The following is a 72089-nucleotide window of genomic DNA, read 5'->3' on the forward strand; positions in this document are numbered from 1 at the left end:
GTATGAGTCAATAAACTCTGCAGATATAACGATTAAGTTTTTAAAAATATATATATAAATTATATATTAAATTAATTAAATTAAAGATATATTTAAATAAATTTAATTCTTTTATCATGTGAGATTTTGAAATCTCCACAGATATTTAGGATAATCATATTACCGTATAAGTTAATAAGGCTTTGTAGGTATGATGATTAATATTTTTCTAGAAAAAAACATGTATATACACATTTAAAATATATTATTGACACTTAAAAATATACATAAGAATATAAATAAATAAATTAAGTTGCTAAATTCTTTTATCATGTGAGATTTTATAATCTCCATAGATATTTAGAACAACTGCATTACCAAATGAACCAATAAGGCTCTGCAGGTATAGCAGTTAAAATTTTCAATCATAAAACATAATAGAAAAATAATTTTAAACTCTTTTCTTTCTTTATTCCAAAAATTTAAAAATTGAGAAAATAATTAAAATTAAATCACTTTTTGCAATTTCAAATACACATATTCAAATTTTAGAAATTATTTTATTTACAAAATGGTGATTTATTTCTAATTAATTTCTCTTCAAAAAAATATTTTCACCAACAAACTTTTAAGTCCAAATTACATGGACTTTGATCTCTATCACAGGGTATGTAGGTGTCAGAGTCAGATTCTGAGTCAAATCCTCCCTCATAAATAAATAAATATTTCCCACTTTATTATTATCATTTTTTTAAAAATACATGAATATAAAAGTGATAATTAAAATAATTATAAAATCATATAATAGAGCACAACAAACTTCAGGTAACCATTCTGACGAACGGGTGTTGTGGGATGCTTAACACCTTCCTCACACTCAACCGACTTTCGAACCTATTTTTTGATTTCGCAGACCGTCCTTATCCTCTTTTAATCGATTTCTCAAGATATACCTCAAAATCTTGGTGGCGACTCCCGTTCTAACCGGTTTTCACTGCGAAGGCCGAGACCTCCGCTTGCGCACTAACTGCGTCGCATTTTTTGAGTGTGATAGCAGTGCATGTGTCAACATGCCACGACACATGACTAGAGGAAATGCTAATGCCTCTGTGACACATATGGCGGTGCATATGCCTTATTATGTCAGAATTTAGTTGTTTGTAATCTTTTCCTTGATGACTTTCACATGTATGAACAATGCGCTTCTGCTGTATAATATTTTATAACTTGAGTATTTTAAAGGTTTTGTTTTCAAATGCTTTATATTAGGATCTCAACACTTTAAAGAAAATGATTTTTTTTTAAAATAAGTTGGTAGATTATATGAAAGGTTGAATTATAATATTAGTAAGGGCATTGTAATTGGTTTGGAACTTTCCAACATGCTTGTGCTTATCTAAAAATTCATTATATAATAGTTGTTCCTTTTAAAGCATACTAATGTGATTTTATTGTAAAATGTAACATGTTTTACTCTTTTTAAGAATGCTTGTCATGTAACATTCTAGAAATTTATCTCAATTAACTAAGCTTAATAAGGGTAATTAAGTGAATTAGTATGGTGTGTGGCCAAAGAGGTCTAATTTAGGTAAATGATTGTAATTTTAGCTCTAAATGTAGGTTTGAATTGAAGTCGGGCCATTCGAGGCATCAAAAGTGGAGGAAAAAGTAAAGAAGGGTTCTTTATGCCACATGCTATAGCATGAGGATTGTCCACTGTGACGCATAGAGGCAAAACCATAAGGAAGAGCCTCTTTGTGTCATGAGCCGCGATAGTAGGCCACGTGCTCTATGGCGCACAACTAAAATTCTTGTTAAACTAGTTTGTGTATGTTCGAAAAATTAAAAGAGAAGAGAAAGAGAGAGAGAGAGAGAGAGGCACACTCATTGCTCTGCAAGGGCATAAATTTAAAGACCATTGGAGATATTTTAAAACTTTCTAACTCACAAGTTAAGTACATTATGTATTCCTCTACCCTTTCCCTTCGTTTTTATGATGAGTTAAGTTAGAGTTTATGTTGGAAGAGTAATTGTCGATCTCTATGAGCTATGGGTCTGAACCAATTGGCTAAAATAGATGTAACGGGAATTGTTTAGAGTATTTAAACCTTACATTAATAAATTTGAGAGTTGTTAGTTTTTTAAGGCCATTAATATCCAAAAACTAGTATTTATTAGGAAGTTGGGAATGTGTGTTGGCCATTAATAGTTATTTAATAACTCATTAATGATAATGTGAGTCATTAAAATTTAGTAAACTTATAGGTATGATAGGTAGTGAGTTTGTAACTTTGATAAAAGGAGAATGATGGAGTTGTAATGTTGGAAATTGCCTAAAAATGGCGTAATAATGATATCCTTGTGATTTCATTTTAGACTATCGGTATTGCCACCATCCAAGCCTGAGAAGAAGCTTTAGAAATGGTTATTTTGAGAGTAAATCTTTGATTTCTCAAAGGTTTAAGGAACTAAAGGAAATATTGTATGTATAGTTGTATGTCAATTAATTATTTGTGGAACAAGTCTGTTTAGAACTTGCTGGATGTTTTGAAAACTCGTTGATGCAAACTTGGGTAATGTAATGATTGTGTGTGATGATATGTTGAATTATCTGGAATCTTAAGCATATTTATTATGATTCATGATGATGATTTGTAAATATGACATTATGAAAATGTGTAATATGTGATATATAATACGAGGGGTATGTTAGGATGAGGAAATGATGTAAATGTAATGTGAGGTTACGAATTGTTTCAAAATGTCAGTATGTACATAGCATGATCATTGGCAGGAGTTCTCTTAGGAAAAGGAGTAGATTAGTAAATCCATATGGTACTGCCAGTTTATCGTTAAAATTGAAAGCTTGCCTTAGCACCAATCATTGGAATCAAGAGGTAATCATTGTTCCATGGTTGATTTTGGATTGTCCCACTTGTTCCTTGAGGAGCTTAAACCTAACTAGCCTCTATTGAGTTATGAGGGGTCTAGATTAGGGTACGAGACCCCATGGTTCTTAGTATTGGGGGGAAACTATGGTATACAAGTGAGTGAGTTAACCCTGGCCTCATAGCTCCTCACAAATAGAAAGTTGTGTTAGTTTGAGTTGTAGATGTAGCCATTTAATAACCACCAATTTCACATCGAAGGTATCAAGAGGGAATAAGATTGGTATTGATCATGCATTTAGTTTTGGCCACATGGTTGTTATTACTGTGGCCCGGTGTGTTTTAGGGGCCTATAGTTGTTATTTTTGTAACCTCACGAACAAATGAGATATATGATGATATGTGTTGCATGGCCAGTCACATAGTTGTTATTGTTGTGATTGTGGCTATAATTCCTTTATGTGCACGATATTCTTGTTTATTGCTACTTGCATCTATTTTTTAATTGATATATAATGTATAGACTAAGTTGACCTTGGTTACTGAGTGGTTGTACTCACCCCTCATTCTTCAGTATTTTTAAGGCCTAACTCATTGGAAAAGGATTGGGGAAAACGATCAGAGGCATAGGATTTTGAATAACTCCTACTAGTAGGCCTCTTGGATTTATTTTAATGTGCATTTTGATGGTTAACTTGCCAACTAAGACTCATTCCATTATTTTTGATTACTTGCATTATCATTGTGAAAATCATGTGTATTTTATGTCCTAAGTTAGTGTGATATGGTTGTAAAATTTGTATAGGGCTAAAATACTAGTATAAATACAATAAAGTGTATTTTAGTTGTTTTAGGATGATATTGATGATTTGTGCCAAATTTTCCTCTCCTTTGTGTTTTTGTGGATTGAAGGGTTGAGGGTTGTATTTATGATGTGTATATTTGAATGGGTGTGGTGTGTTGCATAAGTCCAAAATGGCCTATTGAGTATAGTCTAAAGGTTGATATAGGCTTTTAGAATTTGTGTTTGAGTTTGGACACCTTAGTTGGGTATATTTGTGAAAATGGAGTGAAATTAATATTAGATGTCCAACTTTTGTTAAAAACATGAATTTACTTGTGAAACTTATGCTATTAGCTATACTTAGGAGAAATCTCTTCGTAGACACTAAAATCACCTCAATTGGACTTCGGACTAGGATTTAGGACGCGTTAGAAGTTCATCCCCTATTTTGTCAAACTCATGTAATATGTTGCATATACGTGCTATTTTTGCAATGTTTAACTGTTTTGAGTTTTAAGTAAATGTTTTGATTCTTTCTTTAATTCTCAGGTTTTGCTCATATTTTAAACTCTGATTTGAATATACTTAAAGTATATGGGAATATTTTTAATATTGAAATCTTAAGATTTTAAAGTATAATTTGACAAACTTAGTAATCCTTATTAGGTTAAATCCCTTCTTACCAAGGATTTTGGAACTAATGGTGATTAGAGTAAGGAGATTACATGTAATATTTGTTTTATGTGATACAGGTAATAATGATGTTTATTGTTATGATTGTTTGTTTAGGGGTTGATAATTAACTATTTATTCCATGTGGTTTGCCTCCACTACCTACATAGTTGTTGGCATTTTACTTGTAGTTACCAATGTCTTTGACATTTTGGGGTGAATAGCACCAACTATTTTAAGGAGAGGAGTCATATTTTAATGGCAATGTACCTTTAACAAGGTATGACTTCAGTTTAGGCTCCAGTTAGTGATAATCAAGGAGTTGGGAGACATAAGGGTGAAGTTGGGTAATGCATCATTGTTGTTTTAATTTAATATTGATTTAGAAATTGTTACATGATTGGGAACCCTGCATTCCTTGTTTTGTGTCCTATTTGTGAAAGAGTGTGTGTGTGTGTGTGTGTGTTTGTGAATTGGTTTCAAAAAGTATGTGGGTGTAGCTTTGAATGTCTAATTGTTACTAAGATTTTTGATCTCATATGTTACTTCTTACTAATTTTTCAGGTGAACAATTAGGTGGAACTACAAGGAGGGTGCCAGAGAAGTGAGATTGGTGTTATGCCCTACATCAAAAGGACTTGGAGAGGGTCCTAAGTATATGTGTGGGTACGTTGGACACCTTACTAAATTAGCGTTTTAGGGAGAGAGTAATAGCATTGTGACCAAGTAATATCAGAGACAGATCCAGGTTTGCTAAGTTGGCATGCCTTTCCAAAAGGCCACTCGTGATAGGAATGTCATGGATTGGCCAAGGGAGCTATTACATCTCACATCAAATGGACTTAAGGAAGGTTCTGGGTATATAAATAAGTACGTCACACACCTTACCGAGTTAGCTTTTTCAGGAAAGAGTAATGGCCTTGTGACATTGGGCTCTCTTATCTCAACTTGGCACATGGTTTTCTGTTTGTTTAGTGAGTATAGCTTCTATGACCTAGGAATTGAATTATATAATTTTTATTTTGGATAAATGTTATAGGTTGTTTGACTAGAACTTTTTAATCTTTTTATTAAACTGGATGACTTTAAGCATATAGATCTAGATTATGGTTTCCATTTGGGCCGAGCTCATTTATTTTTTGTTGTTCATATTAATGGTATTGTACAAGAAAAACCATGTTTGTTTAGATTGATGAAATCTAAAAAATGTGATTGAACCTTAGGCTTGTTATGAACTATTTATTTTGCTTCAACAGCCCTAAGTCTAATGGTGGTTGTTTTTTGGGAATCTCGTTGTATTTTTGTCATGGTAAGTTTTTCAAAAAAAAAATATTTACTTATAAAAAGTGGGGGAAAGGTTTTTGTTCTTGTCAAAATATTGTGGTAACAATCAGGTTCGTTTATAGAAGCAAACTGGATTCAACATTATAGAAAAAGGAGAAGTGTTGAGTGGAAGTGATATTAACTAAAGACATGTGGCTCAAAATGCAATTTCTCTAACAAACCAAAGATGGAGGAAACATTGAACTTCTTGACAGTAGTGAAATGAGTGGCAATGGTGAAACAATGATAGAACAATGAGCTTCTTGCAAGCAAGAAAAGGTTCCCATAGTGAGGGTGAAATAAAACGAAGGAGGTGATCATAAAGGTAGTGAAAGAGGTCATGAAAGCAGACGGAGCAGAGGAAATAAGAGAGAGAGCAAAGAAACTTGCAAGTATGGCAAGGGAGGTTGTAAGGGAGGAGGGTGATGGACAACATGTGAAAAGTTGGGTCAAATGCATAGTTCTTACAATTAAACGCAAGTCTAACTTAATAATAGGGCTAAATTGCTGTCTTTTTGAAAGTTTTAAGTAAAATTGCTCTAAAAGAAAGTTCAAGATACCAAGCACCTCCACAAAAAAGTTTCAAGGCATTTTTGCCCTTTAATCCTTTAAATATATATATATATATATATATGTATATATATATATATACAATGTAACAAATTTTGAAATAATTTATATACTAAGAAAACAAGTAGTTGTTTAATCTTTTTAAATATAGATGAGTAGCCTATTATAAAATAATTTGTATGTAAATAAAATAAAAGTTATTTATATACTTAATATAGGATTAAAGTCTAATTTTATCTTTGAACTTATTTTTTAGAAGTGCTGGGCAATCTATTCTCTTGAGAAGGGCAACTTTTTTTCCTGAAATAATTTTTTAGAGGTCTAAAAATGTCCTCCTGTTAACCAGTCATAAACTCCCTCATTTTTGGTGATGTGGCAACTTGTGGGGCTCAGGCAAACCCCTTTTGACTTTCTGACATGTCTTATCTTCATTTTTTTGACCATATATGTGGCTTTATTGTCAACTTTTATGTGGCAGATGGTCAAATGAGAGCTTTTGTTGGTGAATGTAAAACAACCCATAATGCAAATTCATTGATAAACATTGCTTTTCTTTTGTTTTTTTTATTTTCACAAATGTCTACCTATTTAATTTCTTGACAGTTTTCAAGCATAGGCAAAATTACAAGTTATATATATCTTCCAGAGCCAGAGAGCCTTCAATCTCTACAATTTCTCTTAGGCCACTCTTCTTAACAAGCCTGACACCATCTCCTACACTATGAGTCACTTTGAATCTCAATTTCGATCACCTTTGAAAATCTCTACAAAATACTGATATCTGAAGGGGAGAAATGCCTTCATGATCACCATTGATACATGTTTATGTAATAAATTTGTATAATATATTGTGTAATCTTGCATAAATATCTCTTGAACCTTCTTTGTCTCTAGAAATGCCATCTTAAATCTCATCTGAGTCCATCTACAAATTACTTATAAAGTTTGAATATGTTTGCAACCATCACCTGGGCATGCAGGAATAGATGAATGGAGATAAAGTTTTTTAAAATGTATAACCACAAGTCTCGCTTTATTTTTTTATTTAATGGCATCTGTGGCCCCCTGGTTTCTTTTACTTTACCCACTAGTCTCTAACTCAACACCACTACTGTAAGAATCGGCAATGTCTTAGGATATTTCTCCTACAGAAGCTTCATCTCCTTCCTCTAGTACTAATGTGTTGCCATCGTCTATATTTTCTATGGCCATTCTAGCCAGCATTATCGAGTCCTTTGACGATAGGTAAAGGAGGCAACATCATGTCATTTATCAACAATACCCTTGCGGTTCCTCTACTAATTGGCAAAGTTAACTCTACCACCATACGGCCAACGCCAACCTTTGTTGGTCAATGGTCGATTAGTTTATTTTGTCTCTCTTTGTTTTCATTATCACTTCTTTTTACAATTTAAACTTACTTTTATTTTCATTATATTTTTTGTTTCCTTTCATTCTTTTGCCTAAATATGTGGCTCCACAAGTTGCCACATCACTAGATGATAGTGGAGTTTATAACTAGTTAACAGAAGAATATTTTTAGACCTCGAAAAATACATCAAAGAAAACATTGCCCCCATTTAAGAATATAAGCTATCTAATGCTCTTAGAAAATAAACATAGGGATAAAACTAAACCTTGACGTATTAATATATAATATGCGTGTGGCAACAAATTCTAGAGTAAAACAAATTGTTGACGCCTTATGGAAAAACAAATTCTAAAACAAAAAATTGTTTTAAAATTTTATTTGGCTAAAAGAATTGTTGTGTACAACTCATCATGGGAAAGACTTAAATACTTAGTGGTATGTAGTTAATACATTTTTATTTAATCAAATCAAGGTAAATAAATTTTAATATGTTAATAATATTAATAAAAATAGTTTGTTATATAATGTTGAAATAAAATAAATTGTTGTTTATATTTTAAATATAAATAAGTTGTTTATTTCGATCTTCTTATAACAATTTAAAATATAATTATTTGTCCTTTTTATGACCAGGAATAATGTTAATCCACCAAGATATATTTGTGAGCCTTAACCCTAATCCTAAATTTTATTGCTGGGATATGTTAAAATCTTAATAATTAAATGCAAATATTTTAATAGATCATCCTAATTGATAAATTCTTAAAAATAACAACAACTTAAAGATTACGACAATGAAAGGAATTATTCTTAAATATTAAATTAAATTAAAATAATTAAAATTAAATAAATTTAATTTTAATTTTTAAAATTGATGATCAAAATCTTGGGATGAATCTTCAACTTTTCTTCTTTTTCTTATTCCCATCAAATAACCATTTTAATATACAAAATGTTAACAATTTTCAAACTATTAATTTCAATCAAGATATTCTGAGACTAACGAGCATTATCATAAAATATTCTGACATGAGTTATAAAATACTTTCAATTTTAATTTAATGAAAGACACATGCACGTGCACACGAACAAGAATTTAAACCCTAAACCCTCGGCAGCGACCTTGAGACTAAACCCTGTCACTCCGAGGGGAATACTATAAAGAAGAAAAACGTTGTCAATTATCTCTTCTGGTTTTTCTTACTGGTTAACCCTAAGCCCTCAGCAGCGACCTTGAGCCTGCACCCTGCCACTCCAAGTGGCAGAAGAAAAACATTATTCTCAGTTACTTTTTTTGGTTTTTGTTACTGATTATTTTCTTTGCTTTCGCAATATATTCAGGTTGCAGGAAGCTCTGAATTCAGAACTTTCGATTTATATATATATACCTTTTAAAATCCCAGATAGTGAAGTTTTTCCCGCTCCAAATGGCTATTGACGGCTGTTTTAGCCTCCACTCAGCGGTTGAGAGATTTCTCGACCGTTTCCCAAAGCTTCAATCTTTTCCACAGTTTCATTCCCTGGCAAAAGAGGTATGGAATATATTTCATTCTGGACTCTATTCTAGTTTATGGTTAAGAAGGTATTAATAAAGGACGTGGACAAACGTTTATGTTAAAATGCATGGGTTTTTCTGCAGGGAAACTTGGTTACGGAAGAGGATGTTGTGAATAATTTCTCGGGTGTCTTTCTGCACCCTTCTTATACTATTCCATTGATGGGATGCTTCTGTCCGATTGCCCGAAAATTTACAGATAGAACCATTGCCCTTCTTCGGCTTGTGCCAAATTTAAGGTCTAATGTTCAGAATACTACCATGGAAGATGATTTTGTCGAAGTTTCAGACGAAATTGTGAATGTGATTGAGTTTTATAGCCAACATGGAAGGGGTCTAGATCTCCATGAACTTGCTTGTCTGGCCTTCTGTCGTGCTCTGGACATGGCTCCTTTTCTACTGAGGTTAGTTCTTCCCTGTAAATTTTTGTATGAACCTGGTTTTATTTAACTTCTTTTTATCAACTTGGACCTTCTTGTTCTCCATGTGTTTTTTTCCCTCTCTATATGTTTTTAACGGTAATAGTCCCATGAATATGGACAAAGGAATTTAGTGTTAATTATTATTCTCGAAAACTAAGAAAGCATTATGATTTATGCCTCTCAGTTTATATGGAATATAATTTTGTGTGAAATCTTGTTAGATGTTAACTGCCAAGTGTCTAGAGATGTCTGAAGTTGCTCTAATTTTGTAGCAGATTTGTGTGTTTTTGGCGTGGCAAGTTGGTAATAGAGATTTATTGATTCTGAAGTATAGGCTAAAGGGTTATTTAATTATATGAACACTTTGTTCTCATGTATGCATTGTGTCAAAATCTTCTCGATTAGGCAAACTGTATACGCTCAATTGCTTTGATTCTTGTGTTTCTCTGTAAATGTAATATTAATTCTCTTGAAGTTGAAGATATAAAATTTTTCTCATTAATAAAATCGGAATTTTTCCAAGTTAGCATTCTTAAGAAATTACCCAATGAAAAAGGAAAAGCCAAATGAAAGAGAAAAGGAAAGGAGAATTCTCTTTCAATTATCAAACATCCTTCTCTTGGTGAAGTATTAATAATTATCAAGAGTAGAACTTCAATAAATAGTTCCCCTATATTTGGAAATTCACATTATGTTGTCTTGGCTGTTTTTGATCTTTGTAGAAATGTTGTATGTATAGTGATGCCTTTTCTAATATGCATTGGTTTCAGTGATTATCAATGATGATTGCTAATTAAGACTTTTTAGCAATTGTGCTTTTCGACGGTTTTGTTATGATATTGTTTGATGTGATTAATTTGGCTAATTGGTGCAGTTCTGTATTAAACTACTTCAAGTTTGCTCCTTCTCCGTTTCAACGATTTTCAGTGAAACATGCTATCCCATCAATGTGGGCTAAGGTCTGTAGATGTTTTCTGATTTTTTTTTTTTGGCTACATGTTTTTAACCTATGAATCAATTTCTGGTTCTACCACATGTTACCAAGTTGTGTCCATTTTTTCGCCCAGATTGGAGCCCATGAATTACTTGTTGCCCAAATATCATACCGTTTCCTTATCATGAAAACTGAAGTTTTCTCAAAGCTGTGGGACTGGTCATGTTTCATTGACCTCTTGGAAGGGCCCACTAGCATTGGCGAATGTGGTGTGACAGCTGAAGCAACGGACCTGATTTGGTGTGGGGTACAAATAACGACCATTGTCTTTGAATTGAGTTATAAGGCCAGTGAAAACTTGAATATTGGATCAGAAGAAGCATCCAAATGTCTATTGCGGTCAGTAGTGTTTACTTCTCTTCTGCTGCACATTGTTATCACAATGTGGTTCTGGTTATGTTACGATGTTCATCTTCTGTTTTCAGTTGGGAAGCATTCTGCCAGGATACATTAATAGAGAAAGCTGGATTGTACTCCAGGCTGGTGGGGGAATATTTAGCAGGTTTTTCAGATGGAAGCATGTATTTTAGTGAAGAGAACTGTTTAGAGTCCTTTGGTCTTGATTTTCAAGCCGTTAGCTTGCCAAAGATGCATGGGGTTGAGCCACCTTTGAGGAGTCAAAAGCTTGCCACATGGTACATCATATTTTATTTTGAATCAAACAATTCCTTCTTGTCTTTTCTTCTAGTTAATTCTGATTTTCTTTGGGATTTAAACTGAATATATCAATTTTAATTAAACAGAGACAAGAGAAGAGGTTAATTGTAAACTTGAGTTATGGAGGAGGACATTGGAGTCGAAAGGTTTTCGTCTGAGTAGAAGTAAGACGGAATATTAATATTGTAAATTTGGTAAAGGAATATTCGACAATAATTTGGAAGTGAAATTGGGAGATCAAATTATACCTCAAGTGGAAAAGTTTAGATATTTGGGAGCCATTATTCAAAATGATGGCGAAATCAGTGGAGATATTTCACATAGAATTCAAGCTGGGTGGTTTAATTGGAGAAAAGCTAAAGGAGTTATTTGTGACCGTAAGGTGCCTAATAAACTTAAAGGAAAGTTTTATCGCACTGCTATCAGACCGGACAATGTTATATAGTAGTGAATGCTGGGCTCTAACGGGACAGCAAGAGCATAAAGTTGGAGTAGCAGAGATGAGAATGTTACGATGGATGTGCGGACATACACGTAAAGATAAAATTCGAAATGAGCACGTACGCGAAAAAGTGAGGGTGGCACCTATTGAGGAAAAAATGGTAGAAAATCGGTTGAGATGGTTTGGGCATGTACAAAGAAGACCAAGGGAGGCACCAGTGAGAAGAGTTGAACATATAACTTTGAGTCCGATTAAGAGAGGTAGAGGAAGGCCTAAGAGAACACTCTTGGAAGTTGTTGAATGCGATCTCTTAATTAATAATATTCCTAAAAGCTTGATAAATGATAGAGCACAATGGCGTCTTGCAATCCATGTAGCCGACCCCACCTAGTGGGATAAAGGCTTGTTGTTGTTGTTGTTGTTGTACTATTTACTCGCTTACCATCATGGGGCACCAACTTTCTCAGACGCCTTTTTTAAAATTCTATAAAAATTATTTTTTAAATGCTTTTTTGGTTCTTCACAACTTGGTTTATGTCTTGCAGCTTCTCTTTGGTAACTCTTAAAGTCTTACTGATATATTTTATGTCCTGAGGGGATTGTGCTGAATTTTCGATCTCTTCTGTGTTTCAGGGATGGTAAATCTAAAAGTAATACATTCATATTGACGTCAAAAGTGAAGCAAAGTTTTGATAGGGTTCTGTTGGCAGTAAGTCAGAAGTGGCCTGTTCTTTTATATGGTCCTTCTGGTTCTGGAAAATCTTCTCTCATTGCCAAGCTTGCTGGGGATAGTAACAACCAGGGTATGTTTAGATATATAAGCTTTCTTTTTTTACTAGTTATTATTTTTCCTGTCCTCTTACTCATATTATATATGAATTGTTGAATGTGTTGAGTTAGAATGTCATATTTCTCAGTATTTTGTGTAAATTGTCAAAACATGCTTCATGAGAAATGGTAAGTTGGGACCAAATATTTACTAGTTGCTTTTCTAGTTTGGCCACATTTTGTGGCTGCACTATTTGTTGTGTGCTGTTTATATCCATGTCACGTGAAGCAATTTGAAGTTTAAACCTTCATGAAGTGTAATGAATTCATGATAATGTGGGAAAGTAAGCTTTTATGATGTCCTCTTGGACTTTTTATCTGCAATGAAGGTGTAGATTGTTATCTACTCTATTAATCTACATGTTCCTCAGCCTGCTTTTTTTGTCTGTTTCCTCCCATAGTTCATGCATGTTTGCTGTGCATTGTTGTTCTTATTGTGGCCTAGATCTTCACTTCAACAATCTTTATGATCTAATCCTCTTTGCAGTTCTATCTATCCAGATGGATGATCAAATTGATGGTAGAACATTGGTTGGAGGTTATGTCTGTACGGATAGGCCTGGAGAATTTACATGGCAACCTGGGTCACTTACCCAGGTTTGTTTTCCCTTTGTGTCATCTTATCTAGTTTTGAGACTGTCAGATCGTATGATGCCAGTATATACAATACTTACCTAGAACGTGTCCTGTTTCATCTTTATGTGCTATGTTTGTCACAGGCCGTGCAGAATGGTTTTTGGATTGTTTTTGAGGATATCGACAAAGCACCACCAGATGTGCATTCTGTTTTAACACCTTTATTGGAAGGGACTGGCTCATTTATGACTGGGAATGGGGAGGTAGTTTCCTTGCATTTTGACTCCTTGTTCTTGCTGATGAAATGATTGTATCCATCTTCTGGTTTTGTTCTAAGTGCGAATGCTCATTAAGTTTCATCATTGCACCTTTTTGTTCAAGTAGAGGGTTGGTTACTTACTTTTAGGATTAATTAGTTAGGACTTTGGACTTCTTGGAGAATCAAGTGTCTCTCTCTCCCTAAAGATGTTTCTCTTGATAGGTTTTTTAATGCCTCAACGACTGTGGCTTGTTTGTTTGTTTGGTTAGAGAAGAATGCTTGGTTTCCACTGATATATTTTAGGCCTTTTGATGTAGCACAAAGGGGAAAAGGGGCGAAATAAGTGAGAAAAAGAGAACCCCCATGTTGATGGCCTGATATTCTTATTAGCAATACAATGCTAAGGTCTACAACAAGAATAACCTTTGGGGCTTATAGAGTCCTAAAGTAAAGTTAGTAGTAAATGTTGAGCTTTAACGTGACAGTAAGAGCATGAAGTTGGAGTAGTAGAGATGAGAATGTTGAGATGGATGTGCGGATATATATGTAAAGATAAAATTCAAAACAAGCACATGCGAGAAAAAGTGGGCGTAGCATCTATTGAGGGAAAAATGATAGAAAATTATTTGAGATTATTTGGACATGTATGAAGAAAACCATGGGAGGCACTACTGAGGAGAGTGAAATAAATAATTTTTAGCCCTGTTAAGAGGGGTATAGGAAGACCAAAGAGAATATTTTTAGAAGTTGTTGATGGAAGCCTCTTAGTTAATGGCATTTCTAAAAGCTTGATATATGATAGAGTATAATGGTATCGTGCAATCCATGTAGCCGATCCTACCTAGTGATATAAAAGCTGGTTGCTGCTGCTGCTTCTAGAGTCCCAAATACAATTATTGAAAAATAAAACAATGCTTATAACAGCTTAAATAAATAAATTCTAAGAAAACCCTACTTTAAAATAAAATAATGACTAAGCATAAAATTACTATGGTTATGTTCGGAAACCCATTAAAAACGAGCTTTTACACCTTTTGAGACTTTGTTTTCAGTTTGTCAAGTGTGTTTATCAAAAGCCCATCTGGCAAATTGAAGTTTGGTAAAAGTTATTTTTAATTGGATCCATGTTTAGATACATTTTTGAAAAAGTTAGTTTGGTAAACTAAATCTTGTTTGAAAAGAAACCCAGATCATGGCTTTTCTCTTTGTAGAGAAGAGACAATGAATGGTAGAGAAATATGATAAACACCTAGTTTATTTAATGTACATTGAGAATCCTCAATAATAGCAGGTCCTAAGGTGTAGAGCCTGAGAGATAATTTAAGCTTGCATTGTAATAGAGCTTCTATGACCAAGGGGTCAAGTATTCAATCTTTGCTGGCTTTGTTCTAAGTAAGTGAAATTTCAGCACTAGATAGCTTGTCCATGCTTCAAACCTTACCCTATGATTTTACCCCATTGTGATGGATCATGTTAGAAACTATAATTAGTGTTGCTTGACAAAAACTAACAAGAGCATAATGCATAAGTAACTCAAGACAATTTTAAATATACTCATAATCCTTATTTTTTGTGTTGACTCTTTCCTTGTTTATGGGGTTTGAATCACTTATCCTTCCTCTGGTTATATTTCTCTCTAATTTTATTCTTTTCATCATATGTTTTAGTGATAAAACAAGATATTTTGTTTACTAAAAAAAAAAAAACAAGATATTTAACTGAAAGGAAGGGAATAGGTGCAAGAATGAGTGTGAGGCTTGTGCTTGAAAGAAAAAATAATGAAAATATTTTTTCATGCCAGTACATCTTCATCCTTTGAAGGCTCCCACATGAAATACTCATTAGCTAATTACTGTGAAAATGGAAGGGAAGTGTTTTGAAAATTTTTTAGCGTTGCTTCCAATTTTTAGTTGCCAATTTGCTGCCCACATAGTGTAATTTGTTAGTTTCCATCTTTTACTTATATGAAGAGAAAAGAATTATAGAGGTCTGATTAATTGATTAGCATTTTAGAACCTGTTGATCTCCTGCATTTCCTCATACATAATATCTCTGTGTCACTGTGTTCTTTGGTCATTGATTATTGAAGCATCACACTAAATTTGCAGGAAATAAGGGTGGCAGAAGGTTTCAGAATGTTTTCAACTGTTGCAACTTCCAATCTTGAAATATCCCAGGGTGCATTTTTTTGACTCTGTTCCCCCATCTAATTTCTATTTGTTGGATTGTCTTTATTTTTGGGGTGACTCTTTTCTGTTTTAAAAAAAGTGTTTAAGCTGTTCTTTAAACTGTGGCACGTCTTTGTGGTCCAAAAAAAAAACCTGTGGCACATTTCATAACGTTAGTTGATCATTGTAACATAATAGATATATTTCAACTTCAGAGTGCTTAAAGAAGAACGAAATATTGTTATGCAATCAATGTTGTTTAAATATTTAGTGGAAATTCTTCAGTTTCTGTTTGATTCCTATGGTTTTCATATTATCTTTGATTCCTCTTTGACCATTTTGGGTTTTATTTTTGTTTCATTTATTCTTTCTCTCGTTTGAATTTTTTTTTTTGGCATTCTAATTGTTATAATGAAATTCTGGATTGTTTAATAAGCAATTCCTTCCACCAAATCTTCTTTGGAAGACATTACTTTTCATGTTCTCTTTGTGGGTTTCTGCTAATTGTTCATTTTGGGATTTCTTTCATGTATCTTAAAAGGGATTGGATGGTATGTCTGAGTAAGATGATTGGTTGCTCTCTTCTGGTTTTTTTTTTTCCCATGCTTGGGGATGATCTTTTGTCCTCTATTGTTTGTGCCTCTGGTCTATTGACTCTTCTCATCAAAAGAATTCTTTTTCATCTGAAAAAGAAAAAGAACATGGGAGAGGTTGAATGATCTTTGGGCAAAAAGTCCTCCTTAAATCAATTATGATAATCATTCTGCAAATATGGAGTAAGCCCTGAGCATGATGGAAATGAGTTATTAAAAATTATCAAATAGTTTATATTCTGTTTGCTGAAAATCCATCTTTCAAATATGAGGTGAAGTCTGAATTTTGTTGCATTGGTAGGTCGAGGTTCACTCAGTGTCCTTTGGAGAAGAGTGATGGTTGGTCTTCCTGAGAAAGAAGACTTGAAAAATATAGTCATAGTTTGGTATCCAAAGTTGGAGCTTCTTGTTGACAGGCTCATAGGTATTTGCATAAATTTATGTCAACATATAGTGTCTCAGATTCTTTCTTTTATTTGAAGTGATAGTTAAAAACTGACTCGTTATTTTTGTATTGCTATGATTATCTTTGGCAGAAACTTTTGCAAGGGTTAACTCTGCCTACATGCATCAGAATGCAGGTTTCCACTCTGGAAATTCTGCTTCTGTTGATCGTCTCAACAGATTCTCGTTGAGGTAACTAAGGAAATTATTGCTTTTCTTGCTTGTTTTGTCCATTTACTTTTATAATTGTAGCTTTGATTCTCTATGGCAGGGATCTCCTTAAATGGTGCAAGCGCCTTGTTGGCTTATGTTTTACTTATGATGCTGGTCGCTTATCAGAGTACCAATGTTATTTAGTTTACAAAGAGGTCTATTTTACTTGTAATCCCCACAATCTTTGCTTCTGAATTTTTGTGAAAAATTTCAGTTACTTGATGTATAGTTATTGTCCTGCATGCAGGCTGTTGATGTTTTTGCAGCCTTTTCAGCTTCATCTAAACAGCGTTGTCTATAATGAAAGAAATAGCAAGGTTATGGGCAGTGCCTATATCAGCTGCTGAGACCTTGTATCCCCGTGACAAACCAATAATTCAGGTTTGTTAGTGATAACTGTATTGACCATTGATTACATTATTTGGTAACATCAGCTTCTCATTTTTGGTGGTGAACTGCAGGACTCCGTCACTGATTTAAGAATAGGACGTGTTTCACTTCAATACACTACAAAAACAGTAAGTAATGGTGCAATGAAAAATTTAGTTAGAAAACTTGTATCATGGGAATGGTCTCATCTTTCCTTGGCAACGCTTTTATGTTCTTATGCAGTTACAAGAACATATGAGACCTTTTGTTCAGATCAGTAGTTCTCTGCATGTACTTGAGCGCATAGCTTGCTCTGTCAAGTATAATGAAGCTGTACTCTTGGTAGGGGAAACTGGCACCGGGAAGACTACTCTTGTTCAAAATTTGGCTTTAAGACTTGGTCAGAAGCTTACTGTTTTGGTATGCTTGCTTTCATGTGCTTGATCTCTTCAGTGTTCCTTGTATTGGAAATTCAATTAACTGTCAGACTGAGTGATACACTTTTATTTCAGAATTTAAGTCAGCAAAGTGATGTTGCGGACATAATAGGTGGATTTAAGCCTATGAATGCGCAATTTGTTTATTTCCCACTTCACAAGGAGTTCAAGGATCTCTTCTCCAGAACTTTTTCTGTTAAGGTATCCATTTTTTTTCCCCGGAATATTTGGTTAGATGGTTTGTAGATGGCGTTAATGTCTCTAAGTTGTTTGCTGCTGTTCAGGAAAACATAAACTTTCTTACACAGCTAGAAAATTATCTGACTGATAAGAAATGGAAAATGCTACTGAAAGGATTTCGAAGAGGAGTTGGCATTTTCCGCAAGTCAGTTGAGCTTGAAAGAACTGGGTCTGCGAAGAAGCGTAAAAAGCCATTGAATGAAGAAAACATTAAAGCTTGGGAGAGATTTTCAGTTAAACTTGAAAGTGTTTGTCATAGTGATCCATCTTCAGGGATGATGTTTTCTTTCGTAGAAGGAAGTTTTATTACTGCACTTAGAAATGGTGAGTGGATATTGCTTGATGAGGTGAATTTGGCCCCTCCAGAGACCTTACAGAGAATTATTGGGGTTCTCGAAGGGGAGAATGGGACCATTTGTTTGGCTGAAAGAGGTGATATTGATTATATACACTGTCATCCGAACTTCCGTATGTTTGCTTGCATGAATCCAGCAACAGATGCTGGGAGGCGGGATTTACCCTTTTCTTTAAGGAGTAGGTTTACTGAATATTTTGTTGATGATGTTCTGGATGATGATGATTTAAGTCTATTTATTAATGAATTTATTAGTGATGGCCATAAAGATTGGGAACTAGTTAATAAAATTGTCTGTTTCTATAAAACATCAAAAGAGGAAGCTGAAGAGAGGTTGCAGGATGGTGCTAATCAGAAACCTCAATACAGTTTAAGGTCCCTTTACCGTGCTCTAGAATATACAAGGAAAGCGGAGAGAAAATTTGGGTTTCATAAAGCATTATATGATGGTTTTTGTATGTTTTTTCTCACACTGTTGGATGGGCCCAGTGCTGAAATAATGAAAAGGAAAATATGTTCTCTTTTGTTAAACTCAAGTGTGCCTCCTCCACATGTACCTTTTGATCAATATTTAACCTCGATCAAATCTGATGCTTCCTTGGGGAGCTATGTTCTGACTAGAAGTGTTCGGGAGCATCTTGGGAATTTGGCTCGTGCTGTTCTGATAAAGAGATATCCTGTGCTCCTACAGGGGCCCACATCTAGTGGGAAAACTAGCCTTGTTCGGTATCTTGCTGCACTGATGGGTCATGAGTTTGTGAGAATTAACAATCATGAGCACACTGATTTGCAGGAGTATCTAGGTTCTTACATAACTGATGCTAGTGGGAAGCTTGTTTTTAATGAAGGTATATTGGTTAAAGCAGTAAGACATGGTCGCTGGATTGTATTAGATGAGCTTAACCTGGCTCCGTCTGATGTCTTGGAGGCATTAAATCGGTTGCTTGATGATAACAGGGAGCTTTTTGTTCCTGAACTGCAAGTAACCATTAAAGCACATCCAGACTTTATGCTTTTTGCCACTCAAAATCCACCTACTGTTTATGCTGGGCGTAAAATGCTGTCTCGGGCATTTCGCAATCGCTTCATAGAGATTCATGTTGGTGAAATTCCTGATGATGAGTTGAGCACAATACTGGAGAAGAGATGTGAAATCCCTCAAAGTTATGCTAGAAAAATGGTTGAAGTCATGAAGGAACTTCAGCTGCACAGACAGAGCAGCAGAGCATTTGATGGGAAGCATGGTTTTATAACTCCCCGAGATTTATTTCGTTGGGCTGATCGTTACAAAAGATTTGGAAAATCCTATGAAGATTTAGCTAAAGATGGATTTTATCTTTTGGCTGAAAGGTTACGAGATGATAGTGAAAGGTCCCTTGTTCAAGAAGTTCTGGAGAAACATCTGCGGGTTAAAATAAACAGAAACAGCATTTATGATCAGGTATTGTCTCTTTGATGTTTTGTGCTCAGCTTTTGTTGCTTCTGACATTGTGAGTATTTTTATTCTGTAGCTTTTTGAGAATTTATTCAAATATCCAATATATAAACAAACATTTAAAATTATATTGAATGGAAGGTTGCTCTGCATACTTTTCCCTTGGTTTGTTGTTGGGAAGCTTATTCTGTAAAATTAAAATATATCCTTGCATGATATGATCTGTAGTTAAAATTTTTCAGACCTATCATGGAAGTCTTGTTGTGAATATGGGCTGTGAATTTGTTGGTAAATATTCTCAAATTTATAATTTATTATAACTTTTTTTTGTGAGTGGATTCTTTTTCTGGTCTGATGAATGGTGTAACCTGGTTTTAAATTCAGAACCACTGTGACTATGTACGTATTGGGTATTTTCTTTTATATATCTTCATAATCAAGGATGATGTCCCTTTGTTGGATTGAGCTCGTGAAATATTTGGAATTTGAAAATTTTGATATTTTTCAAAAGTTAGTATTGATAATTGGTTATACATTACTTGGTAATAGTGATGAAAAGTTGATCAACAAGTCTCTCTTCCATAAAAGGGCCTCATAGAATTTTTTTTTTAATTTTTTACAACCTTCAGGTGATATTTGAGGGGAAGCACTCTTTTAATCTGTGTGTTGATTCTGGAGGTTCAAGAAGTCTTGAAAGGTATTGGCTTGTTATCCCTTTTCTGCTGGCCCAAAATTCATCATCAATCATATAAATACTGATGCTTTTCTCCTATACAGTTTTAATATGACCAAAAGCATGCAGAGGTTGTACTTCCTAGTGGAGCGCTGCTACCAGTTGCGTGAGCCTGTGCTGCTTGTTGGAGAAACAGGTGGAGGAAAGACCACTGTCTGTCAGCTTTTAAGTGCTTGTTTGCGGATGAAGTTACATATCTTGAATTGTCATCAGTATACAGAAACATCTGATTTTCTTGGGGTTGGTTATCTCATACTTTTTGTTTATTTTAGTGTTGGAAGGAGTTTGTAATGAAATTATCATTTTAATTTATGAAGTGCTAACCAGAAAAATTTGTACCAGGGTTTCCGTCCTATCCGAGAGAGGTCTAGACTTATATCCAACTATAAGGAGATGGTGGAACACTTGAAGAAGCTAAAGGCTTATACTTGTTTTCCTCAAGGCCTTGTGAGTGCTATATTTCTATCCTTCCCGTATACATCACGTGAAGAATTTGAGTTGATAATTGTGGATATATGTAGCCCTAATTTTTCTCCACCTTTCTGTTATTATTTTAATTTTTTTTTGATATAGAGGTTTCTTATTTACGCTGGTTTTGTCACTGATATTTTCTTCCTCTTTTTTCCCCAATACAGCAAATACTGATTTTTCATTTTTTTTCTTTTTTTGCAGTGTGTTTCTCCTGACATAGATCATGCTTCTTCAACCCTTGATTTGCTGAATGGTGTAATAAGGAAATATAAAGAAGGTCAAGTTTGTTGTCCAGATGTCACCACGGATGATCTTTATGCTTTTGAGCAATTGAAGTTCGACCTTGATGAGCTGCATCATAAGTGGCAGAGTATATTTGTGTGGCAGGATGGGCCCCTTGTGAAAGCGATGAGAGATGGTGATCTCTTTCTCATAGATGAGATGTCTTTGGCTGATGACAGTGTGCTTGAGAGATTGAATAGTGTATTGGAGCCCGAAAGGAAGCTGGTAAGTAATCATATTTGTGTTTTTGAACATTTCAGCATAAAAGCTTATGCCATTGAGAGAGAAAGTTAATGAGTGCTTTTTACATGTCTGCAATGTGGTTCCTAATGTGGAAGTGCGAAGTGCTGGAAGTGTGGGGAAACAGTTTTATTCCTCCTATTGACTTGATGGTTAAGCCAGTTTTAGATTTACCTTTATAATTGAGGATATATATATATATATATATTTTTTTTTTTTCATTTCCATATGCTTAATGATTATATGGGAATGAAAAACAGAGGAGAGGATGTCCTTCCCTAACAAAAGTAACAAAAGTCCAGCTCAGAAGAGCCTCGAATTGTTTTACGCTCCTGCACTGCAATCCTCCTCATCCTTAGTTATATTTATCCTACTAAGTGTCCATCTCCAATCTTCTTCGAAAAGTTTTGCTGCACTTACTTTTCCAGTCTAAAATTAGTTCATGCACAATTGCTAATTAGGATTTTCAGAAATGGTCACTTGTGAATGAACAATAATTGCATTCACTTGCTTAGTGCTGGTAGCAGACATTTACATGAACAACTAGTTATTTATATATTCTGCTACAATTTGTGATTTTTTCATTTTTGCTTGCAGTCTTTGGCTGAGAAAGGGGGTCATGATCTGGAGGAAGTCAGTGCTCATCCAAATTTTTTTGTTCTTGCGACCATGAACCCTGGTGGTGATTATGGTAAGAAGGAGTTATCTCCAGCATTGCGCAATCGCTTCACAGAAATATGGGTTTCCCCTGTTAGTGATTTAGATGAACTTAGAGAGATTGCTTTGACAAGGTATTGATCAGTTTCACAGTTAAAGGATGAGTGTTTATTTCAACTTCATTTGTCCCTTCTATATTTGCCTTTTGTTTTCAGAATTTCAAAGGTTGAAGATGCAAGCAACTCATTTCCTTCTGATCGAGATAAACTCTCAAGCAGCGACATTGTTGATGCTATGATATGTTTTTGGGAGGTATGCTCTGCAGATTCACTATTGAAATTTGAAACTATCAGTTTACTTTTTCAAATGTAAAATCTTTACCATTGAGCTCATTACGGGTGGTTTCCCTTTGCTCTGTTAATTCCTCTCTGGAATTCTTTGCATCCATATCTATGTTGAGCCAAACTTTTTTTATCCTCACAATCACTAAAGAAATGTTTTAGGTTGTGACGTGTAAATAAAATTCAAGCTGCTGCTATTAAGCGCTATTTGGTGTTATATGGTGATTATTTATATTTATCAGATCTGTTATATCAGATGATTCATTTGTTTTTCTAATCATGCTTTTCAGTGGTTCAACCAATTGCATCCTGAGAGAATGCTTACCGTGAGAGATCTCATTTCTTGGATTGCTTTTTTCAATGTGATGGAAGGAAGCTTGGGACCTGAATATGCAGTTCTTCATGGAGTATTCCTTGTGTTGCTTGATGGATTGAGTTTAGGTACATCTAATCTGTTATGTAGTTTATTTGTTACCTTCATTCATTTTCCTCTCTTTTTAACTATTTTCTTATAACCTAACAGGGACTGGTATGTCAAAAGCTGAGGCTGATGAGATAAAGGAGAGATGTTTATCCTTTCTTCTGCACAAGCTGAGGGTATATTTCTTTTATATCCTTTTTGAGAAATTGAGAGAAAATAAGAGGAATTTGAAAAGTTGGTAGTATGTTCTGATCTGCTAGTCTGTCTTATTTATAAGCATATGTACAAGACAAATAATTGATGAATAATGATGACACTTCTATCCTCCTAGTCATAACCTTTTCAGCCCTAGTCTCTTACAATAAATATAATATCTATTCTGATAAACAACACTTTGTTCATTTACATGATAGCAATGTTTAAAAATTTAAACTGGCTGTTGAACTGAGAAGAGAATTGGTTAATCTTTGAGTGATCTTCCTGTAGTTCAACAGTGATCAAGCTGGATTTTGATATTACTGATGATGTTGATAACTTATGCATTTGAACTGATTCAGTTTTGGATACAGTGTCGTATCCTCTATGGCCAAGTAATCAATAATTTGGTTTTTCCATTGTCTATTGCCTTCATTTTTTGTAATTGTTAACTTCATTGGTGCTACAGGTTGATGAAACTCATTTATTATATTCAAAACTTTCGAGAATGGGAAATTACAGTTGGGGTGAATTTGGCTCACTGGCTGGTGTTTCTCATATTGATGATATGCTACGAGATGATGTATTTGGCATTGATCCATTCTTTATCAGGAAAGGTGATCCTGAGATACATCATGCTTCCTTTTATTTTGCGTAGTTTGAATTGATCTTTGCTAAGTGCTTTTTCCATCCAGGTTCCATCACAATTTTTGCATGAAATAACCTAGGTGTGATAGATTTCTTATCCTTCTCTGTGATTGTGGAGTGAGTTTCGTTTCCATTATCTTTTATATCAGAGGTTTTGATTCACGTTGATATTGGCTTGATTGACCTCAATCTACCTGTTCAAGCTCATTGGCTTGTACTAAAATTGCAGATGGCAATGGAGTTTTTTGAACTACTTTTGTCACTTACTTATTTTTCTCTGTTTTGTTGTAACTTGGATGTTAAAGAGGGATTTTTCTTTTTCTTCATTCTTTGTGTACTTTTCGCAGTTTGGATGAAAATCCTAATAAGAGAAACTATAAAATGTATAATGAATAGTTCACGTTGAAGATTGAGTATGATCCCATGATCTGTGGGTTTGATTGAAGGTGACCTGATTTATGCTTGTTTCTGTCTTTAGTTTCTGTTAGGTTTACTGTTGCTTGATCTTGAGATATTAGAAGTAAATTTAATGGTCTGTTTCATTATTTTTTCTTTCATGAGTCCTGTATTTATACATGTCGTGAAAAACATATGACCGTGGGTGAGAGATAATTCTCATCTCCAAACTTTTCAAACTATTTCATGTTTGTATGCCTATAGGTTGTGGCAGTTGTGAGATTGGGGGATTTGAATTTAAGGCACCAACAACCAGACGAAATGCTATAAGGGCTCTGCGTGCTATGCAGCTTTCAAAGCCTGGTATCAGAATTTAGTTTTCTTCTTCAGCAGCATTAGTTCTTTTCCTTCAGTTCTGTCTCAATTTATTCTCATGTTAATTTTCATATCACTGGTATGCAGTTTTACTAGAAGGTAGTCCAGGGGTTGGGAAAACAAGTTTGATTGTTGCCTTAGGAAAGTTTTCTGGACATAAAGTGGTACGAATAAATTTATCTGAGCAGGTCAGTAATTAATGTTGCTTGATTTATCTTTCAGTTCCTGTACTGTATGTTTGTATATTCTTGTCAGCCATATCATTTTTATACTTGGATGTATTTTCTGGATGTTTTTGGTGCAGACTGATATGATGGATCTGTTGGGGTCAGATTTACCTGTGGAAAGTGACGAGGGAATGAAATTTTCTTGGTCTGATGGGATACTATTGCAGGTTAAGTGGTTGTTTGATGAAAGCTTTAATGTCCATCACACTTTTGGCATTAATATAACTATCAGCTATCCTTGTTTTCAGGCCCTGAAGGAGGGATGTTGGGTTTTGCTTGATGAGCTTAATCTTGCTCCACAATCTGTTTTAGAGGTATTTTCATGCCAATTTAAATGTTGTTTTCTCCTTTTTTCCATCTTTGTTCCATGGTCCACCTCATTTTTAAATGAGCAATGAATTTCTCTCAATCTTATTTATTTGCTAGCTTCCCTTTTTGGTTCTTTGGAAATGGGTGGGGAAAGGGTGTATTTTAATTTTTCTTTGTAGAGGAATGAATGAATGGCTTTGGTTTTTGAATGTACGAATAGTAACTCAGATAATTTGAATCAGGGTTTGAATGCTATTTTGGATCACCGAGCTGAGGTTTTTATACCAGAGTTGGGTCAAACTTATAAATGTCCACCATCATTTAGAGTTTTTGCTTGTCAGAATCCATCACATCAAGGTGGTGGTAGGAAGGGCCTTCCAAGATCGTTCCTGAACCGATTTACTAAGGTAAGCTGGTTTGCCAAGGATATCAAGTCTGCTTCCCTGAGAAAATTTCTCATGTTTCTATGGTCGATTTTCTCTTTTATTGGTTCCTTGCTTTTTGATGTTAAGCTTACTCATTATGAGTTAGTCTTTCAATATTGATGATAATTTTTTTTCAATTATTTGCTTTTTACTCCTTGATTACAGGTTTATGTTGATGAATTAGTTGCTGATGACTATCTTTCCATTTGTGAATCAAAATTTCCAACAATTCCGAGGTCTTTACTCTCAAAGCTAATCTTATTTAATAAAAGAATGCATGAAGAAATCATGGTGCAACATAAGTTTGCCAAGGATGGCTTTCCTTGGGAGTTCAATCTACGTGATGTATTTCGATCTTGTGAAATTATTAAAGGTTATATTATTCTAATCCTTTCAACTTCAGTTTTTTCTCTTCTTACATCTTTTGTCACATGTAAAGTCATTCACTCTCTCTCACTCACAATATTTTCGTATGTTTAATCCAGGTTCTCATAAGCACAGAAGCAAATATTCCTTTTTGAACATTGTCTACATTCAAAGAATGCGTACAGCAGCTGATCGCCATGAAGTCATGCAGCTCTTCAAGGAAGTATTTGAGGTGACTCCATTGATAAATCCCTATCCTCGCATAGAAACCAAATCCAATCACCTAATTGTAGGGCATGCTGCTATTAAGAGGAACCACGTCCACTTATCGACATCTTCAAGCTTTCAGCTTCGAATGTTGCCTGAAAATCGCCTAAGTTTGGAAGCTGCTGCTCACTGTGTACAGCATCAATGGTTATGTATCTTGATTGGCCCATCCTGCTCTGGCAAATCTTCCTTGATAAGGCTGCTTGCCAACCTCACAGGAAATGTACTGAATGAAGTAAATCTTTCACCTGCCACTGATATATCTGAATTACTTGGGTCTTTTGAACAATATGATGCTTTGCGAACTTTTCACTCTGTTGTTGCTCAAGCTGAGCACTACATTAGCGAGTATTGCAATTTGCTAGTGGAAACATCAAAAGCAGAATTCTTTAGCGAAAAGCATCTAGTTACTAGATGGCTTGCTTTCTTGCCTAGCATGAAGTTTGACAGTTTGGAGGCTTCTGCTTCATTTTATGTTGAAAACTGGGAAAAAATTGTTTGCTCTCTTAGTCTGTTGGTTGAGATCATTGAAGAACTAAAGTTGAATATAGAGAAGAAATCTCTCAACATGTCTTGTTCATTCATGGAACTTGATTTGATCCTGAAGAAAATTTTGAAGCTGAAGGTGGATCATCAGAAAAGGTTGATTTCAAAAAAATTTGAATGGGTTCCAGGCATACTAATCAAGGCTATAGAACGAGGGGAATGGATAGTCTTGGACAATGCAAACCTATGTAACCCCACAGTATGTGACGTCTGCTCTTGGTTATTTGTTTACTTATTTTTGATAGTACACTTGGCTATTTATTTATTTATCAATTGGTTGACAAAGAATCATGCTTGCATCTCAAGGCCACTATGCCTGTAAAAATCCTTTTTCTTTGTCTTTAGAAGTGATTTATATTAAGTATTTGCGAAATGTTGACTTAAATATTATTTATTTGTTTATTTATTGTATTTGTTTTAGGTTCTTGATAGAATTAACTCTTTGGTGGAATCTTCTGGATCAATTACGGTTAATGAGCGTGGAATTGTTGATGGAAAGCCATTAGTTATTCATCCACACCCTAATTTCCGTATGTTTATCACCGTTAATCCCACCCATGGTGAAGTCTCTCGAGCAATGCGTAATAGGGGAGTTGAAATATTCATGATGCAGCCATACTGGTTATTGGATAATTTAAGTGGATACAAGTATGATGATACTGAATTCAAAGACGTAAAGAGATTTCTCATTTTATCTGGTATTCCTGGTTCTCATTTGGTTAATGCCATTGCCAGAGCCCACATCTTTGCTAAGAATGAGGGTATACACCTTAATGCTCACATTACATATCTTGAACTCTCGCGCTGGGTTCATTTGTTCCAGCAGCTTCTTATGAATGGGAATAGTCCTATTTGGAGTCTGCAAATAAGTTGGGAGCATGTATATCTCTCCTCTTTTGGTGAGGTTGAAGGTAGGAAAATAATTCGTTCTGCATTAACCACTTTTTTATCAGTATCTGATATTTCTGGTAATGATACTTTGGTGGCACATCCTTTATGTTTGCCGGGTGGATGGCCAATGCCACTGACTTTGAAGGACTTTATATATTACTCAAGAGAAGCTTCAGTAAAACAAAATTGCATGTATCTGGAGTTTCTGGGAGCACAGCTTGCATCACATCAATATCGAATTGCTCCAAACAGATTTTCCTCAGACCATCGGCTATATTTGATAGATATGATGGCATTGCATGAAGTTTTGTTTCCCAAGGTTCTAAATGTGACAGTTTCAGACTGCAAAAGTGAAACTGAATTTGACTTGGAACTGGCAAATAAGATGCTGTTGTTTGCTGCATATTGGACCATTGAACAAGCAACGGAAAGTGATTTTAATCTCTATCTTCTTCGGTTTAGTTGGTTTAGTTCTCAGATACATCCATTCTGTCAGTTCTTTCAAGAGTTTCTTAGGCTGTTGGGGCAAATGGTCAAGCATCCTATCTGGCAATATATTTTGCACTGTGGCCGGCTTGATTTTGATTTGCAGTCATTGCCATTCTTGTCCCTCGATTTATTTGATTTGGCAGAATCAAATAGCACATGTAAATATCTCAGTAATGCTATTAGCTGCATAGATATGCTAAAGTTAACTTACCAGCAATGGGAAATCGAGAAGCAATGGGATATCATGAACAAGCATCATTTTGATGATGAAGTTTACATCTTTAAATCATTTTTGGGGTCTCTTCAAGAATTGGAAAATGAATTCCTCAGTAAAGTTGCTTGTCCACCCACCATGATTGTTGAATATTCATCTTTTGATAATTTAACACAGTTATATTCTGACATTATTGAGAATCATGCATTATTCTGGCGTCACTTCACTTCATCAAAGTTTGACCATTTGATAATATCATGGCGTTCTTTGGTGAAGGATGCTAGGAAGTTGTTGCATATCTGCCCAGAGCGGGTCGAGGAACTTTTGGTAAGTCTGTTGTATTCTTAACAGAAAGTTACTAATTTATTGCTATAATTCTTATTATTTTTTCCATTTCAACAGATGAAGAGTGGAGAATTGGAGAAATTTTTTTCCAAAAAAAGGAGAAATTTGGAGTTGTTTTCTTTTTCGGAAAAATCCTTGCTTTGGGTTCATGGTGGTCATCCATATTTACCTCCTTCTTGTGATTTACACCACAAACATGACCAGCTTTTGAAATTTGTTGAACTCTTGTGGCCAACAAAGAAAGCATCTAGGAATCAAGGTTTGGTAATCTGAATTCTTTTCTTTTGGTTTCTCTCATGGCTAAGTTTTTGTTAAGTTTTATTTTTTGTCTCATTTAATTTTCTCTGGAAATGTCTAGGAATGCTGAGCAGGCAGCTAATTGAAGTGGTTGCATCATGTGATCACAGTCTTCGTTTCCTTGTGGTACAAGGTATATATACTTCTGCTGTACTTATTTCTTTTTTAAGAGGATTTTTATCTTGATGTTGTGATATCCATTTGGTCGGCCATGAACATTTTCTAAGATCATATCTAAGGTCACACCACTTGTGTGTTAGGAGTTTGAATGTTGTTTTGGATCTAACATTGTCTTGGAATAGGGCACTATCTAGTATGATTTCTCTTTTCTGAATTTCCTATGAGAGTTGTTTTGGACTGTTTTAGTAGCTTTGGAGTTGATGTTAATTAAATTTTTTATAATTATAAATGCAATTCATGGTATTTGCTGCATTGTGTTATGTCCATAATATTGCCCACGTACTTTTTAACTCTTCATTATAGTTGAAATTTAGGGCCTATTTGGCAACTTGTTTTGGGAGCAGTTTTCTGTTCTCTGGAACCAAAATATATATATATATATATATATTTGTTTGGTAATGTATTTTTAAAAGGTGTTTTGGAGAAGAAAAAAAAAACAAAATATTGTTTTGGAGAATAGAAAAATGGAAACATTTTTTAGGTATCTTGGAATTATTATTCTGGAGAACAAGGGAGAATGAGAAAAACACCCATTATTATTATTTTTTTGTTCTCAAAACATGTTCTACAAAACACTAGTTCTTAAAATAATAAAACAAAAATAGTTTCAAATGGGCCCTTAAGTTCTCATCTCTACTTCCTGTTCTTTTAAAAATATTGAAGCTTTAGCTTTAAGTTGGTTGTTGTGGTGGCCTTCATGCTTTACAAAAAAGGGTTCATAAAAAACTAGAGATGATCTTAAATTTACATCTCATGCAGAAATTTCTGTTTACATATTGATTCATTTTTGTTGGGTCATATGTAAATTTCTTTCTTTTTCTAATCACTTAGGTGTTTCAATGTCATCATCTATAATGGAGAAATGGAGTCAGGAGGCTCATCATGATGCTGATATTGTTAAACAATTGGAGCAGATGTATCAGGTTTGTACCTCTGACTTCTTTATGGAGATTTGTATGAATATCTGTTCCTTATTAAACCTACAAATGCTTCTCTGCAGATGCTGGTAAGAAGGTTTGAGAATGTAAAGCATGAGTTGCAAATGAATATAGGATCCAATGGTCCTGCAGATTGGGGTGGAAGTTCGGTTGCTTGTTGTTCATTTCCTCGTGGAATATTATTCCTAGAACCTTCTTTTTGTAGCTGGCTGGATACACTTCCTCCAGTTGACAATGCCAGTTTACATTGGGATATGGAGTTGCTTCAAGAGCTGACATCAATTGACTTGGATGAACTCGAAGGTTTACATCAAGTAAGATCAACTTTTTTTGTTCTTGTGGTGTTTTCTGTTTGATTTCTTACTTGAGTTTACTCGTAGTATGCAATTTACAGATTTAAGATGTATAGGAATTCTAAACATTGAATCTGCTAATTTTCTTCAATAAAACCTTTCTCTCAGATCCTAATGTCTGATGCTTATTTATCAAGGAATTAAATCTTGTTTTTTAATTAGCGTGGTGAAACCATACTTCCACTTTGCATTGAATGAACTATTCAGTTTTTTTTTTTGGCTTTCTTCGAAGTATTTTGCTGTACATATTTGTTCTGAACATATTTTTGGATGATTCTTTGCTGAATAGGCCGTTGGACGTGTTTCCAACCTTTTGGCTTCTGCCTTGAATTTTTCATTGACCTTCTCTTCAAGACCTCTTCAAATGTTTTTTCCACATCAAAAGATCTTGTGGATCTTGAGTGAATGGACTGAAGTGAATGCAGGTTGGTAGAAGAGCTTTAGTGTTTCTTTTCTGTATTTGCTTATGCACTATTTAACAATTTCCCACTTTTTTGGTATATTCTAGTGAATGTGAAAATTGCAAGCTTTGTTCTGGAGTTATGGTTTAGGTGGCATCAATCTCTGTGGATGTGTTTTCCTGAATACATTAAGGTTTGGATGAATGTAAATGTAAATTTCGTTTTGACATTTTGTTGTGCTATTTTATTTGCCTTATCACCCATTTATGGTGTCTTTTTTGAGATGCAGAATTTCTCAAATATTGATGGCTTGGATACAATTGATACAGAATTGCCCCTTATGTTTATTGAACCAGTCAATGCGTCAACTGTCTTGCAGATTACGTGAGTTTTTTTCTGTGGAGATTCCTTATTTACTTGTTTTGTGGCTTTTGTATGTGTCACCTTTATGTGTCTATAATTCTAAAGTTCCTTTTTCCCCTTTCTCTGAATCTATTAATATTTTTTTTGTAATTTTTTATGAATGGATTAATGCAACTGTTTTCTACAATCTTGAATATATGTGGTGAAGAATTTTTCATTGCCTCTGAATTTTGAGCCTTCAAATACCATCAAGTTTTCCCTGTGTAGTATGTTGTTGATTTAATATATCTTTGGAGAATGATTGCTGTCCTGTTTTAAACAGAATGGCTATTTTTCTAAAATCCTATTCTGTCAAATGCTTGTTATGAAACTGAGAGATTTGGAAAAGAAGGTTGTGAATAGAGTTACTGTCTATCTTATTTAAAAGCCTATATATAAGACAAAGGAGTAAAGAGTTATAATTGCAAAAGATACATATCGATCTTCCTAATTTTTATTTGTTATTTTTTTTTATTTTTAACTTCTAATTTCATCTGTTATCTGATGATTGTAGATGTTAAAGCATTTCCTGAAATTGGCCTTGCTTGTGTTCTGGGTTGGGAACAAAGTTTTTATTATGCTATCAAATTTCTTATTGTGATTTTTTTGGGATTGTATGATCAGGCGAAGTATGCATGCTATCAAGGAATTTAGGTTGCAATCTCTTAAGTATAGAGTTACCTCGTCCAATATATGGCGTAGCTCCAATCATGGGGCACATTTACCAAACTTTCTTTTATCTGCCGCACGCTCTCTTTTCCAGCGGGTAGTACTATTCTATACTTTATATTCTCAGGTGCTTCTTATCCAAATTATACCTTTTATTATTGAACTTACTCATCCTTGTTTTACTGCTTATATCCAGATTATGTATGCTCACAAAAAATCTTTTAACGTGGATCAATTTTCTGCAATGAAGTCACTCTTTTGTTCTTTCCAGAACAACATGGTTACAGTAAGTCCATTTTATGTTTTTATGGCCTATTTTTCTATTTAAGAAACACTAGTGTTTCCCCTTTTCTTAACAAGTGTTGGAATACACTCATTGAAGCTTTATCTGTTTCATTGTAAAATGTTCAAAGCAAATAAATTTGTAATTCTGAATAGATTAATCTGTGTCCAGCTTCTATCCGTGAACAAATTCCCATAGGTTAAATTGTCTTTAGATTTCTGTAGGCTTTTTGGAACATTAATTGCCCCGTTTGATGGGGGGGAAGAGGTTTTAATGGATGTGGAGATGGATATGAGCTTCTAAAATATGTTCGCTATGTTCATGGAATTGAGAGATTATTTTTATTTAATATTAATATTGATAATCTGAAAATACTAAAATGCCCTCATCCTCAAATTTTTTTCCTTCTAACTCAGATTTCAAAATCACCCTATTCTAGCGGCCACCCACTGTTGGAGAAGCAACAAAATCAAAACCAATGAAAAAACAATATAAATCAAAGGCCACAAACAATCCCTTGAAAGAAAAAAGGCACAATCAAATTAAAGAAATATTTGTTCAGAAACAAACCACTGTAACCATGAAACCATAGAAGAAGAGACAAAGGAGGAGAGGGTGGAAGTTACAGATGAAGGTCAGCATCACTTTGGAGTTCACGAATGGAGGTCTACGGGTTATGGAAGTTACAGATCTGGTTTTCATCCTCACTGTTGTTGATAAGAGAAGGGGAAGAAGATGAAGCAATGGAGGGTGGTGAAAGTGGAATTGGTGAAGGAGGAGCTCGATATAGTAAAGGGTGCTGCAGACAGAGTTGGTCAGTGAGGTAAATAGGTGCTGGAGGTTGCTAACGCTAGTTCCAGGAGGCTGCCAATGCTATGAAGTTCACCAGAAGTGGCTGAGAAGATTGTGGCGATGGGTGACAAGGAGGAGCAGAAACGAGAAAGGGAGGGGTAAAAATGGAATAGGGGACATGGAATTTGAAATCCTTGGGGGTTGGTATGGAAATTAATCCTATCAATTTTGGTAGAATTGGAAAATTTTCCTATTCCATCATGCCAAACAAACTATTTTTCAATTCCAATTCCATTTTCATATCCATATCCCCTAATTCCAGCACACCAAACAGGACCTAAGGAAAATTAAAGAAAATCATAATAGTAGTTATTGTTTATATAGTTTTTTTTTACCAACGTTATTGTTTACGTAGTTTACTGTGTAGGCTCGAGCACTATTGTTTGCATGGAAATTTATGCCATTCCTGCACTCTTGTTGTGCCACAGTTTGCTTTTGATTATGCATTCAATGCAGGGTGTTTCAAAATGTCTTGTTTGCCTTAGAGCTGTATGGCAGACTGTTACCCCTGCATTCCCCCAATTTTTCTCATCCTCTCATTTTGGCTGTTACTAGGAAGAGGTGATTGAGACTTTGACAACGCTTCTTGCTTCAACAAGGCACCACAGATTGAAAGATTTGGCTCATTCATGCATTGCTCCTCTGCTCAGAGATCTATATATTCATTCCACTGCTGTTAGTGAAGGTAATTCTTTGCTGCTGCTTCCTGCTTTTTAATTAATATATTTATATAGATTCTGTGCTTTTTTTGACGGCTACCAAATTTTAATACAAAATGGAGAAACTTAGCATGGAAAACGTTGATCATAGATTCATGATTTTATCTGATCTTGCATGTTTACCTCTTATCAATATATTTTTGTATTTGTATTTACCAATGGTCGTCTGAATATTTTGTAATTTAACTCACCTTTCTTTTTCAGGCTTCAACAGTAATCTTGGTTGTGCATGGCTACACATTGGGGGACTACGGTTCCGTCTCTTGCTTAGTTGCATGGATATTGATCCTGCTTTGAAGTCCTATTGCAAGTACTCACAACTGGTAGAAACAATCTCATCACTTGAACTTGAAATCCAGGTAACCTGAAAATCAGCTTTTGGTTTATTATCACGGTAGTCTAGTTAACAGTTGATATGACGTGAGCCTTTTCTTGCTTCCTTTTCCTTTGCAATATTTACTGTTCTCTTTTTGAGGCTGTCTCATTCATTGTAAAAAAGTATGCTTAGTTTGCTTGAAGTACTAGTCTACTCTCATAACTCCTTCTATGACAGTATTGACCAATGTCCTATCTGCTAAACTATTTCCAGGTGAGGAAAGAGTGCGGATATTTAGCGGGACAACTTTTAACAGGTGAAGCTGATAAAAGAAAAGCTAAAAGGCTGGAAAAACTTAAAGAAGAGTGTAGAAAGCTGGAAAGAAAGGTTTGAAGATTCTGTTTTTTCAATCCTGTTTCTTGTTCTTCATACTGTCTTCAAGATGCTTATTTAGTTGCTGTCTTCAACAGTTGTCATAAATTAGTTCTGAGTATTATTGTTGCAGGGAAAATAAAACGATTTTATTATTTTTCAACAAACTTTAGAAATATGTTCTTTATGATGTCATCTAGAATCAATGCTTTTTGAAAAATGTGAATTATGGTGTTCTGTTTAATCTTTCATCTGGAGTGCATTCTGTTACTTAATGACCTCTTGCAGTCAGAAGTTGGGTTCTGGACAAAGTTCTATAATTCAAATGTCATAAATTTGACTCTTTACCTATCTTTTATTCTTAAGTGATGAGAAGTTGATCAAATTGTCTTGTGCTTAGATTGTGTACCGATCTGAAGCTTGGAAATACATGGAGTTAATGGATGAATGTGCTGATTTTCTTAAACTCATTTTGTCATTGGAATCTATGGTGAGAAGTGCTGAGGCTGAAGAATTACCACTGGCTGTCAAGCAGGCATGCAATTGGCAGGTATAACTAATTTGGCTGTTTAATATATGTCTTCATTATTGAAGCCAAAGTATTAAATTTGCATTTTTAGTCTATAACATGAATAATGCTTTGAATATTGTTTCCTTTAAAATGCTTAGTGAAAGATAGCATTATAATTTCTTTGTTATTTACATCATATTAAAGATAATGTAATGTAATATTGCTTAAAGTTAGATAAAACAGTAATTAGGATTTCTATAGCAGAACGACATGGACAGGATCATTTTTATGCCATCTTTTTGGTGTTTAGCCCATGGCAGCTTTGAGGGGAAAATCCATAATAGAAATTTACAAAGGGATTGGAGACCCTTGGATTGATGATCCTGTCTTCGCAATTTCTCTTCTTTCCTCCTTTTATGCAGGATAAGCGATGGTCCTCTCAAATTTACAAAACCTCATTCCATGCTCATCATGAATCTGAGCCATTCAATTTAATTTGAAGGGTTCCAATTTATTTTATTTTTATTCTTATATTTTTAGTATTTTCAATTTGATAGATGCAGAATTTAAAATAAAGATAATTTTTAAACTCTCACTTTCTTAGAAAAGATAAATTTAGCCTTGTAAAAATTAAAATTGAAACTGTAAATCTGTACTATCCAAATTAGATTTAGATGGTTTAGATCTCATTGTAACAAAAAAGCATTGAATGAGGACACTATTTCTTCATTTCAGAAACTATCGATTTTCTTTGTTTAGCCATGCATACACCCTGCTGTGGAAACCTAATGAAATTCAATATGTGATATAAGTATATTCTGTCCAATTTATATATATATATTTCCTATTTTGAATTTCAGGAAACAGCAACTTGTTTCATTGACCGATTGACAGACGAATATAGTACATTTAACGATATAATTCAACCAATCCAAGTTGCTGTTTTTGAGATGAAATTGGGGTTGTCATTGATTCTGTCAAGTGCTATGGAAAATGCATATCTGAGTGGAGTTGGTCAGGAGAACAATAACTTTGTCATGGTATCTTTTCCCTGAATTTGGTATTTCTTTATCTATTTTCTTCTTTTGACTTGATGATTGACATTGGTTACACTCCAGGAAACTATTTACAACCTTATGAGATTTCCTCGTGGTGCTTTGAGCAAATTGATTTCTGTTAAGTACAATAGTAGTTTGGACATGCTGCCTTCATACAGACTAGATTCCAGCATAGGTTTTTATTCAGTGGATACAGGCATGCTGGAGAGGCTTGTTACTCTTTCCAGTGGCATTGCAGCTTATAAGAAGGTCTGTAATTGTAACCATATGTGTTTTATAATGCACAGAGTCAAGTTGTCTCGTTTTCAAGTTGGTAACTGAATCATAAAAAGCAGGTTTCTGCTATGCACCATAGAGCTGCTGCCTGGCATAATATTCTTGTTCAGATTGCACATTCTGTAGCAAACTCAAAAATATTAGATTGTGAATCCTATCTGGTCAGGTTCCTCTCCTTGTTTATTTTTTTCATTTTTTATGTCAATTAATTCATTCATATTGGTAGAAACAATTATTTGCTTACTTATTATATTGTATGCATCAGCTATTGGGGAAGATATTTGACGAATTTGCCAGGCTTTGGATGAGTGTGAAAGTTCAAGCGAAGTCAGAAAGGGATTTTGATTCCAAACAGTACAAGTTTAAACCTCGAGTTTTTCAAATGGAGAGTGTTATTGAAGTTGACATATCGACTTTGTCAAATTCGTTTGCAACGGAAACATTTTTAGAGTGGAAAGATTTTTCTGCTGAAGAGATATCCATTGACAAAGTAAGAGTCAAAATGAATGTCTGACGTTTTGTGTTCTTGTGAATATTTGTTTAGCTCCCCCACTCCTCATGCTATTCTTGTTGGGTTTATGAAAATAACTCTGTACATCTATCAGATGGAAGCTTCTGAGGCATGTGAAACATTAGTGGAAGAATGGAAGCAGCTGGAAGAGTCTATCCTGAGCAGTGTGGTTCTTATTCACAATAAGTTATTTGGATCTGCTGATCTTGTCCAAACTGTGAGTTCCAGTGGCTTTTTGTCAGCATAGACTAGAAAATAGAATATACTTGCCGATTTAGGTTTAAAAGATTCCGACCCTAAGTGCTAGTCCTAAGCTGAAATTTTTTTCCAAGGATTTCATGAGTTGTGGCTCAGCAGAATTTTAATAATTCACGATGATTTGGTTAGCATTGTTGTAGGTTGGTTAGTTTTTAGTTGACACCCAGGGGAAATTGAAATTTGTTGTGCCAAAAAAAGAAGGGCAGTTCTAACTTGCAGTCAGCTTTGCATTTTGTGTTTTGGTTTAGCATTTTTGCTAGATTAACAAATTAGTAATGTTTGTTTTGATTCGTTTTGCTTTCTGCTTGTTGAAAGACTTTCTATAAAAAATTGCAATTCAAAATAATTTCCATTATCATTACACTCCGGCGGGCCAAGTTTGGAATGTCGATTACTGTTATTGAACTGCATCTGATTGTTTGGTTCTAGGCACCAAGGAAATGATACTTTTTCTGTGTGGGTGTCTGATTTTTTCCCCCCTTAATGGATTGGTAAACTCTTTATCATGCATTGTCATATGATACTTTTTATTTTATTCAGCCTGGAACTTTCGAAGTTTCTGATGAGGATCGATTACTTTCCTTCTGTGACTCGTACACACTGGGTATTGATTTAATCAGAGGTAATTATCAATGTTTGCTTCCTGAAAATACTTATGAGCTCCTTCCAAGAATAGCTTATGTCTGTGCCACAATTTTCATTTTGCTTTGTTTTCTTCCCTTAGGTGCCCGGACACCACTCTTGTCCAGTTTAGATGCTAAACTCATGCCAGAGCACTTACTATATCTTTGTTTGGACTATGAGCGGAAGTTCCTCTCATTCCACAGATCTGCTGCGGGATACAATTTTTACAAGGTTTTGCCACCGAAGTTTTATTTGATATTTTGGGTCCCCTCTACCTTTTTTCTTTTTTCTTTTTTGGTTTTCTTCCCCTTTCTTTTTATGGTTGATTCCTGCTTGACCCTTGCTTGAAAATTTACTTAATTTCTTTTCTGGGATCAAGGATTCATATGCTTCTGAGATGGCAAAAATGGTGGAAGCACTCGCTCCTTTCCAGCAGAGGATTTTCTCGCTTAATGAGTTGCATGATCATGATATTCAGAAAATATCAGATATAATTGACATGCTCTTGAGCCTTCCTTCAGTGACTCCTTTGGCAAAGGTAATCCAGTAACAATCATAGCTACATCACTTCCAGTGCACGTTTCATTTACATTTTTTTTTTGAAACAAAACTATTAAGTCAACGCTCTTGAATTCTAATGCCCTGGGGTTCTCTTGCAATTGTCATCTAGCTGTCCTTCAATGGTCTATGCTTGTAAAAAGGTTTTAGATGAGTTTCCCATTGGTCTGTATTGAAGAGAAAATATGTGTCTTGTGATTATTTCATGCCATGTGCTCCTTACAAGAGTAGTAGATGCCATGAGCTCCTTTCAACTTTCTTCTGTTTTTATTTTTACCAGCATCGTTTTGTTTTTTGACTTTAGCATTTGTTTCCATTTAAAAGTTTGTGCCTTGAAAAATTGCATCCAGAAGCTTGCTGGTTTTAAGTAATAATATGCAAGGTTATCCATGATAGTCTCTCTTTTTTAGACTTTTTCAGGGTTGCTGTTCTTACTGCACAAGGCTCAAGCTATGCAAGAAAGTGGCTCAAAATTCTGCTTTTCACGTATGAAATTTCTTTTGATTGTTATTGCTGTGTGTTATTTGATGCCTATGTGTTAATAATCTCTTTTTAAATGGATTACAGGTGAATTGGAGCCTGTTTTTGAACTTCTATCCTCATGGAAAACGTTGGAACTGGAATCTTGGCCTGCTTTGCTTGATGAGGTGATGCATCAGTACGAAAATAATGCTGGGAAAGTAAGTGGCAATTGTCTTTCGGATTATTGCTGTTATTTCCAATTCTCTTATTATTATTATTATTAGCCTGAGTTATTTACAATTATCAAATTGGTTAAGTTACTGTTGTTCCATTGATATTAAAGGCTTGCGGGTGACTAGGTAATAAATATTGGTGCATCTTGCTGGCATTTTATATTCCAAAAGATCTTCTCTGCTTGATTTTATTCTAATTGTTGTCTTATTTAGTTAGGAGCACTTAGATTTCTTGATCCTTCCATGGTGTGTAGTAAAATTTATTTTGAGGTTGAATTCTTAGCCACTCTTGAAAGAAAGAAATTGCTTGATAATTTCTTTCAGGATCAAAATCTCCTTTGAAGATAAAGTCTTTTAATTTGACTGCATTGAATTAAGATTTTTGATATGTTTTGTTTTCCTGACAAGCTTCTTTCTCTTGATATGTGCATCATGTGTGGTTCTGATTTGGGAATATTTATCCAATTCTCTTCCTACCCCTTGCTCTGAGGAAGCACTTCCATGGAAATTTATTATCACCTCAGCATGAAAGAGTTACAAATGATTGTATTGTGATGGTTACGTGGTGGTGTGCTATTTTTATTGTATTCTTGCTGATTTATCAATGCTGTTGCCATTGCTTGGCTATTTTTCTTGACATGATCTATACTTTGTAGTTTGTTAAATACCTTAATTTTTCTTGAACTTGGTCGAAAGTTGTTAAATGAGACTTTTTAGTTAACAATGTTTCTAAAAGCTTGATTAATAATAGAGTGCCTGTCATTCAATCCAAGTAGTTAATCCTACCTAGTGAGATAAGACTGCTTGTTGTTGGTAGGAAGCTGGGGGACTACTGCATGTTGAATCTATACTAAATACATAATATTCGAGATGCATTTTTGTGCTTCTGGTTTCTTCACTTGGATCAGCAATACTCTTTATCAAGATCAATTTTAGAAAAAGGATCTAAGACTCATGACATTTTGAGTCTATTTTATGAGATGTATTGAAATAATGCCATGCTACGCAAATGTTTAAGTTATAGTTTTTCTCTTAAATACGCATGCTGTCGAGAACCCTATCAATAAGTATATGTTATCTGGAATCCGAGTTTATTATTGTTCTGGAGTCTTAGTTATTCTTTATCATTGCTCTTACGATATTCTTTTGTTTTGTTTTCTTTTTATGGTGATAGAAGCTATTCTTTGCTTATCTCTGTGAACTGGGAACAAAATTTACAATTCACAGGGATAATATTCCCTTATTTTTAAAGAACATTCTACCTATTTGTCTGTGGGAATTGCTTATTTTTCCTTTCTTTCTTTCCTTTCTTTCTTTTGTTGCAGCTGTGGTTTCCTCTGTATTCAGTTCTTCAACCCAGTTCTTCTGATCAATCAGTAGTTCAGAGGCATGTGATAGATTCATATTCAATCTGTTAACAAGTTTCTTCCTTTGCATTTTGTGAAAATGTTTTGTTGAGTTGCTTTTTAATCTTGCAGCCTGGAGGATTTCATTCACACGTCCAGCATTGGTGAATATCGAAAGCGTCTTCAGCTTCTTTTTGCTTTCCTTGGTCAAAATCATATTGGTGCAAGCTTGAAAGAAAACACATGGTATCATTTTTGGTTTTAACAGTTCATTATTGTAAAGTGTTATGAGAACATAGGAAATTTAGAACAGTGCTGGTTGTCTACCCAAGTATATGGTATAAATATAGTGTTGGTTGTACTTGAGGTGACAGGCCAGTGTTTTATTGGCTTTTTCAAAATACATTTCTTTTATTTTTCTCTCAACAATTTCTGAAGCTCAAGAATCAAGATTTTTTTAAAAAAATAAGCATGAAAGGATTTCTGATAATCTAGTCAAGAAAGGAATGTTATAGCAGACGTTGAGTTTCCTTTTATACTTTCAATGGAGGCTAATTGATAACTTTTGTGTAACACCCCTTTCATATCATTTGTGTCCTGTCTTCTTCTGCTTGACGGTTGATGTTCAGATTGGGGACCTTTAACCCAAGCTTAGACTCCTAGCCACTTGTTCAAGTGGCTGACACAACATATCTTAATGGGCCTATGTAGCAGAAGAACGTTTGATATTTGTAAACTTGTTACGAAAATTTTCCTTACTGATTTTGTTAACCTGTGAACTGTGCAGTCCTGGGTGGATGGAACATTCCAAGTACTTGTACAATATTTTTGGATTTTATGTCCAGTTCTTACCAATGTGAGTCACTCTGTTATTCATATATTTCCCGCATTTTGTATTTTATCTTTGACCTTATTACATGTCTGTTGGTGAGTAATTATATGAGTAACTGCAGAGTAATGAACTACATTGACATGAGTAAGAAAGAAATTGTAGCTGAACTAAAAGCACTGGTGAAACTGTGTCGGTGGGATTGCACCAAGAGTTATTTATCCATGGAGAACTTGAAAAAGAGTCGGCAGAAGCTTAGGAAACTTGTACAAAAATTTACTGTAAGTGTAAAGCCGTTGTTTGCATTTGCTGAAATGCAATTTTTTTCCTGCATTCCCCATTTTCCATGGTTTTATTTTAGGGCCAAACTATCAGCCAATAAATGAACAATTGAGTCAATTTAGCTTTTCTTTTCATTTCAATTGTCCAGATTGATAGCTTAATTTGATATCTGTTTGTGATGTATTGCAAAAAGCAGTGCTTTACATTTTAACATTTTTTGTCTGTTGAATAGCTGTTTTTTTTGGGTCAATGAGTAGGTTTGATAACTTCTCAAAAGATTATGTTTTTTTCCTTGTTATGATTTTGTTGCTGCTCTGGTAAATATTTATATATTATAATTTTATTAAATTTACGGTCTAGCTGATGCACCATTAAGTTGAACAGCTGATCTTTGGTCATGCAGAAGCATCCTTCTTTGTTCTGATGAATAGAAGACCTAAGACATGATATCCCTGAATTTTCTTATGCTTCTTCTGAAATGCTATGACTTTGGTTAGTGGCTTTGGAATAGGCTCTTAAAGGCAAAAGGCACTTTAAAGTACTTGACTGGACGCTTCAAAGATGCCCACTTGAGTGATGTAAGACACTCATGCAAAAAGAAGAAGAAGAAGAAGAAGAAGAAGAAGAAGAAGAAGAAGAAGAAGAATGCTATATAAACAAGAAGAATTTGGAAAAAAAAAAAGGACGTAATCGTTTCAAATGAAAAATAATTTCTTACACTCTTCTCTTAAATTTCTAATATGGCTGTGTTGGTAATTATAGTTTCTTGTTTCTCATATTACCAATTTTTTTTTTTAATAGATTATAGTGTTGGATTGGGATTATGAGTTATTTGCACAAATAGAGGTGGCTAAGGTGCACACTTGGAACGATGGAAAAAGTTCCAAAAGAACTCTCCTTGCGATGCCATTTTGAATGCTGTGCCTCTCATGATGTGGGAGGTACTGACCATGAATAGTTCCTTGTCCTAGTGCCTTAGGTGCTAAGGCAAACACCTTTGTCATCACTCTCTTTGGCCTGATCAAAGGGTTTGCCCACCTACCTATGGTTGTATTGATTCTGTTCAGTTTGAAATTCTTATGGGGAGGAGGAATGGATACTAAATTTGTCGTAGAATTTGGAGTGTTTGACTTCAGCATATAGGTGCTAGGGCTTTTAGTCAGTGTTTTCCCTATATTAGATCATTAGAAACTGTTATGGCTTAGATTTAGTCTTCTGGATCCTTTGAGCATTAAACCAATGTTATTTTCAGGAACGACCTGTTTTTTTGGATATGCAGCTCTATTGAGCTATAGTTCTCTCTTTCTATAATGTTTTCCCCCTTCTTCTTTCCTTGCTTCATGGAGCATTTCTGAACTTTTTTTCCTTCCATATGTTAAAATCAATTATTTATTCATCAAATGCATATTTAAGTCCATTACTAGTTGTAAGGCATTTATGTGCCTAAAGTGGTGGCAGGCATTGCTCTAAAGTGGCACAATGTTTTCAAAGGAACTGGTTTTCTTTGTCGCGCACCTTGGCTAACATCACTGAATTCTTCTGATCTTTCCTTTTTCTTATTGAAGGATATTCTGCAAGAACCTGTGCTGATGTTCCTTAACCAAGAAGCTTCACTTAAGAGAGCAAACAGTCCATCTTTTCATGGTCATAAGCTCATCTCTGATGTATGGAACAAGGGCTCGTTCAGTATTGATTGTGATTTGACATATTTCAGTGATGAGAACAGGTTATCTCACTGCTGATTTTGCATCCTCTATTGTTTAGTGTTTTGCAGTTCTGAGTTTGCTGACATGTCTTTTATGATGCAGGTCTATATGGTTTGGAGAATGCAGCAAAAAATTAGATAGTGTTTTGCAGAAGTTTCAGGTTAAGAAAAAAGAACTATTTGACATTTTATCTCCACATTGGAAGAATTTTGAAGGTTTTGTTTTTCCCCTTCTTTGCCTTTTTGCTTTCTCTTTGCTTTGTTGGTTGTGTTGGTGGTGTTACGGATTTGATTGTCCTTGTAGATTCTGGAAGTATATTTAGACCTTGTACTGGTTCCCAGCATGCAAATCTGTTTTATGCGGAAAGATGGAGAACAATTTGGGATATGATTGAGAATATATATGTAACAGCAGTGGAGTGCGGTCACCTTTGGAAGGAAGAAAGCAAGAGTCGAGGCAAGAGAAGGGCTTTGTCTGCACTTCTTACGCTTTTAGAGAGTGGTGGTTTGTCACGACACAAGACTGCATATTCGGAGGTGTGAAACTTAATTGTCTGGATTTATGAATGACCTGATTTGGTTCTATTCAGATATGCCATAACTTTCATTTTTCTTATTTTTTCTCTGCTTTGTGATTATTTATACAGGGTCATCATAAGCCTTGGTGGTTCCTTCAGCACTCTAGTGACTTGCAACACTTGTTGCTGACAAATAGTAAACTACCTTGTGCAACCTCAGAAACTGCAGCTGGGGTTCAGAAAAACAATGTACTTGAAGAAAGCTCTGTTATGGAGTGGAAATCAGCCATTGAACTTTACTTTAAGAGTGTTGTGTCTGTGCTTCGTTTACAGCAGATTTGCCTCAATCCTCACAAAGATATAACACGTGAACAGGTAAATATGAATGTTAATTTTATTGCCTACTACTTACTGGCTTAAATTGGAGTCCAAAGAATAAACGCTAAGGTTGCATTATTTATTTTTAGCTGTTTTTTCTTTACAAGTCATGGAATAAACCCTACCTTGTGCAGCCGCCTTCTTCTTCTTCTTTTTTTTTTTGGGGTGGGCTTTCTTTTGTAATTTAGTTTGTGAATTTTTCATCCCCACTTCATTGAATGGCCCTTGCATTATGATATGCAATATTGGACTGGGTCACCTTACTGCATTGCCTTGCCTATGCACTGTGATGATGGTATTGGAAGAAGGGAGGGGTGAGGACCCATCGTTGTTCTGTGCCTTCTGAATCATGAGTAGTTTCTTCAACTTTGCCTCTTATATCTGAATAATTTTTGGCAGGTTGACAGGTCAGGTTCTTTCCTCAACCAGCTGGTTCAAGTGCAACAGAACCAACTTGCTGCTGCCAATGGTTTTGATCAGCAGTTGAAACGCTTGAGAGAATGCGTATCTACTTTGAAGAAGTTGTGTTCATTGTCCACCTCCAATGATAACAGCACTGTTTATGAGTGCTTTATTCCAAAGCAGCTCGCTGCCTTTAAATGCATGTGGCAACAAAAGGTAACTGTTCTCTTTACAATGCCATTTGGACATGTTGATTCTTGTGACTCATTCGGATTTCAATGTGATCTTGCTTGACCTTGCAGCAAATTTTTGATAGTCTGTGTGCTACATTACAAGAAGAATTACTTTTGCTAAGGACATATGAAAAAAGCCACTTAAGCACTTGTGAAAGTGTCAGACCTTCAGTCAATCACATGATTGCTTCCATAGAAAAGTTTTTACCTCTGTTCAGTCGTTCCAAGGTGCATACCCTGTCTTGGTTGTCATGTGCTTTAAATTAGTACTATTTCCTATTGCATTCTATTTATGGAGACTTACTTACAGGAATCATTAGATTATTACCTTATTGGGGGAACAAAAGCCATCACTCTAGTGACTTCTACCTCACATTCTTGCTTTGTTACTGAGGAATTGGAACGGTCAGTCTCTGAAAATTTCAATGCTATAAAAGATTTTAAGGAGCACTTGCTAGGGTCACAGGAGAAAGATCTGGATAGAAGTTCAGTGAGAGAAATTTTGAATGATCGTTTTCGAGAAATAATTGAAAAGGTGATATTGTCTCTCCATCCGTCTGCTGAATCTTGATGTGTAACTTGTCTTTCTTATCTAAGCACAAATCGCTTCTGACATAGCAGTAATAAACCTTAGTAATTCAGATTGGAACACGTGGTTTAACTTCTTTGCGTCCTCTGCAGGCAATATTAGTTGAGGAAGAGTTTACCTCTGCATTAAAGGTCAATTATGTGCTAGGAGATTTATCTGAAGTGGGCAGCTATTGCAAGAGGAACTCTGCAGTGCCAAATGCTGGATTTGATGAAATCCTTAACTCTACATATGCACATATTGAAGAAGTAATTGAGAAATTATGTTCTTCGAGCACCATCATGGTGGCTGAAGAGTCCATCAATATAACTTCATGGAAATTGCTATTTGTTGACTTTGTAGCGGATCTCAGATTAGACGTACTATGTGATTTTGTTTTCAAGACAATCACTTTTGGTGTAAGTTCTGTTCAGTTTCATGTTATTTGAGATTCTTTTATTGTTAGATGACTAAAGTGGTGATTATTTTTTGTGTAGGAGAAGCCAGTGAATTGTTCTGACAATGAAATTTACAGTTCTTATACACTTGGGAACCATACGAGAGATCTATATATTTTAATGGATCTCATATTGAATTTTGGTGATGAGCTCTTGAAAAACTTCCTAGCCATGCACAAATCCGTAAGCTTAATACTCAGTCTCCTCGATTTATATTTGTAGTTTTTTTGATGTCATGTATCTTGTGTAATTTGATTTCAAAACTTAAGCATTTTTTATTGCAGAGTTACTTGTTTCTAAATTTAGTGGGACTGAGGTGCTGTCTGTTGTGGGTGGCAGGTATCAGTGACAACTCGTGTGCTTGCAAATGTTTTAGCTTCGTTATATTCAAAAGGTTATGGAAATTCAACTGAAAACCTGGAGGATGATGGAACCGTCAATACATCAGAAAATGCAACTGGGACAGGTATGGGGGAGGGTATTGGATCGAAAGATGTCAGTGATCAGATCACTGATGAAGATCAGCTGCTGGGAACTCGTGGACAGGTCTGAATTAGATCTTTTTTCACTTGGCATGATTTGATAATATTGTTGTCTATTATCTTTGTATCATGTTTTACTAATTTTGATTCTATGGCAGAGTGATAGTCAAGGTGACTCCAGTGAGTTGCCTGGTAAGGATGATAGGGGGATTGAGATGGAGCAGGATTTTCAAGCTGATGCTTACAGCATCAGCGAGGATTCAGGAGAAGATGAAAGTACAGATGCTGAGAATGAGCAGCTAGAGTCTGAAATGGGGCCCACTGGACCTAACAGTGATGCAGTTGGGGAAAGAGCTTGGGATAAGAATGAAGATGAAGCTCTCAATGATACAAACGAAAAACATGAACCTGGACCGTCAATTAGGGATAGAGATAGAAGCAGTAGGGAGGTTAGAGCCAAGGATGACCTTGTGATTGATGAACATGGGAAAGCTGATTTTGATAAACTTGATGATCAGAGTAATGAAATTGGAAGCCCAGATGACATTGGTGATGAGCAAACCACAGATGCGGTCAATCTGGAGAAAGAAGCAGCAGTTGATGATCCTAATAGAATGCAGCCTAGTGAGTTGGAGCAAACCTCCGATATGGACACGGATATTGATATGGATAGGATGGCGGAGGAGGAATTTATGGAAGAGGGAGATCGTGGGGAGCAAGATGAATCAGATGAAGATGCAAACCAAGATATGAAGCATGATGAGGAGACATTTCCACCTGATGAAATCATGGAGGATGCCCATACTGATGTTGGTGTTAGCTCGGAAGAGGATAATCTAGGTGGAGACCATGAAGAAAATGCTGAGACTAATTTCATGGATGAGAAGAAAAATATATCTGAACCAGGATCCTCTGACTTGGTTAATGAGCAAGTGGCCCCTCTTGAACTAGCATCACAGGCCAATATTGATTCACAGGCATCTTCTGAAAATATAGCTGCAGCTGAAGCAAATTGGTCAAACAGCAATCAGAGCTTTGACAACCCTACTCTCTTAGGAGGCTTGCCTTCTAGTAGTATGACTAAGTTGGATCTTAAGATATCAGACTCATCAAATACTGGGGGATTCACTGAAAATCAAGCTAAGTCTAATTTTCCACAGAATGAACACTCACATGTTCAAGAAAGGCTACCGCTACCCAACCCATATCGAAATTTAGGTGATGCACTTGAGGAGTGGAAAAAAAGAGTTGAAGTACCTTGTGATCTTCCTGCAGATAACACAGAGAAACCAGGTGAAATGGAGGATGAAAATGCTGAGGAGTATGGTTTTGTCTCTGAGGTTGAAAAGGGGACAGCTCAGGCTATGGGGCCTGCTACATCAGATCAGACAGACAGAAACATTGATTTTAATAAACTTGATCAAGAATTTCATAATGCGGAAAAAGATGAAGAATTGAAGTTTGAGAAGCAGAGTTCTGACATGCAGTCTATAATTAATTCTACTTCAATCCCAAAAAATGAGAAAAGGGAGCATTTAAATGTCTCCGGTTCAGAGAAGTCACGTGATGAAGGACCAGTGAAAACAAATGTTACGGAAGATGTTTATTTAGAAAAGCATTCAGATGATCTGATCTCTCTCAAGAAATCATACTTCAGTGAAGATATACATAAACTAAGCCAACTATCTGTGGACGACAATGATTTTGGTAAAGCCCATGATGCTCAGGATGTTCCCACTGATGTGAAAGATAAAGCTACTGCCCTTTGGAGAAGATATGAACTTAAGACAACAAAATTGTCTCAGGAGTTGTCAGAACAACTGCGCCTTGTTATGGAGCCCACCCTTGCAAGTAAACTTCAAGGGGATTTTAGAACCGGAAAAAGGATCAACATGAAGAAGGTATATTTGATATTCTTTAATTACTTTTGTATATTGTTAAAGATAATGATTGCTTGAAAGAAGTAATTTATTTATCTTTCTTATTTTTAATTAAAAAAACCCAGGTGATTCCATTCATAGCGAGTCATTATCGTAAAGATAAGATATGGTTGAGGAGGACTCGACCCAACAAACGTGATTATCAAGTTGTTATTGCGGTTGATGACTCAAGTAGTATGTCAGAGAGTTGCTGCGGAGATATTGCTATTGAAGCCTTGGTTACAGTATGTCGTGCCATTTCTCAACTGGAAATAGGGAGCCTGGCAATTGCAAGTTTTGGAACGAAAGGAAATATAAAATTACTCCATGATTTTGACAAGCCCTTCACAGGAGAGGCTGGAATTAAGGTTTGTGGATTGACAGTCTTAATGTTATTATGTATATCAACAAAAAGATCTAATTGTTTGTTATTATTCTGGATGCAGATGATTTCTAATTTAACATTTGAGCAAGAGAATACAATTATCCATGAGCCAGTTGTTGATCTGTTGAAGTTTTTGACTAACAAGCTCAATTCTGCGATTGCTAAAGCACGACTTCCATCTGGGCATAATCCTCTACAACAGCTTGTTTTGATCATTTCAGATGGTCAATTTCATGAGAAGGTAATTGATATAAAGTTTTTATGCATTTCCAACTAATTTTTTATGCTACCTTCCTCCATTGCTGGTTGTAAATTTTAATCCATCTAATTCCAGGATAATTTGAAGCGCTGTATTCGAGATCTCTCAATGGGAAATCGAATGGTCGTTTTCTTGCTTCTGGATAATTCTCATGACTCAATTATGGACCGCACGGTATTTTTTCGTTTGGCTGAGTGATTTTTGCAAGAGTATAGATCACTTCAGTTTTCACATTATGACTTCTGATTCTGAACTGTAGGAAGCATCTTTTGATCGGAATGGGAAAATGAAGCTTTCAAAGTATATGGATTCCTTTCCCTTTCCTTATTATATTGTTCTGAGAAACATTGAAGCTCTGCCCCGGACTCTTGCAAACTTACTTAGACAGGTAATGATATTTTCTTAACCATCTCTGAATTTTATGATTCAATCTGTTGTTGTTGTAAAAATTAACATTCTGATTCATGATTTAAATTGCATTTCAACAAATTTGAACCAAACTTCCTGACTCAACCCAATGGAAATAGGAAAAATAGATAAAATTGAAGGGTTTTCAATGAAAGCTTGATGTATGAGTGTAATTCTTTTTGTAAAAGTATGTGTTTATCTATTTGCCATATTTTCATTAAAAATGTCGTGTGATAAACACTTGAATAGAAACGAAAGTGAAATTAAAGAGCAGTTATTGTTATCAACAAATTAAGGACTGATATTTGTTGTCACCTTTTGTTTCGTTAATCATTTTCAATTTGTTGACCTTTTTCAGTGGATGGAGCTTGTTCAGAATTCAATGGGATGAGATTGCTTGAAGACTTGGCAAGAACACAGGCTTTTCAGATGTGAAAAAATGCTTAGATGCGAAATTTTGTTTGCTGTAAATGTAAAAGGAAAATTTTAAAAGAAATGATACGGGTTGAACAAGTATGGGAAGAAGGCAAGAAGCATTGTTTTTCCTTGCTATTTGTGTAGCATTGACAAAAAATTCAATATAGTGACGATTATTTTCAATGTCCAAGTTCTATTGTTTTTATTATTTGATTTAGCAAAATTTTCGTAATTAATTGTGTATACTATAATACGCAGCTGACAATATATCTTGATACATTTGATTAGAAATAATCGACTTTTCTTATGTTTATGGTTGGTGAAGTATAATATATGCCTATTATTGTACATGTATAGTTTTTTAATTGAGGGAAAAATAATTTACATTCATATATTTCAAACGACTGTTGTCCATATACATGTATACTTGTCCATAATCATAATAGTATTAATAAATGTTATTTCAAGTATGTGTGTGTGTATATATATATATATATGTATGTATGTATATTAAGGAAGATAATGTGAAAATGTTCCAAATGATATACTATTATGATTATGCGTAGGTGAATGTTGAACTTAGAAAGGCTTAAGGACTGTTATATGTATGACTATTAAACAATCTTATTTAAAAATAACTGTTGGTTTAATCTTATTGAATATATTTGTTAAATATTTAGTATACTTGAAGCAAATGATCTCCAATTTTATATTTGAGCAAGAGAAAACAAATGTCAATTATAATATTTTGTTGAGAAGTTCTTGAGTGACAAGTTAACTTACACCTTCTAGTGATGTTCAGGATAAAGCTATTAATCCGTTCAGAGAAGTCACGTGATGCTCAGCACGTTCCTAGTGATGCAAAAGATAATACTATTGGTCTCTAGAAAAGATGTGAACTCAGGATGGCAAAAGTGCAAAACAAGAACATTTTGTTGAAAAAGAATGGGATGAAATTTATTAAAAAAAGAACAAAACAAGAATAGCAAAACATGCACATATTCATGAGGGACATGGATAATTTAGCTTATGAAGTTGGGAGTTATAATTTCTGAGGTTTGTGGTAGGGGTAATGATTCCTAAGTTTTTTCATGTTTTTCATGAGGAATTAAATAATTTAGTTTTTTTTTATTTTTTTTAATCCATTCCATTTTTTTTTTCACAGGGCTCTTAAAAGTTATCAGAACTGTGCTTGGAGCTCATTACTGCAAGTGAGCTGGGGATTTTAGAATTGGCGACACGATTAACACAAAGAAGGTAGATTTGATATTCTTTTAATCCTTAGATATATATATATATATATATATATATGGTGATAAAAGTAACAACTTTTGAGAAACAATTGTCACCTTTTCTTACTTTTTGAGAAACTCGAGTATACATAAGTGAAAGGAAGACTGACCCAACAAATGTATACCAGGTTGTTGTGGTTGATGACTCAAGTAGTATTGAGTTGCTGGAGAGAGACTGCTATTGAAACCTTGGTCGCAATATGGATTGATGTTTCTCAACCGGACATGTTTAGCCTGACAATGACAAGCTTTTGGGGAGGAAAGGAAATAAAAAACAAGATAAAATTATTAAAATATTTAAGTGTAAGTGGACCTAAGACAATGTAGAAGCCTTACATTGGGCAAAACTTGGGTTTCAAAGATCCAAAAACTTAAGTTTTAATATTTTGACTTAAGATGTGATGACCCTTATTATTATTTGCTCATTTATTCTGTCCCTCCCATTTTTGGGTGATTGCTCCCTATTCCTATAACAAGTAGTACTAGAATTAGATTTTACATAGAACCTTCTCCATTTCAGGACTTGTATGTGTCATATCGGTTTCTTAATAGTCATTTCCCATTGTCCACAAAAATTTACTCTTCGCCGGAAGAGCTGGGATTGAGGTTAGTAGATTAAGTATCTTATACCTTGTTTCTTTGTGCATATAAGGATCCAATTGTTGATTATTATACTGGAAGAAAATGATCTCCAATTTAAGATTTGAGCAAGAGTATCGATTGGGGAGATGAGTCATTTGCTGGCATGTTAAAATTAATTCGTGATTATGACAAGCAAGATTCAGGTTTATATCTGGGCGTAATCCACTTGAACAACTTGTTTTGATCATTTCATTTGGTCAGTTTCAAGACAAAAGTTAATTGATATAAAAAATTTTATACAAATTAAAGTGCCCTCATTTGCTTTCCTAAGCAGAAGACGCGTCCTTCATCAAGAATGAACTCTTAGAATAATGAAAATATATGCAAAAACTAGAATTTCTGGAAAACAACTTTATTCTGTCATGCACTCATCATGATATTCATGTTTGTGGAATTGAAATTTCTTCATTTACTTTTATAAAGTAACATTCTCTGGGTGGGTCCATAAACCCACTTAATAAATGGTCCATAATTGGAGGCTACTTCAAACTGATATTCTACGTACTTCTTGGGTCACTAATACTTTTTTTTAAAAAAAAAAAAGTAAATTCCACAGCAGTTTATATATTATTGCATTAGGTAGACGTGCATGCTTATTTGTTAAATCTTGAATATATTTACAAAATAATAATGCAATAATAAAGAGGACATGAACCACATGGGACGCGTAGTTCCAAAGCCAAGAGATAAGAGATTTGGAAGCAAAGATGAATTCTTTGACACATTATCAGAAAAATAAATTCGTATTCGTTTATTTTTAGAAAGTCACTTTTTTTCCCCCGGACGTGTCTGTCAAATTAAACGCATTAATATATTAGTGGTGGTTATTAATTTGAACATATTCTTTCAGGAGAGATTATTATAACTCTATATGGGGAATATATTCTTTCTGAATTGATCAATATATGTATATAGTTGTAATGGAGTACCCATTAACGCAAGAATAAACCAAACAGAACTAAATTCGACACATGCATTCTAATTATCAAATTATAACATTGGTTAATAAAAATTAAATATTGCAGTAAACACAAGGATTAATTTGAATTTAGATGCATTACACTCAAATAAATTTGGCTTTATTATTTAAATAATGAAGGAAAAGATGAAAATGAATTCTGCATATGATTTTGGGGAATATAATAACTGTACAAAAGAATTTTGTCCGTCTAGATGCTGTTCGCAGTGAATAGTAATTCACTTCAGTAAAGATATATATGATTGTCTTTACGCTAATTGCAGAAGAATAGTTGCAGGCTTCTTGAAGCTAATATTTTACTTTACATAAAGATTATATCTTATAAAGTAGATTCTACACTTGTATAAGATTACATACGTTTTACTTCTTTATTATTAAAAAAAGCTAACATTAATTTCCTTGAAGCCAAAAAAAAAAATTGTGGCAAAGAATGTTTCTGCATGTGTGAGAAAAAAAAATCGTTGTTAACATTTTAATACCATCTCTTCTCATAGTTTTGATCAAATCACATTTACATTTTTTTTAAATAATAATAATCAAGAACCTCTATACATATTTTATAGCAAAAAAGGACTAAAACAATCTAAATTTACACTGTAGGATCGGTAGACTAAAATATAGTTAAGTTTGAGTGTGAAATGATAATACTACTCTTTTTTTTTTTTTCTAAAAAAAAAAAACAAAGGTCAACACCAAAGCTATGGTGCTGGCGACAATTTTAATTGATTATTGGTCACTTAAAAAGCTCGAGGCCACCAAACCCATTTAATCAAGTAAGGCAATATATCTATATATGTAGTAATTCAAGTCTTTAAAGCACTTTCACGTTATAAAATAACTGTCTTGTTAATGATTTGAGCAACACTTTTTATTTTATCAATGTTACTCATTAGCAGTGACTTGTTCATATATTTTACAATTTCTTGTAAATTTACATTTAAATGTCATTAAAATAATGTGTTTAGTATTCAATTAGTTTCCAAAACACATTTTTTATAATATAATGGTGACGTATTAATTCATGAACAGTACTTGTTATTTTATTAATATTGCAAATATATAAAATTTAATTTTGGGGGATAACTAAGCTTACCACGAAAGTTATAGAAAAATATTTTATAAAATTTTGAAATATCTAATCTAACTTAAAAATGAGTATAAATAAAGCTGGTGATGGATAAGTTTTCCTCTTATTCATAGAGATGATAACCATTGGTGTTTAATTCGAGCCATCTATAAACAACCAAAAACTACTGCTGTGGAGGTTATAGCTGGCTTCATCAAATAACCCCTTCTAAATTTGATATTTTCATATCTTGCAATTTTGCCTTCCAAGTTCATAATTTTTTTATTAAATTTACAACTCTTTTTTTTTAATTTTAACATTGGGAACAAATTGTATTATATAAAAGTACTAGTTTTAAAAATCAGTGAGTTTGATATCAATTTCACTATATTTTTATCCAATTTTTTTAAACACGTGGAAATAATTTTTATTTAATTTGATATCATGAAAAAATACATGTATATGTCACACTTTCATTGACAAAAGTAACATAATTTAATGTACATTTGTAGAATTTACAAAAAAATAATTATTAACATCTTTGTCTGACATAAAATTCAAATATTTTCCACGATTTAACCTTGAACCAAGACCAATATTGTGAGTCTCCCAATATAATGGTTTAGCATCTTTTGTAAGCATGCTGTAATTTTTTTTCTTTCGAGAAAAAAAAAAAAAAAAAGAAGCCACGTGATGCGTCTCCCGATAACGATAATGGAAAAACAAAGAAAAAAATACTTTAGCTTTTTTGAGGAACAAGGAAGGAATTAATTAACAACTTGTGTGTTACGAATGTTACAAAAAGACCCGGCTGCTTTATTGCTGTTATTTGCCGATGCTATTTGCATGACCGTCCAAATATAGTAAAGATACGGCAACAAGAAGAAAACTCATGCTATGAGATGTGCCGTTTTCTAAATTGCACAATATTATTATACTTTATTATTGAATATTTGATAATTCATATTTTTATTTTTATGGTTAATAATTATTTTTAAATAATTGATAGTTAAATAGATTATTTTAAATTTGTATTCTATGTCTTTTAAAATTAAATTAAAATAATTTTGAAATTAAAGAAAAATTATGTTGCAAAACCTTCAGACCGCCGAGATCAAAATAGCAGCACAAGGAGCCAGATGTGGATTCTATGAGTGAGTGTCACATTCAATTGTAGGAATTTTATCAAGGCTTGAAAATTTATGCCTTAACCAGAAATAAATGAAACATGACAGTTATATGTGGGTGCATTTCAACCATTTCTCTACAATTTTATAAACGGTTGGATTAAAATATAACGCAACACTGAAAAGTAAAGCTGTCGTTCAATTAATTAAATTGACAATTTCTGCTGTGCCACGTGGGACTCTCACAGAATCAAGATCCCAAGTACCAGCTTCCGTGACAAAAAGGAGACGTTCTATAAATAGTTAACAAGCAAACGCACGCATATCCATCAACAACACAAGAGAGACGACGTACAGAAGTCGTGAAAATGGAGAGAGGTCATAATGAAGAAGAAGAGAGAATGAGAGATCTCTACGATGCATCCCGCAAAGGGTGTGTTTCAGATTTGAACACACTACTCCAGCAAGATCCATTGATGTTGCACAGAGTGAGCTCATGCCCAACCCTCAATGAAACACCCTTACACATATCAGCTTTACTTGGCCACCTTGAATTCACCAAAACCCTTCTCCATCACTGTCCCAAACTCGCCCTTGAGTTGGACTCCTTACGAAGAACACCTCTCCACTTGGCTTCTGCAGAAGGACACGTGGACATTGTGAAAGAACTCTTGCGAGATTCTGCTGATCATGCATGCCTGGTTGGCGACCAAGAACACAGAATCCCTTTGCACTATGCAGTTATAAGAGGCAGAAAAGACGTTGTGTTGGAGCTGGTTAGAAGAAAGCCAGAGTCTCTGAGGTTCCACGATGACAGGGGCAGAAATGTTTTCCACTTGTGCGTGATGCACAATCAGTTGGACATCCTGAAAGCTTTGGTGGCTTTGGATACTCATGACACTAACAAGCTTCTCACTGAAGGAGACTTGGATGGCAAAAACACCGTTCTACATTTGGCCATCATGTTAAAACAAGTTGAGGTACTTTTTACTATTTTTTTTAATAAATATGAGGGAAAAAAAAAACTCCTTTGCCATTCCTGCACTATGTGTACGTCATATAAAGGAGGTAAGATTTGGTAGACTCGAAGAAAGTCCAGTACTTGTCCAATGATTTGATACTTGCTTTTTCAGGATAAAAATATTAAATTGATTTATAAATCGGTTCTGTCATATACGTGTGTGTCACAAGCATGAGATAATATAAACATGTCTACTTGTTTATTGTTTACAGACTGTGAGTTGCCTGATTTCAATTCCGAAAGTAAGATCAGAAGCAACGGAGTTGAAGAACAACGTGGGTCATAGTGCGGCTGACATTGTTGAGCAAATCCCACGGGACTGCAAGAGCCTTGAAATTCAAGCGATACTGATGGAGTGGGGCATCAAATTTGGGAAAAAGATCAGTGTTGGTGCTAGAGAAGAAGAGGACAGATCTGGGAATTCAAAGTGGTGGTCGATGAGAAATGTTGTCGCATGGATGAAACAGTGGATCCATGGTGATGGTGAATGGGTACAACAGATGAGAGCGAATCTAAGTCTGGTACCAACCATAGTCGCAACCATAACGTTTCAAGCTGCAATAAATCCTCCAGGAGGCGTGGTTCAACAAAATATAAGATCACCAGATCTCGGCAACAACAGCGACACTTCATTTAAAACACTCAAAGAAGGACCACTGGGCTGCTCGCCGTACAGAACTAGCAATGGCTATAATGATGAAATATGTCCCGGGCAAGCCCTACTTGCTTATAAGTATCCAATATCATTTGGAAAATTCATGATTTACAATGACATCGCTTTTGTTTCGTCTCTGGTTGTTGCCTTCTTGCTTCTGAGTGGAATCCCTCTGAAAAGTAAGTCTATGATGTGGGCGCTCATTTTAGGCATGATTTCAAATCTCACATTCCTATTAAATGCCTATTTTATCAGCCTCTATCTTATCAGCCCATATGTCACTGACGACGACAAAATCGTAACCAAAACCTCTTGGATCATTAATGGATGCCTTGGCTTTATTGCTCTGTGCATCGTGGTGACGCGGGTCACAGCTAAGATTTCTAAGAAACGCAACACAAGGGGCTCATCAGCAACAGGGATGGAAACGTCTCAATCAGTTACTACTGCATGTTAGGGTTATATGTATGTAATTCAACTACAACTTTTCAGGTTTGATTGTACTGCTAATTTTCTGGATGTATTGCTCTTGGATATCTAATGGCTGGCGTGTGGTTTATATGTTTCTCATCCCCGCTTAACTGGCCTAGCCATCTCATTCTTATTAAGTTGTTCGTATTTTATACCTTGAAATATACTTCTAAGTTTCCAGGGTCATCCTACTTGCTTAACTAATAGGGAGAATCATATCCAAATACCTGACAAAAAACTTAGTCCTGGACTAGAACCAATCAATATGGTATAAGTTGATGTTAAAATGAAAAAAATTGACTTTTTTTTTTTGAACGAGACTTGTTATTAATGTTTGTCTGTAAAAAATTTTTTTGTCAAGTACATGAATGTGATTCTTTCTAATTAATATGAAGAATATACCTCTTATATTCATTGATAATATAGAGAATAGATTTAATTTTTAACAATATAATACATTCGATAATATATATGTTGTATATGTATAGTAACTCTGAGACCACGTTCGAATGACAATAAATATATTATATTTATGTCCACGTATAGATTGATAGCAACTAGCAATGTATAATTCTCCCGTGTGAACTTGTGATGTAAAGAATATTTTTGTAGTCCATACTAAAAAAAAAGAACATTTTTGTAATGATTAACATGTTGAATTAAATGTGAAACTCTATAATGACCACTACCTTAAAAAGTAGATGCTTTCGGTATTTATTTGAGCGGAATGTAACTTCGATTTATTATTTTATGAGTGAAAAAAAAATTAAAAGAATCAACGGTAAAATATTACTTTTTAATGGTTATTACGATATGCGCGCGCGCGCACAGTAAACTGATTAAAGAACAGCTAAAAGATCTAATATCTTAATTTAAAATTTTAAAACTCAAGTTTATAAATTTTTTTATTATATATTAATTATCAATTTAATTTTATTTAATATGGAAAACTTTCAAACACTTCACGTAGAGGCTATTACAAAAACAGAGAATAAAGAGAATACGAAAAAGGTGAAAGCCTTATTTGGCCATTATCATCAAGTCATGTGCTTTACCTTTCGCTAAAAACGGAAACACCGGGCCCTTCAGGTCAGGACCTTTAGATTGCGTGTGATCATTTTCTTGGCTTAATTATTGAAAATGCTTTTGGCAAATTACTTTTATTGCATTTCCTGTAAGTTGTAGCTTCACTTTAGAGTGAGTTGTGTTAGTTCTTGCTTCTTCATAGCCATTTTTGCCCAGGCATGCTCTTAGAATGATGTAATAAATTTGCTTTTACTATGTAACCAATAAAATTTGCTTTTATTATTTTTGTCCATGCTCCTTTTGTTACAATATGTTTCTAATCTTTAAGATTAAATTCGATTATAACATGTCGACTTAGAGATCAATTTTGAATGGGAATTAAGGACACTCACACATATTGTGACTGATGTTTATTTTTTTACTCCTCTAATACCATTTATAAGTTCCTTCCAACATATTTTATTTAAATAAAAAAATTAAATTTTAAAACTCATTAAATTTACTTTAAAATTTAATCAGTTATCAACCTTTTCATTATTAAATATACATATTTTAATAATATATTTTCTTTTTTCAATATTAAATGGAGACCAAAAGGTATGTGTTAAGGGAGAAATTTATGTTGAAAATTTAATAAGGTGGCTTATAAATAGGATAGGAAAAAAATTTTCCTTTTCTATCCCATAGATAGAATTAGAGGACGTATTAAATGCCTACAATATATACTAAATTCTAAGCATAGAAGTTTAAAGTGAATATTGGGACAATCCTTTCATTTATGCCGATAATTATTCGTATCTTTTTATATTTCTTACAATTTCATCAATTTTATAAATACTTTATTTTTTTCAAGACTCTTTTCCCACTCTATTTTTGATTAATTTCTTGATAATTTTCTTATTAAATAAACAAGACTAGAAGCAAGCATCATGTCATTGGCATGTGAAAATAAGTTATAGGGTGAGTTAAGCTTTGGCTAAATGGCTTAAGCTTATGTGGCAAGTCAAATGCATGAATCTAATTTGAAGTTTGTATAAGACTTTTTTTGATTGCTTAGGCCTAAAAGGCTAGTTTGACCTAAAAGTCTATTTAAAAACCTGTTTAAAAATAAGTATTTTAAAATTAATTTTAAATATCTAAAATATACTTCAAGACTATTAAAGTTTGTACTTATATAACATGATTTATCAATTTCAATATATAATAATTAAGATGACTTGCCAACTAAAGTAACAACATTAAATTAATATATAAATTCAATCTGATTGAAAACATAACTAAAAATAAAAAATAAATATATTAATTAAAAATAAATAGTGAAGCTAATATGTATGTAATATATTACATAATAATATATATGTAAATGAGTCAGTTTGTAAAGCTTGTAAGCTATAGATCTTGCAAAAATAGTCTGACTTTTTTAACTAAACAAGGTTAATCAAATGCATGAATGTCACTTAGGCCTATTTAATAAATAAGTTAAGTTGGATTTGAAATAAATCATATCACAAACTTTTAATAGGAGCCCAGCCTATTTTCATTCTTAACAGTGACGCATGTAAGTGAGTGGCAGGGGGCACATGTCTCCTTTAACTTGGAGAACATTACATACTAGGCTTTCATCTCCTCCTTTTTATATTTTATGTGCACCTCTCATTTTTAATATTTTAAACTCTAGACCTATTTGAATTTCAAGCTCGATAGATATAAATAAGCCCAGTACAAATGAGCCCAAACTATTTATTTATTCCATAACACTTTCTACACGTGACCAACTTTGTTGTTCGATTGCTAGTGTGCCTACCATAGGTAAATGGAGTTTGATTGGGTTGAATAATGGCCATATATAATTGCTTGTATGATCTCAGTCTATCTGTTTGTGTTCTTCCACATACTTCAACTAGGTAGGGTTTCCATGGGGTAATACCAACTTTTCATGTATGGTTTGTTCCTAATAAGACAAGTATATTAAACAAAGTCCCAAACCAGGTCAAGATAATTACGATCGTTAAATATGTCTATTTTAACTTCCCTTTCGTGTTTATGAATGACAGCTTTCGTAAATATTTAGATGGTATTCACATTTATACATATATTACAAAACTGAATAAATATACTTTCGGTGCATCGGATCGGAGTAGTAGGCTAGTAATGTCCCGTAATTTGCAATGAACATTGTTCCATTATAAACGATCAAATTCGTAGTACTTATCGCATTCTTTTACTATTTATGAAATAGGAATTAAATTAAATCAGAATTATTCACAAAATTATATTGTAAGGAATTACTCGTTCAGTGTTTTTTTTTTTAATTTCTTGATAATCTTTTCAACGAAACTAAATAAATTCAGCGGCAAAACAACATTGATACAGAATAGTCTATATATAGTAGCATTGGGAACGTCAAAATTATTTTCAGACATATGTCACCCTTTCTTTTTTCCCCTCCTTAAAAAACACAATTTACAAGTGGCATGTGACATATAATGCCTGAATTCGCGAGGAGATGTAGCATATGAACACAAACTTTGATGAGAATATTCATAGTTTCCAGAAAGCTATGAAGGTCAAGAGTAGCAATCCTTCATTTTACTGTCACTCTTGGCTGCCACGGTTCTCTAGTTTTGCTCCGACGATTGCTTTCTACTTCATTTCACTGTACCCCGGTTCTGCTGTTCCTGCGTCCGCCAATAAATCAAAGGACGTCCCATGTCCATTTAATTTTCTTTTCTTTTTAACGGAATTACTTCTTGTTGTTATTTTAAGTAAGAGGAACGGAGATGACGATACGCGTACGACAACATACAAGGAACACTTCCTCACAGTAGTCTTTCGTGAAGAGAGATGACGTGACAGTATACTCTGTCTCTGTATCCTCTTGCTCAATTCATTTTTCCATATTCAATATCATCTCCATTTTAATTATTTATTTAATTTAATATAGTAATGTAAGATTACTAATTATGTGATTAAAATAAACATGTTATTCATTATCATCACTTAAATACTTTTAAAAATGAGATCTTAAAGTTTCTTTATAGTAATTACTAAATGAATGGGAAAATGAAGCTTTCAGAGTATATGGATTCCTTTCCCTTTCCTTATATTATATTGTCCTGAGAAACATTGAAGCTCTGCCCAGGACTCTCGCAAACTTACTTAGACAGGTAACGATATTTTCTTAACCATCTCTGAATTTTATGATTCAATCTGTTGTTGTTGTTGTAAAATAAACATTCTGATTCATAATTTAAATTGCATTTCAACAAATTTGAACCAAACTTCCTGACTCAACCCAATGGAAATAGGGAAAAAATAAATTTAAAGGGTTTTCAATGAAAGCTTGGCGTGTATTTGTGATGGTTTTTGTAAAAATCTGTGTTTATATATATGCCATATTTTCATTAAAAATGTCGTATGATAAACACTTGAATAGAAACGAAAGTGAAATTAAAGAGCAGTTATTGTCATCAACAAATTAAAGTAAGGCCTGATATTTGTTGTCACCTTTTGTTTCGTTAATCATTTTCAATTTGTTGACCTTTTTCAGTGGATGGAGCTTGTTCAGAATTCAATGTGATGAGAGTGCTTGAAGACTTGGCAAGAACACAGGCTTTTCAGATGTGAAAAAATGCTCAGATGCATGTGATTTGTGAAATTTTGTTTACTGTAAATGTAAAAGGAAAATTTTAAAAGATAAATGACAGGGGTTGAACAAATATGGGAAGAAGCATTGTTTTTCCTTGCTATTCAACATCGTGACGATTTCAATGTCCAAGTTCTATTATTTTTATTATTTGATTTAGCAAAATTTTGGTAATTAACTAATTGTGTATACTATAATACGCTACTGACAATATATCTTGATACATTTGATTAGAAATAATCGACTTTTCTTATGTTTATGGTTGGTGAAGTATAATATATGTCTATTATTGTGCATATATAGTTCTTTAATTGAGGAAAAAAAATTTATATTCATATATTTCAAGCAACTGTTGTCCACACACTTGAAACGATAACAAGTGTCTATTTGTATTAATAAATATGATTTCAAGTGTGTGTGTGTGTGTGTGTATTAAGAAAGGTAATCTGAAAATGTCCCAAATGATATATTATTATGATTATGCATAGGTGAATGTTGAACTTAAAAAGGCTTAAGTAACTGTTATATTTTATGTATGACTATTAAACAATCTTATTTAAAAATAACTGTTGGTTTAATCTTATTGCATATATTTGTTAAATATTATATATATGAACAAAAGTATTTAAATGTTGATTATTATTATACTTGAAGCAAGAGAAAATAAATGTCAATTATAATCTTTTGTTGAGAAGTTCTTGAGTGACAAGCTAACTTACACCTTCTGATGTTCAGGATAAAGGCATTAATCCGTTCAGAGAAGTCACGTGATGCTCAGTATGTTCCTAGTGATGCGAAAGATTAAACTATTGGCCTCTAGAAAAGATGTGAACTTAGGATAGCAAAACAATAACATGTTTACTTGTTGAAAAAGAATGGGATGAAATTTATTTTAAAAAAAATAACAAAACAAGAATAGCAAAACAAGCACATAGTCATGAGTGACACGAGTTCTTTAATTTATATAAGGTTGGGAGTTATAATTCCTAAGGTTTGTGGTAGGTGTAATAATTCCTGAGTTTTTACATATTTATCATGAGGAATTAGATAATGTAGTTCTTCTTTGTTAATTTTTTTAATCCATTCCATTCTTTTTGTTTTTCACAGGACTCTAAAAGTTATGAGAACTGTGCTTGGAGCTCATAACTGCAAGTGAGCTGGGGATTTTAGAATTGGCAACACGATAAACATGAAGAAGGTAGATTCGATATTCTTTTACTCCTTGTGTGTGTGTGGGGGGGGGGTTTATAAAAGTAACAACTGTTTGAGAAACAATTGTTACCTTTTCTTACTTCTAATTAAAAAAGAAACTCAAGTATATATAAGTGAAAGGAAGACTCGACCCAACAAGTGTACACCGAGTTGTTGTGGTTGATGACTCAAGTACGCAGTTTATATATTATTGCATTAGGTAGGTCCGGAATATTACGCGAAACCTGAAAATTTAATATTTATAATTAATGATTAGAAAAACAAACAATTTTTTTACTTTTAGTCCTTATCAACTTGGGTAAAAGTCTCTGTAGTTTTTTAATTTAATTAAATTAGTCCCTAGAATTATTATCACCAAATATTATCGTCACTGCCTATCACCCACAAATCATCTTTAAAGGCCTTGAACAAAATTGAATGTAATTAGAAGGAGTTGTAATTACCGGGATCCCTAAGAAACTAGTGACTTGTATATTTAAATTGAATTATTTTTATTATAAAAATAAATGAAAATTTTTCAAACACAAAATATGCTTCAATAAAATTAATTTTGACCTGCCAAAATTATCATTCTTTACAAAATACCTTTTTAGCCAAAAAAACTACATGATTTGAATTTAGATGCATTACACTCAAATAAATTTAGCTTTATTATTTAACTAATGAAGGAAAAGATGAAAATGAATTCTGCATATGATTTTGGGAAATATAATAACGGTACAAAATAATTTTGTCTGTCTAGATGCTACTAGTAGTGAATAGTAATTCACTTCAGTAAAGATATATATTATTGTCTTTACGCTATAATTACAGAATAGTTGCAGGAGGCTTCTTATAAAGCTAATATTTTACTTGACATAAATGTTATCTTATAAAGTAGATTCTACAGTTGTATATGATTACATGCGTTTTAACATTTTAATACCATCTTCTCATAGTTTTGATCAAATCACATTTACATTCTTTTTTGAAAAAATAACAATCAAGGACCTCTATATATATTTTATAGCAAAAGGACAAAAAAAATCTAAATTTACACTGTAGGACCGGGAGACTAAAATGTAATTAAGTTTGAGTGTGAAATGTCAACCCCATAATACTTGGTGACAACCATTGAACCACCAATCACCAAAGCTCTGGTGCTAGCCACCAAGCCCATTTAATCAAGTAAGGCAATATATATGTGTGTGTAGTAATTCAAACTTTTAAGCCACTTTTATGTTATAAAATAATAATGTCTTGTTAATGATCTTGACTAACGGTTATTATTGTACTAACATTAGTTGTCAATCTTGTTGGCTGTATGGAGGTAAATTGAGAGCTAAGTTGCTTGAGTTGTGTTGAAGAACACTGTCTGTAAGAATTATTCCGACACACTGGGGCGATGGACTGACAATTCCTCATGATTAAACAAGCACTTTCTACAAAAGCAAGGCATCAGAACAACAGCACTAACAAGAAATAAAGTTAGATGGAAGCACGTAGAGGAGGAAAGAAATGGCTCGAAAGCTCAAGAGCTTGGTGACCAGTTCAGTCCGCATGCATGCCTATATATAGCCCAAGGTCTTGGACGAACATTGGCCTGCATTCATTGGATTAATTCACCATCAAACCTTTGTTACATAAAATACATTTAAACATTTGTCTAGAGACGCTAGGGGGGCAAACATGTTTAAGAAATTTATTCATCTGTTTCAAGAATATGTTTAAAGGCCAAAAAATGTTTATGGTTTGAATTCAAACTTCAAATAGCTAAAAAATGAGGTTTTTCAGTAAGCTCATTTGCATTCTTTTTTCCATGTCTACTTGTTTATTGTTTACAGACTCTGAGTTACCTGATTTCAATTCCAAAAGTAAGATCAGAAGCAACGGAGTTGAAGAACAGCGTGGGTTATAGTGCAGCCGACGTTGTTGAGCAAATTCCACGGGACTGCAAGAGCATTGAAATACAAGCGATACTGATGGAGTGTGGAATCCAATTTGGGAAAAAGATCAGTGTTGGTGCTAGAGAATGAGAGGTCAGATCTGGGAATTCAAAGTAGTGGTCATTGAGAAATGCTGTAGCATGGATGAAACAGTGGGTCCATATGATGGTGATTGGGTACGAGACATGAGAGCGAATCTAAGTGTGGTACCGACCATAGTGGCAACCATAACGTTTCAAGCTGCAATAAATCCTCCAGGAGGCGTCGTTCAACAAAATATAAGATCACAGGATCCCGGCAACAAAGGCGCTGTCTTATCTTCAAGAACAATGCCTTGGCTTCATTGCTCTGTGCATCGTGGTGACGCGGGTTCACAGCTAAGATTCCTAAGAAACGCAACACAAGGGGGTCGTCAGCAGCAGGGATGGAAACGTCTCAATCAGTTACTACTGCATGTTAGGGTTATATGTATATAATTCAGCTACAACTTTTCAGGGTTGACTGTACTGTTAATTCTCTTCATGTATTGCTCTTGAATACTGGCTTGTGGTTTATATGTTTCTCATCCCTACTTCACTGGCCAGCCATCTCATCCTTATTAAGTTATCAGTATTTTATGCTTTCAAGTTTCCAAGGCCGTCCTACTTCCTTAAGTAATAGGGAGAATCACATTCAACCACCAAGCAAGAAACTTATTTGCAGATAAGGACTGATTAATACGGTATGGATTTTTGTTAAAATGAGAATATTGACTTTTTTTTAATGAGACTTGTTATTAATTCTTGTTTGTGAAGAAGTTTCTTATCCAATCATTGAATATGGTTCTCTCTAACTAATATGAAAAATATACCTCTTCTATATATTCATTGATAATATAAAGAATTAATAGCACTATAAAAAAATTGACTTTTAGTAGCGATAAAAAATCGCTATAATGTCGCCGCAAGAGCTCTTATTTGTTACCACAGAAATTATCAATTAGCATCAACTTTTTTGTCACTATTGAAAAGTAATGTTGGTTTTACCACCACATGTTGCCACCTCACCCTCCACATGGCGCCATGTCACTTTCCACATGTCACCCTGACCTCACATCGCGTGGTGTCATATCACACACCACTTGTCAACCCCACCTCATGCCATGTGTCATCATGTCATCAATTTATATTTTCATTTTACAAGTTGTCTCCTCTAAGGTTTGAACTCATGACCTTCTCCTTTTATATCCCACCATTTTGTTACCGAGCTTGAATGAACCTACAATCTATTACTACATAATTAAATAAATAAATATATATATATATATATATATATTATTAAACTATACAAACACACACACATATATTAAATATTAAATATTATAAAATCTCATTACTATCATTAAATACTTCAATTTAATTCTTTTAATTTATTCAAATTGAAAATTTTATTATTTATTTTGTCTAAAGTAAACTATAAATATAGTTGATATAATATCATTTGTATTATTTATTTTAATTTTTTTAATTCTTGAGGTTATTATATTATTTATTTTAATGTTTATATTTATAATTATAATACAAAAAATATCTAAGAATAAATATTAAAAATATAGATGATTATACATTAGTTCATAATTATTTTTCTAGCTAGTTTTATTTAAACTTTTATTTTTACTTTTAATTAAAAATAATTTTTAAGTAATGTGATTGAGTTGTTTTTACATTACACTTTACTTTTTAAATTATTTTTTATTTTTAAATTATAATTTTATAGAAAAATTATACATTATATTATCTAATTTTTTATATTTATGTTGCAAGATAGCATTAAAGAATTAAAAAAAGGACAATAACAATTAAGAATCTTATAAGACTATTAATTACAATTAAAGACATTGAATTATTGAAATCTCAATAATGAATTATGGTCCTTACTTGAAAGTAAAAATATATGAGTTTATAAATTGACTTTGGGTACCCAAATTATACTATTATGGGTTGGAGTTATTGTTAATCTCAGTTGAAAAAACTATGATCTATATTTAGAAATGGAATTAATAATAGTCTTAATCTATAATAGTAATTTTAGTGGTCTCACCCATAACACTTGGGATCCTGATTTTTTCAATTAAGAATAACAATATACCAACTTATAATAATAATTTTAGTATTGTTCTTTCTTAATTCTTTAAGTGGTTTGCCTTACTTTTTGGTAAATTTTCAAGTGACTATCATATATTCATTAGTGCCTTTCGAAAGTTTTACAATAGTGAATTTTAGTTTCATACTAAGAAACAATCTACTCTCAAGTGTGGATCCTGATTTTTTTATCTAAAATTAACAATAGCCCAATCCATCATAATAATTTTAGTAGTGTCATTTTTTTATTTTCCAAGTGAGGTTAATTTTGTAAACTCACATATATTTTTAATTCCAAGTAAAAAATCATGACCATTATTAATATTTAATAATTCATGGTCCCCGATTATAATTAATAATCTCATGGATCCTCAATTGTCATTTTTTATAAAAAAGATACGATTTATTTCATTGTTTGAATCCTTATTAAAAATGTTGAGATTATATTTAGAATTGGGAAAAGAAGCCAGCCACATGTTGCGAGCTAGCCCTTGATGGATGTGGATAGAAAAAGTAAAACATATGAAAATGAAGAAAAGAGAAAATAACATTATTAAAAATGCTTTCTCTTCTCAAAACCAATTAACTAAACTGGCTTAAATAATTATATTGAATCAAACCAAACATTACTTGATAATAAAAATTGATATAAAATAATATAGTTTAGCTTAATTTTTTACTCTGATTCATTAGCATTAAATAATACCTTAACCTTATCTTAAAATAATTTTATTATTTTAAAGTTACAATTTAATCATAAAATATATTAAATGAAAACTCATTATGTTATTTTATATATTCATCATAAAATTACAAATAATACAATAACATTAATGTCTTAAAAAGTTAAATATTAGATTAAACAAAAAAATATAAAATCAAACTTTTAGTAGTGACTTTGAATGTCGCCGCTGAAAGTGAAACTTTCAGTGGACACTATAAAGTCACTGCTGATTGTTAATTTTCAGTGGTAACTTATATGTTACTATTGAAAGTTATAACATATTTATTATAACATTAGTTTTGAGAAATTATAATAAATTTTAAAATATGTTGATAATTAGCGATCACCGCTGATTGTCAACTTTCAACGGCGAGTACTATGTCGTCACTGAAACTTAAACCTTCAGCGACGACATATACTTGTCGTTGTTGAAAGTTTGACAATCAATGGCGATTATATATTGTCGCGGTAAAAAGTCATCTTTTTAGTGTGCGACTTTGAATGTCACTGTAAAAAGTCAAAAGTGGACACTATAAAGTCACTGTTGATTGTTAATTTTCAGTGGCAACTTATATGTTACTATTGAAAGTTATAACATATTTATTATAACATTAGTTTTGAGAAATTATAATAAATTTTAAAATATGTTGATAATTAGCGATCACCGCTGATTGTCAACTTTCAACGGCGAGTACTATGTCGTCACTGAAACTTAAACCTTCAGCGACGACATATACTTGTCGTTGTTGAAAGTTTGACAATCAATGGCGATTATATATTGTCGCGGTAAAAAGTCACCTTTTTAGTGTGCGACTTTGAATGTCACTGTAAAAAGTCAAACTTTCAGCAGTAAATTTTTTTGTTGCTGTAGATTGTTCAGTTTCAGCGGTGATTTTTTAGAGTCACCGCTAAAAGTCATCACTGAAAGTTAATTTTTTTTTGTAGTGTAGATCTAATTTTTAACGATACATTCGATGATATATATAAATATATATTGACTCTGAGACCAAATTCGAATGAAAATTACTATATATTATATTTATTTTCATGTATAAATTGATGACAACTAGCCATGTATAATTCTCCCGTGTGAATGTGTGATGTATAGAATAAGTTTTTGATCTGTACTAAAAAAAGAATATTTTTGTAACCATTAACATGTTGAATTAAATGTGAAACTCTATAATGAGCACTACCTTAAAAAATGGATAAACGCACACGCACATAAACTGAGTGAAGAACAGCGAAAAAACATATATAATATCTTAATTTAAAACCTTAAAACTCAAGTTTATAAATTTTTTTAATATATTAATTATCAATTTAATTTTATTTAATATGGAAAACTTCTAATACTTCACGTAGAGGCTATAACAAAAACAGAGAATAAAGAGAATAAGAAAAAGGTGAACGCCTTATTTGGCCATTATCATACTTTAATGTACTTTTTCTCTCCAACATTTATTGGAGACTAAAGGTTACGAGGTATTAAAAAGAAATAATTTGTATTGAAAATTTAATGAGGTAGATTATAAATAAAATAAAATAAATTTCTCTTTCTATCCCTTATCCAGAGGGAGTATTAAATGCCTATAAGTAAATAGTATATATTAAATACTAAGCATAAAAGTTTAAAGTGGATATTGAGAGAATCCTTTCGTTTCTGCCGATAATTATTCCTATCTTCTTAATATTTCTTACAATTTCATCAATTTTACAAATACTTTATTTTCTCAAGCCTCTTTTCCTATTCTGTTTTTGACTTATTTCATGATAATTTTCTTATTAAATAAACAAGACTAATTAAAAGCAAGCATCTTGTCATTGGCATGTGAAAATAAATTAGGCTGAGTTAAACTTTGGCAAAATGGCCTAAGCCTATGTGGTAGGTCAAATGTCTGAACCTAACCTAAAGTCTAGATAAGGCTTTTTTAACTATTTAAAACCTAAATTTACTTAAAGTCTATTTAAAAGTTTACATTTTAAACGTATCAAATATGCTTTAAAACTATTAAAGTTTATATTTATATAACATGATTTATCAATTTTAATATATAAGTAACAGTATTAAAATTAATATATAAATTCAATAAAATTAAAAATATAATTAAAAATAAAAAAGAAATATATTAGCTAAATAGTGAACTAATGCGTATGTAATATATTACATAATAAAATATATGTAAATCAAATTGAAATTGATGATCAAATTCTAAGTTCCTAATAGGGTCCGGCCTGTTTTCATTCTTATCAGTGGCACATGTAAGTGAGGGGGCATATGTCCCCTTTTACTTGGAGAAAATTGCGTACTAGGTTTTCATCTCCTCCTTTTTATATTTCACGTGAACCTCTCATTTTTAATATTTGAAACTCTAAACCCATTTGAATTTTGAGCTCCATCTAAATTAGACCATACAAAAGAGTCCAAATTATTTATTTATTCCATAACACTTTCCACACGTGGCCAACTTTAATTTGTTATTCGATTGCTTGCTAGTGTGCCTGCCATAGGTAAATGGAGTTTGATTGGATTGAATAATGGCCATATATAATTGCTTGATATGATCTCAGTCAATGTGCTTGTGTTCTTCCACGTACTTCAACTAGCTAGGGTTTCCATGGGGTAATACCAACTTCTTTTCATGCATGGTTATTGTATTTTAGTTAATTTTATCACAGTAATTTTATTTTGTCTTAAGACTCGTTTTTTATTCTGTTTCTGATCAATTTCGTAAGCTTAATTTTATTAAATAAAGGAGGCATGAAGCGATCATCTTTTAAGAGGTACGTACGTACCTCATCCTTTAGGATACTATATTATTTAATAAATGGTGTGTCAATGTAGATTCTTGCAGTGATATATTATAGATAGGCGTTTCACTGAATTCTATTCACACACCATCTTGATGATTAGGTATGAGCAAGTACCTTTCCCCTAACATTACTCTTTTCTTATCCAATAAGCTAACATTATTCAGTATTAGAGTCATATTCTACCCACACACACACACTTGTTTGTGGATTTTGAATTTTTTTTATTGTGCGCAATATATTTATGGTTTAAGTACTCAGACATTATGTATATTCTAACATTTCGTGGCAGATGCATCTAGAATTAGTACCCCTTAAAGAAATTATATTTGATTAAAGAAATTATGAGAATTATTACCAACAAACTTTGTCAAGAAATGCAACAAAAATCTCAAGATATATTAAATGCAATGTGCTTGATATATGTTATAAAATCATTTATCTAAATGTTAAGAGGTTATGTTAAGATACGTTCTTCTAGAAAAAAAAAAATTTTATGTAATAACCACATTATTAAAATTTATTATACGAATAATTTTTACTATAATATACTTTGATCAACATAAAGAATTTGTGACAATTGAGCATCATTATCATGTTAATATATTTATTTATTACAATTATCAATTATTGAAGAATTAAATAGTAAATTTAATAAGTAAGTAATAGAGTTTTTTAGACTGAATAAAATTTTAGATTTTAAAAATACATTTAAATTATTCTCATGGTGCCAATTTAATGACAGTTTATATTGAGAAAGTATTGAAATTTTATCATAAATATGATAATTAATTATTCTTATATTATGAAAAATTGATGAAAAAAATTTAAAAATAAGGTATTTATTTATTTTTATTTATATATGTGCGTGTATAAATTGAATATAGATATATACATTAAAATATTTATGTTATATTATTTATATATGTAGATTTTTTTTTTCAATTATCATATATGTTTTGTTATACATGCCTTAGTCCTCATAATAAAATTTTCTAACTCTTGTGAGTGGTTCAATTTAGTCCAACTCTTCAATCAGTCCAAAGCTAAAATATGAGCCAATAAGGTGGCCGGCAAGGGCCGGGCTGGGCCGACCGCAACCGTCCGGTTTTAAATGACAGATTTCAAGTCTCACATTGATTTTTAAAGCCTATTTGGTCAGCCTCGACGTTATCACCCCGGATGGCAAGGGCCACCGCTATGACCGAATCCTATCCACAACCCGCTTGGATTGTTGATGGATGCCTTATCTATATTGCTGTATGCATCGGCCGCTAAGAAACGTAACACAAGTGGCTGAGCAACAGGGATGGAAGCGTCTCAATCATCAATTACTACGTCTCAGGGTTATATATATATATATATACACGCACAGCTTCTTTTCAGTTTTTTTTTTCACTTTAGAGCGATGGTTAATTACTGTTAATTTTCTTGGTGTATTACTCTTGAATATTTAATGAATGGTGCGTGGCTTGAATGTTTTACGTAGTGTTGAAATCTAGATCAATCTAGCTGATTGATTAAATTGATAAACTGTTAAATAATAAATAATAAATCCCCGTCCTATTTTGTTGTCAAAATTACTGTATTGCCTCTCTACTATATGTATATTGCTCTGATCATGATTTGACTATGAATTTAATCATCATTAATGCTTAAACTATTACTTTTGATTAGTTTAATAACCTGTCTGATTAGTAACTTGATATTTTCAATACCATCTCATCCCCATCTTCACCCATCTCATCCTTATTAATATTTTTTGCTTCAAGTTTTCAAGGTCATCCTACTAAAATGAAAAACCATTTTTTTAAAAAAAATGGAAACATACCTCTTCTATGCATTGATAATATAAAGAATAAATCTAATTTTTAGCAATGCATACATTTGTTCTTATGTTGACCCGGAGACCAAATTCGAATGAAAAACAATATTTGTATTTAACTTCATGTATAAATTGATGACAGCCAGCAATTAATTTACCCGTGTGATGTGTAAAATATTTTTCTTTAAATATTTTTATAAATCACTTCATATGAAAAAAATGGATAATTAATTATTTTCTTCAATCTTACCAGCTTGCAATTTTCTATAAAT

At 33.5% G+C, this 72089-nt stretch overlaps 2 protein-coding genes across 2 annotated transcripts; both read left to right on the top strand.

Moving 5' to 3' along the window:
- The first annotated feature begins 8786 nt into the window (after positions 1–8786).
- LOC129288465 (midasin) lies at positions 8787–49458 on the top strand. Its single transcript, XM_054925055.1, is given in 78 exon segments — positions 8787–9120; positions 9228–9547; positions 10440–10524; positions 10633–10898; positions 10985–11194; positions 12292–12461; positions 12974–13083; positions 13206–13325; positions 15430–15499; positions 16384–16506; positions 16619–16718; positions 16798–16894; positions 16987–17029; positions 17032–17120; positions 17201–17257; positions 17352–17528; positions 17621–17746; positions 17830–19581; positions 20205–20272; positions 20353–20548; positions 20651–20755; positions 20981–21286; positions 21899–22092; positions 22174–22270; positions 22590–22740; positions 22823–22896; positions 23385–23532; positions 24224–24322; positions 24422–24522; positions 24639–24728; positions 24810–24875; positions 25113–25277; positions 25461–25668; positions 25781–26673; positions 26896–28395; positions 28471–28672; positions 28772–28843; positions 29722–29813; positions 29891–30142; positions 30471–30606; positions 30690–30775; positions 30872–30966; positions 31609–31750; positions 31850–31939; positions 33344–33473; positions 33712–33866; positions 34097–34210; positions 34596–34745; positions 35567–35746; positions 35825–36013; positions 36100–36201; positions 36306–36530; positions 36646–36768; positions 37350–37431; positions 37534–37664; positions 37813–37971; positions 38402–38477; positions 38559–38671; positions 40012–40073; positions 40165–40278; positions 40820–40888; positions 40986–41142; positions 42709–42869; positions 42952–43064; positions 43153–43385; positions 43496–43741; positions 44144–44362; positions 44449–44607; positions 44690–44914; positions 45061–45366; positions 45445–45588; positions 45745–45951; positions 46046–47788; positions 47893–48174; positions 48253–48432; positions 48526–48624; positions 48710–48838; positions 49217–49458. Coding segments are annotated over 78 exon segments (16458 nt in total). The 5' UTR covers positions 8787–9015; the 3' UTR covers positions 49250–49458.
- Positions 49459–54717: 5259 nt separating this feature from the next.
- On the top strand, positions 54718–56714 carry LOC129288976 (protein ACCELERATED CELL DEATH 6-like). The gene is made up of 2 exons (XM_054925805.1): positions 54718–55361; positions 55615–56714. Exons 1-2 carry the CDS (start codon positions 54750–54752, stop codon positions 56512–56514), a joined length of 1512 nt encoding a protein of 503 aa, XP_054781780.1. The 5' UTR covers positions 54718–54749; the 3' UTR covers positions 56515–56714.
- The last annotated feature ends 15375 nt before the right edge of the window (positions 56715–72089 follow it).

The sequence above is a fragment of the Prosopis cineraria genome, unplaced genomic scaffold (assembly GCF_029017545.1).
Source record: "Prosopis cineraria cultivar Desert tree isolate PC_DT_omini unplaced genomic scaffold, ASM2901754v1 PC12, whole genome shotgun sequence".
Classification (NCBI taxonomy): Eukaryota; Viridiplantae; Streptophyta; class Magnoliopsida; order Fabales; family Fabaceae; genus Prosopis; species Prosopis cineraria.

What these genes read in the sequence shown, in the direction of transcription:
- LOC129288976 (XM_054925805.1), top strand. Translation starts at nt 54,750, where the DNA reads ATGGAGAGAGGTCATAATGAAGAAGAAGAGAGAATGAGAGATCTCTAC. An exon ending in TCATGTTAAAACAAGTTGAG is followed by an intron (nt 55,362 to 55,614) that starts GTACTTTTTACT and finishes TATTGTTTACAG; the next exon opens with ACTGTGAGTTGCCTGATTTC.